This window comes from Heterodontus francisci, chromosome 10 (assembly GCF_036365525.1).
Source record: "Heterodontus francisci isolate sHetFra1 chromosome 10, sHetFra1.hap1, whole genome shotgun sequence".
NCBI classification, from domain to species: domain Eukaryota; kingdom Metazoa; phylum Chordata; class Chondrichthyes; order Heterodontiformes; family Heterodontidae; genus Heterodontus; species Heterodontus francisci.
In genome coordinates this window covers 120,708,989-120,781,077 of record NC_090380.1, presented here as the reverse complement: position 1 = coordinate 120,781,077, position 72,089 = coordinate 120,708,989, and positions in this window count along the sequence as shown.

Sequence of the window (72,089 nt, the reverse complement as noted above, 5' to 3'; positions counted from 1 at the left end):
TAGCCCACTCACTCAACTTGTCCAAATCACCCAGAAGCCTCTCTGCATCCTCTTCACAACTCACCCTCCCACCCAGTTTTGTGTCATCTGCAAATTTGAAGATATTACATTTAGTTCCCTCATCTAAATCATTAATGTATATTGTGAATAGCTGGTGTCCGAGCACCGATCCCTGCGGTACCCCACTAGTCACTGCCTGCCATTCGGAAAAAGACCTATTTATCCCTACTCTTTGTTTCCTGTCCGCCAACCAATTTTCTATCCATCGCAATACACTACCCCCAATCCCATGCGCTTTAATTTTACATGCTAATCTCTTTTGTGGGACTTTGTCGAAAGTCTTCCAAAAGTCCAAATAAACCACATCCACTGGCTCCCCCTCATCAACTCTACTAGTTACATCCTCGAAGAATTCTAGTAGATTTGTCAAGCATGATTTCCCTTCCGTAAATCCATGCTGACTCTGCCCGATTCTACCAGTGTTCTCCAAGTGCTCTGCTATAAAATCTTTGGTATGGACTCTAGAATTTTCCCCACTACTGACGTCAGGCTGACTGGTCTATAATTCCCTGCTTTCTCTCTACCTCCCTTTTTAAATAGTGGGGTTACATTAGCTACCCTCCAATCTGTAGGAACTGTTCCAGAGTCTATAGAATCTTGGAAGATGACCACCAATGCATCCACTATTTCACGGGCCACTTCCTTAAATACTCTGGGATGCATACCATCAGGCCCTGGGGCTTTATTGGCCTTCAATCCCATCAATTTCCCCAACACTATTTCTCTACTAATACTGATTTCTTTCAGTTCCTCTCTCTCACTAAGCCCTGTGTTCCCCAACATTTCTGGTATGAACACCATCCCATCTCTACTTGTCTGAAAACATATCTATCTTTGCCTCCTCACTTTGATTACAACTGAATGTTCACAAATAAAATCCAGCATTTCAATTGTCTGTTGCAACTCTTCTGGAACATATCAGTCGAATAATTTTCTTTATTTATACTTTCTAAAACCACAAAGATTTACAACAGAGAAGGAGGCCATTCGGCCGTGGAGCTGGAAGTTTGTTAGGGTCCATTTTCAGGCACGTAACTGACTGGTTGCAGCTCACACACAGTGGGAACGCCAATGATCAGCAGAGATTGGCCCTTGGGCCACATTGAAATACAGTGGCAAGCTGCTGGTGCCTCCAAAGCTCACCATTTGCTGGGATCCAGTTTGAGCTGCCTGCCTCACCAGCAACAGCCCTCAGCTAAATACTGGGAGGGGGAAGGAGGAGAGAAAAGGAGGGGGACAAGCACAGGGCTGGCCACAGCCTGGATTACTGCTGTGGAAGAAATATCTGCTCCTTCTGGCTCCACATCAAGATAAGCAGAGTACACTTTACTGGTGGTGGCCTCCCACAATCCCTTTAAGAGCCACTGGTTAGGCCACATGCAGGTTTGGTGATGCTGAGTAGGGCAGGCCCAGTGCCTACTCCTGCACTGTGCTGCCACATTTCCTGAAAGAGTCCCCAAACTGGTCCCTTATTTACATATTCAAGGGGTTTAATGTTCAATGTACCTGTTCAGGCAGGTACCACAGACATCGGAAACTGTCTGCACCACTGTCCGTACCCCAGGCAATAGGTACTGAGATGTTATCACAAAATTGATCCTCGATTCTCCTCCACCCCCACACACCCTCCCCCCCGTTAACACCTGGAAAGCTCGCACAATGAGGACCAACTTCCCACCCATTGTGACTGTGACGGTTCTTTGCTAGATCAATCCAAAACTAATCCCACTGCCCTGTTCTCTCCCAGTTTCCCTTTAAACAATGCAGCAAACTCTGCCTGATCCACTCCTTGTGGTCAAGCATTCCTTGTGGCACGAACCCTCTGATTAAAGGAATCGCTCTTAATCTTTCTCCTCGCTCTCTTACTTCTACTTTTAATTGATGACATCACGTTCCTGACTTCAAAAATATCCTACCAATAATGTGGAGTCTAAAATTGCAGACAATATTTATTGTTTTATATAGGCTCATCATTACATCATAGCCTTGTCATAAAACTTATGCTAGCTTTTTTACAGCTTTATCAACTTGAGATGCTGCCTTTAATATCCTGTGAACCTATCCCCGTCCAAATCCCTCTGTTGTTCTACACACCGTCTATTTTTATTTGCAGTATAATTACCACTACATTTTAAAATTAAAATATACCATCTCACAGTTACTGACATTGACTTCCATCTGCCCATTCCCCATCTTATCAATATCTCCATCCTTTGGTGTCTAAAGAATTATCTCCACCTCCTACTTCTGTTATTATTTAGATTTTGAGAAGTCATTCTTCCCAGATATCTAAATCATTGACATTTAAAACACTTTTTCATGGGATGTGGATGTCACTCGGATATTGATCCAGCGATGATGAAGGAACAGAGATAAGTCCAAATATGGATGGAGCGTGACTTGGAGGGGAACTTTCTGCTATTGCCCTTCTTAGTTGTAGAGATGGCAAGGGGCTGAGATGTTGCAGTGCTTGCTGTGGTCAGTATAGCACATACCTCAGCCACAATGTGCCAGGAATGATTCGATTGATATTAAGTTCAGTGGCAATCAAGCAAACTGCTCTCTCACAGACCATGTTGAGCTTCTTGAGCCTTGTTACATCCAAGGAGTAGTGAGTATTTCATCACACTTCTGACTTGAGCCTTGTAAATGATGAATGACGGTAGGGGTAAAGCAGTATAGTGGTTATGTTACTGGAATAGTAATCCAGAGGCCTGGACTAATGATCAGGAGACATGAGATCAGATGTCATCCCGGCAGCTGGGGAATTTAAATTAAACTCAATGGAATAAAAAACAACTAGCCCTCAGTAATGGGGGGCCATAAAACTACTGAATTGTCATAAAAACCCATCTGATTCACTAATGTTCTTTAGGGAATGAAATCTATTGTTGTTACCTGGTCTGGCCTATATGTGACTCCAGACCCACAGCAATGTGGTTATCTCTTAACGACCATCTGAAATGGCCCGTTGTCAGCAAGAAGCTGGCTCACCACCACCTTCTCAATGGCAATTAGAGATGGGCAAGAAATGTTGGCCCTGCCAGTGATGCCCACATCCCATGAATGAATACAAAAGGAGCTTGAAGGGGTCAGAAGGTGAATCCTTGAATGTTGATGGTGGGGCACTTGTCAATGGTATTACTGTTAAAAGGTTGGGGAGGTTTAAATTAAAGATCAATAAAGTTCAAGATGCTTTTTACCAGCCCAAGCATTGATGTTGTTCAAGATCCTCATACCAGGAAACATCTCAGCAAATCTAGGCTTCAATATCCTTCCTCCTCCTCCATTCACGGTGCGCTAAGATAACATTTTGTAAGCCTCAAAATCCAACCCCATGACTGTCACGGATCACAGCCGTTTTAAAACATGGCAACAACTGGAACAGACAGTCCTGCCTGACATTAAAACCAGAACAAATATCTTACAAACAGAACTGTAGGGATGCACATTTACTCGATATTTTAGGATGCAAAATCTTACACTTCTGAAGGACAATTTTTATCTTCAAAGAGGGGCCATTACGTTAATTAGGAAGAAGGTTTATAAAATTTTGTTTGATTACACTCTTGTGAAGTGCCTTGTGATATTTTACTACATTAAAAGCAGGATATAAATGCAAGTTGTTGTTGTATAGTTGAGTTCCTTTGATGTAATAAATAGCTTCTGTCTGGCTGTCATTGAATCAATTAAATTGCAACTAGGCTAGTTTTTCTGGGATTATGTTTTCAAATATGAAACAATACACGTGTCACATCTTGTGAGAGAACCCCAGCGGGATTGGTAAACTAATGTACTCTGCCAGACAGTTGCAGAACACAGGTTTGGGTCTTTGATTCGCCACCTGAAAGTCTAATCTCTGGCAGGTTACTTGGGAAACACAGAGTAAAGGCAGTCCCCAGGGAGGAAAGCTCAGACTGAATCTGGCTGAGGCAATGTTGGCCATCGCAAAGGAAAATGAAAGAGTGACAGCAGCTTTGGCCTGGATTCTTCAGGCAGGGTGAGTATGGTGACAGGGAACTTAAATTTATGTGGATGATGGGGAGGGAGGAGGGGAGGGAGTGAGGGAGAGAAGGAGGGAGGGAGGGAGAGAAGGAGGGAGGGAGGGAGGAAGGGATCTTGGATTGGAAGCAAATACATTAGCTTTCACTAACTATAAAACAAGAGTCACTGAACAATAATTAAAGAGAGAATTTACATTTATACAAAGCCTTTCACAACCTCAGAACATCCCAAAACACTTTACAGCCAATGAAGTACTTTTTAATTATAGTCATTGTTGTAATGTAGGAAATTCAGCACCTACTTTGCACACAGCAAGATCTTACAAACAACATTTTTTTCTAGCCTGTTCCTGTCCCACTGAACTGATTTCTTCCTATCTCCACTCTATTTTTTCTCTCCTTGTCCAGTCTCCTCCCACCTACATCCGTGACTCTATTGATGCCCTCCGTCACTTTAACAGTTTTCAGTTTCCTAGCCCTAACCATCTCCTCTTCACCATGGGCATCCATTCTCGCAACACCTCCATCCCCCATCAGGATGGCCTTGGACCTCTCCATTTTTTCCTTGAACAGAGGCCCAACCAGTCCCCATCCACCACCACCCTTCTCCTTCAACTCCACTCACCTCTTCCAAATAACAGGTGTTGCTATGGATACCCACATGGGTCCTAGTTATGCCTGTCTTTTTGTGGGATATGTGGAACATTCCTTGTTCCAGTCCGACTCAGGCCCCCTCCCCCAACTCTTTTTTCCAGTACATCGATGACTGTATCAGTGCCGTTTCCTGCTCCCGCCCGGAACTGGAAAACTTCAATTTTGCTTCCACTTTCTGCCCTTCTCTCACCTTCACATGGTCCATCTCTGACTCTTCCCTTCCCTTCCTTAACTTCTCTATCACCATCACTGGGGATAGGCTATCGACAAATATTCACTATAAGCCCATGGACTCCCACACCCTGCCCCCTGTAAGAATTACATTCCATTCCCCCAACTTTTCCATCATATCTGTTCTGATGATGCAACCTTCCATACCAGTGCTTCCGATATGTCTTCCTTTGTCCTTAACTGAGTATTCACCCGCCTGCACTGTGGTTGACAGGGCCCGTGACCGTGTCTGATCCCATTTCCGCACCTCTGCTCTCACCCCTTCCCCTCCCTCCCAGAACCACAACAGGGTTCCCCTTGTCCTCACCTTCCAGCCCACCAGCCTCCATATTCAAAGGATCATCCTCTGCCATTCCCATCACCTCCAGTGTGATGCCACCACCAAACACATCTTCCCCTCCTCTCCCCTGTCAGCATTCCAAAGGGACCATTCCCTCTGTGACACCCTGGTCTATTCCTCCATCACCCCTGACACCTCATCCCTTTCCTACAGCACCTTTCCATGCAAGCACAGGAGATGCAACACCTGCCCTTTTACCTCACCCCATTCTTACCATCCAAAGCCCCAAATACTCCTTCCAGGTGAAACAGTGATTTACTTGTACTTCTTTCAATTTAATATACTGTACTCACTGCTTACAAAGTGGTCTCCTCAACATTGGGGAAACCAAACACAGACTGGGTGACCGCTTTGCGAAACACCTCCATTCAGTTTGCAAGCGTGACCCCGAGCTTCCAGTGGCCTGTCATTTTAATTCTCCACCTTGCTCTCACACTGACCTTTCTGTCCTTGGTCTCCGGCAGTGAAGTTCAATGTCAGCTTGAGGAACAGCACCTCATCTTTCGATTAGAGACTTTACAACTTTCCAGACACAACATTGAGTTCTTCAATTTTAGACTGTATTCTCTGCCCCTATTTTGTTTATTTTTCTTTGTATGTTTTGGTCTTAGTCTTGTTTTTCTCTTGGACTGTATTTAATGGAGGCGCAGGGGTCTCACTGGCTAGCTAAAGATCTGGCGAGAGCCCCGTGTTGCCTATTTTCGGGAAAGCCTGCTGCATGACATGCAAATCAGGCACCGAACTGATCAGCACTCATCCTGCTCCAGGAGTAAGGACTCCTGGGACAGAAAGTCCCACCCACCATGAGCTTCCAGCCAATTAGAGGCCGGCAGCTCTTTAACTCACCAGCTGGTAATGCATTCACCTGAGGCCTAGAATCATCAATGGATCCAGGCCACAGGTGAGTGATGGTGGGAGGGGTTATGCAGGCTAGAGGTTGTGGGGAGGGGGGTCACTCTCAGAAAGCCTCCCTTCCCAATGCTGGGTCCCTTGATCAGGCCTGTGAATGAGGGAACCCTTCCCAACCCCTTTGGGAGCCAGCAAGCAACCCGCAGAGGTTTACTCGTTGTGCTCCCCGTGTGGTAACAGGCCCGCCTGCCACTGGGCTAATACTGGCAGTGGCAAGAGACCCAATTTATTGCTCGCCCTGCCTTCAAACTCGCCACGGGGGACAGCAGTAAATCCAGCCCCTTGTTTTTGCTTTTGGATGGCTACTGTTCATCATTCTGCCATTCACAAGTTCTCTAGACACAACTTTTGTTGCTTTACTTGTCCCATTACCACTCCCTTTGGCCATGCACTGTATTGTCGTTCAGTGTTTCCAGTCTTCTGCCCTATCACAGACATTCTCTTTTGTTATTTTTCCACCCACCCCCATTTCACATGCTTAAAAACCTATTACATTTCTAACTTTTCCTAGTTCTGGTGAAAGGTTATGAACCTGAAACGTTAACTCTGTTCCACTCTCCACAGATGCTGCCTGACCTGCTGAGTATTTCCAGCATTTTCTGTTTTTATTTCAGATTTTCAATATCTGCAGTACTTCATTCTTGTAAGGAGATGTTAGAATCGATGACCAAACACTTGGCCAAACAAGTAATTTTAAGGAGCACCTTAAAGGAGGAGAGAGAGGTAGAGAGCTGGAGACCTTCAAGGAAGGTATTCCAAGGCTTAGGGCCCAGACGAAGGAAATTAGGGATGGAAAAGCCCAGAATGGGGGAAGGGCAGAGACCTCAGAGGTTAGTAGGGTTGGAGGAAGTTACAGAGATAGCCAGTTGACATTGTATTTCCAGCATTTTTTGTGTTCACTTCCAGTTTCCAGTCTTCTCAGTTTTTGTTTGTATTGCCAAATAATTTCATATTGTGCAATTTTTTAACCTCACTGTGAAGTCTATTTTTATGCAAGTTATTGTTTAACACCCTAGTATACAGCAATGTCAAGTTTTCACAGCAAAGGAAAACACTCACACACTCTGTACTGATGGCAAAACGGTTTAAGGACAAGAATGCACTGTGTGCAGACCCAACCGACACAAGTTTGACATATTCAAGGAATTTTCTCACTCAGGTTGTTATACCTTGTACAGAAAGGCTGCAGGGAATCACAACGTGATAATCATGGGGAAGATTTGAATATTCCAGAGGTAAAACTGAAAGGATAGGGCTAATAACAGCAAGAAATGAAAATGCAAGTAACTTGATGCCACCAATCACAGACTACTTTGTAATACTTTGCATGAAGAAAGGGACCAAAGCTGTCATTAGGTTTAGTGCATAGCAGTCTAGTACAATCAATTTGTTCTTTCATCTTATTTGTCTCCCCTCCTTTCCTTAAGGCTCTTGCTTGGTACAGTTCCACACCCATCAATACATCACACAAGCACTCATTCTTTAAACAGCAGGCCATTCAACATGGGAAGGCATCACCTCCCACCCCCTCGCTTTCCCATACTTTAATTGCAAAGTCATTCGGATTGTGATCAGCTGATTATTCTGCTCTTGAGCTCAGGTATACCGATGACAATTGTGACATTTCCACTGCTGCCTCAGATGAGATCAATGAACTCAGCACTGGGCAACAGTTAAACCTGGAATTCTGCCTAATGCAGCATGCTTGGGATTTCATTTCAGGTTTTGCTGTGCTGCAGTTTCACCTCATGAGATTAGGTAGAAATTTCACAAAGCTTTTCTTTTGGCAGTTTCTCCCTGCTAAAAACCATGGAAGGAGGCCATTCATAGATTAGAATCTTACAGCACAGAAGGAGGCCATTTGGCCTGCCAGGTTAGTGCTGGCTCTTTGCTTGAGCAATGCAAAACTAATCCCACTGCTCTGCTCTCTCCCATGTCCTTATATCTTCCTCTGCTTCATTAGTTTATCTCCCCTTCCCTTACAAAATACAAAGGTCTCAGCCTCTGTCCTGTGGCAAACATTCCATGCTCCCAAGAACTCTCTGCATAAAGTTAAAAGAAAAACACTGCAGATGCTGGAAATCTGTAACAAAGACTAAAAGTGCTGGAAATACTCAGCAGGTCTGGCAACATCTGTGGAGAGAGAAGCAAAGTTAATGTTTTAGGTTCTGATGAAAGGTCACTGACCTTTGCTTCTCTCTCCACAGATGCTGCCAGACCTGCTGAGTATTCCCAACACTTTTTGCCTCTGCATAAAGATGTTTTTCTGAATCTCTTCTTACTCCCTGAATGAAAATTTTAACTGGTGACCCCATATTTTACTCCCCAGTCATCTTATTCACTCTATCAAAGTCCTTTATAATTTTAAAACCTCATTTCAATATCCTCCTAACTTTCTCTGTTCAATTTAAAATTGTCTATGTATCCAAAGTTTTTCTTGAGATCTCAACTTGGTGAATCTACAATCATCTCTCTCATCCAACAAGGGAAGTCCATCACAGGGCACAGTCTACATCATCTATTGGAAGAAATGCACTTTTCTAATTCCATACTTCAGTTTTTTTATGTTCGATAATCCTTATGTCCTTCACAGTTGCTTTACTGTTGAAATCAAAACCCTTCTGAAAATATATGATAGAATTTTATTTTGATCACAGAATTGTTACAGTGCAGAAGGAGGCCATTCTGAAGCTAATGCAGAAGAAACTAAGAGCAACAAGTGTAATCATGCTGGGTCAATCTCACTATCAACCTGATTCACTATGGACAGCAGCAAAGTCCTCAGTGATATAGGATCTAATCTCAGTTGGACTGCTGCTATCAGGAGCCATGGATGCCAATGTCCAAGAAACTCTCTTGCCCCCATTTCAACATGCAGGGCATCAGATGAAGAAAGCATTATGAAATGCTACATTACTACCCAGAGATTGACTCCCACACAAAATACTGAACATGTTGAGGGAGTGTTCAGCAACAGGGCCACGGTTAGAGAAGAGGACAGATAAGGCTGGTGCACCACCTGTTTTCCTCAAATGACAAACTGACATGCCAGCGAGTGGGACCAGGAAACCACAGGCACTTGACACATGGCCTAACACAAGGAGACAGAAGCCATCTTGTTTATTCCAGCCACTAGGGAAGTATCTAGAAGGATACTTGACAAGGATGCCTTTGACAAGGTCCCTCATGGCAGACTGGTACAAAAGGTGAAGTCAAAAGATCAGAGGTGAGCTGGCAAGATGGATACAGAACTGGCTCGGTCATAGAAGACTGAGGGTAGCAGTGGAAGGGTGCTTTTCTGAATGGAGGGATGTGACTAGTGGTGTTCCGCAGGGATCTGTGCTGGGACCTTTGCTGTTTGTAGTATATATAAATGATTTGGAGGAAAATGTAGCTGGTCTGATTAGTAAGTTTGCGGACGACACAAAGGTTGGTGGTGTTGCGGATAGTGATGAGGATTGTCAGAGGATTCAGCAGGATATAGATCGGTTGGAGACTTGGGCAGAGAAATGGCAGATGGAGTTTAATCCGGACAAATGTGAGGTAATGCATTTTGGAAGATCTAATACAGGTGGGAAGTATACAGTAAATGGCAGAACCCTTAGGAGTATTGACAGGCAGAGAGATCTGGGCATACAGGTCCACAGATCACTGAAAGTGGCAACGCATGTGGATAAGGTAGTCAAGAAGTCATACGGCATGCTTGCCTTCATCGGTCAGGGCATAGAGTATAAAATTGGCAAGTCATGTTGCAGCTGTACAGAACCTTAATTAGACCACACTTAGAATATTGCGTGCAATTCTGGTCGCCACACTACCAGAAGGACGTGGAGGCTTTGGAGAGGGTACAGAAGAGGTTTACCAGGATGTTGCCTGGTCTGGAGGGTATTAGCTATGAGGAGAGGCTGGATAAACTCGGATTGTTTTAATTGGAACGACGGAGGTGGAGGGGCGACATGATAGAGGTTTACAAAGTTATGAGTGGCATGGACAGAGTGGATAGTCAGAAGATTTTTCCCAGGGTGGAAGAATCAGTTACTAAGGGACATAGGTTTAAGGTGCGAGGAGCAAAGTTGAGAGGGGATGTGCGAGGCAAGTTCTTTACACAGAGGGTGGTGAGTGCCTGGAACTTGCTGCCGGGGGAGGTGGTGGAAGCAGATACGTTAGCGACGTTTAAGAGGCATCTTGAAAAATACATGAATAGGATGGGAATAGAGGGATACGGTCCCCGGAAGTGCAGAAGGCTTTAGTTTAGACAGGCATCAAGATCGGCGCAGGCTTGGAGGGCCGAATGGCCTGTTCCTGTGCTGTACTGTTCTTTGTTCTTTGATCCCTTGTTCAGTTTCACAGCAACTAGTATATAAACACTATCACCAAGGAACAGCATAGGGGCAATAAACACTGGCACATACACAAAGCACTTACAGCGATTACATTCGCTTGTTCTTCATTTCAGCTGTGCTAACAGAATCTTCTACAGATGCTGTAGAAGAAGGCTTTAGCAGATAAAACAAAAGGGATCTTTTTGAGATCCCACTTTGATAATTTTTTGAGAATATAACTAGCAAAGTAGATAAGGAGAACCAGTGAGTGTAATATATTTGGATTTTCAAAAAGCATTCAATAACAAGAGGTTATTACACAAAATTGGGGCTCATGGGATTGGGGATAATATGTTAACAGGGATTGAGGATTGGTTAATGGACAGGAAACAGAGAATAGGAATAAACGGTCATTTTTGGGTTGGCAGGCTGTAACTGGCAGAGTACCACAAGGTTCAGTAGTATTTACAATCTATCCCAATGCCTGGAATTTTCCCAGCCACGTGGAGGCAGGTATGGAGGTGGAGAACCCAGGAAATATGTGGAAAACCCTGTCGGAATGGCTCCCTGATACTGTCGCACCTTGCGTGAGTTTTCCATGGATAGGCTGCCACAGGAATTGGCAACCCAGTCCATGGAGATGGGCAGCCAATTAGGACAATTAAGGCCCCACTTAAGGACTATTTTCAGACACGAACAGCATTTTCCCAACAGCAGACCAGCCCCTGTTGTGTCCGGAGGCCGGTGGCAACTTGGAAGCAGCCTCCTGGTGGCAGGCCAGAAGGCCATCAAGCCCTCCTCTCACTGGCCCAATCAGTGAGCTCAAAAGGCCACAGCCACGGCCAAAACCATGCCTGTGGTAGGGTTTCTCCTCCACACCAATGTCCATAATAACTGTGAACCTTCTTTAATTTTAAATTTTCAGCAGGCTTCCGACAGCTCCTCCATGTTGAGGGAACGTCGTGCTCGCTTTTCTGCCTCAGCAGCGCCCAGCTCTCCCACTGGGGCTGCCGGACTTCCAGTACTGCGGGCCCGCTCATTGGACCTCCCACCTCGGGGAACCTTCCCACCATCCTTAATTGGATGTCAACCATGGGCTCGGGACCTGCAAATGGTCCCAACGTCGGGTTCCCAACACCTGCAGGAAAATTCAACCCAATGATTTAGCTGAGAGGACTGTGTGTAATGTATCCAAGTTTGCTGGCAATACAAAGTTAGGCAGGAAAGAAAACTGTGAGGAGGACACAAAGAGGCTGCAGAGATCGAAACAGGTTAAATAAATGGGCAAGAATATGGCGGATTGAATATCGTATGGGGAGTGTGATGATATACACTTTGGAAGGAAAATAGAGAAGAATATTTTTTAAATGATGAAAGACTGGGAAATGTTGGTATTCAGAAGGGCCTGGGTGTCCTTGAACACAAATCACAGGAAGTTAATGTGCAGATACAGCAAGCAATTCGGAAAGCAAATGGTATTGGCCTTTATTACAAAGGGATTGGAGTATCAGAGTAAAGAAGTCTGACCACAATCATATAGGGATTTGATGAGACCACGGGAGCACTGTGCACACTTTTGGTCTCCTTACCTCAGGAAGGATATAACTTGTCTGAGAGGGAGTGCAACAATGGGTCAGTAGAGTGATTTCTTGTGATGTCGGTTGATAGTGCTCTTGCCTCTAAGCCAGAACGGTGTAGGCTCAAGTCCCATGACAGGACATAAACACAAAAATCAAAACTAACAGTCCAGTTCAGTTATGAGGGAATGCTGCACTGTTGGAGGTACAATCTTTTGGATGAGATGCTGAACCAAAACCCTGTTTGGCCTCTCAGTTGGGCAGAAAGATCTGATAGCACTATTTTGAAGGTGGGCAAGGAAATTATCCCCAGTATCTTGGCCAATATTTATCCTTCACTCAACATCACAAAAACAGATTATTTGGCCATTATCACATTGATGTTTGTGGGAGCTTGCTGTGTGCAAATTGGCTGCCGCATTTCCTACATTACAACTACACTTCAAAAGTATTTCATTGGCTGTCAAGCGCTTTGGGACTCCCTGTCGTCATGAAAGGCATGATATAAATGCAAGCCTTTCTTTTTTTCTGTATTTGTCCTATGTGGAGAGATTGAGTAGACCTGGCCTATATTCCCTAGAATTTAGAAGAATGAGGTGATCTCATTGAAATATATTAAATTCTTAGGTCTTTGACAGGGTAGGTGTTGGGAGGATACTTCTCTGGAGAATCTAGAACACGGGGTCATTGTCTCAGAATAAGGTTCCACAATTTAGCATCCACAGCTGTCTGAAGTAGAGAATTCCAAAGATTCACAATCGTCTGAGTGCAGAAATTTGAGGAGAAATTTCTGCAGTCAGACGGTTGTGAATCTTTGGAATTCTCTACTTCAGACAGCTGTGGATGCTCAGCCATTGAGTTTATTCAAGAAACAACTTGATAGATTTTTGAATACTAAGTGGATCGAGGGATGTGGAGATAGTGCAGGGAGGTGGAGTTAAGGTAGAAGATTAACCATTGCTACTGCTGCTCCTATTTCATATTGATCCATGATGGTTGATTTGATGAGGAGGCCATTACTAGTGAGAGTGCATTTGGCCATATGTACATATGTAGAGAAGACATTGGGAAGAGGGAGCACTTGGATGAAGTTCTCGTTAATGACAGCCTTGCTACCTTTAGCAGAGGTTCAGCAGGAACCTCTTCCAAGTCTTTGTCTCGCACTGTTCTTGGCTGTGGGTGGGGATTCTTCTTCCAGACCTGCCCCATGCTTAACCCTCTTTTGGGGAGCATGCAGCAGAGTTGGGGTCCTTCACAGGCTCTGTATTTAAGATGTATCTTGATCTCTCCAGGCATTGAGTTGTTGCAAAGATGCAAACAGTGCGTTTGATAATCCTGATGAGTGCATTCCAGGGAATTCACCAGCAGGATTTTTTCAATGTCAACAATTGCAGAAACCTAGAACAAGACTGGAGCATAAAGGCCCAGGTTGGTGGCAACATGGACTGCCATTGGCAGTGTCGTGAGTGTGAATCAGAGTGGTTGAGGTCAGATTCTAGGAGATGGCATAACTCTAATTGTCTCTCTGGTAATGCAGAGCCTGCAATGATAGCTTTCCCCCTGAATTCTGAGATAGCTGTGCTTCTGTCTGTCACTATGGCTTTGCGAGAAAGGTAACTGCAGCCCATTTCATACAGTCTGATCTTTCTTGCATCACTCCTCTCACATGCCAACTAACTCAAAAAGTCAAAACCCCATCGAAATTGCAGAAACTAATAATCTGGCACCCCAAATCCTTTGACAGAAATTCAGTCACAGTAACATCTTGCACAGGGCTAAACAAAAACAGACACTTGCTGTTATTCTATTCAAAACACAACTAGTCCCCCTTAAAACCCCAACTTCCTGTCAAACATTTGTACATGCACAGCACATTCCTGGAAGGAATCGCATAGGAACATAGGACTTAGCAGCAGGAGTAGGCCATTTGGCCCTTCAAGCCTGCTCTGCCATTCGATAAGATCATGGCTGATCTGGTTGTGGTCTCAACTCCACTTCCTGTCTGTCCCCAATACCCTCAACTCCCTTGTCAATCAAAAGTCTAACTCAGCCTTGAACAAATTCAATGACCCAGCCTTCACTGCTTTCTGGGGGAGAGAATTCCACAGACGAATGACCCGCTGAGAGGAATACTTTCTCCTCATCTCTGTCTTATAGGGGAGACTGCTTATTCTTAAACTGTGTCCCCTAGTTCTTGGCTCCCCCACAAGAGGAAACATCCTCCTGGTATCGACTCTATCAAGTCCTCTCAGGGTCTTATGTTTCAATAAGATCACCGCTCATTCTTCTAAACTCCATTGGGTAAAGGCACAACCTGTTCAACCTTTCTTCATAAGATAAGAGCTTCATCTCAGGACTTAGTCGAGTGAACCTTTTCTGAACTGCTTCTAATGCAATTATATCGCATTATTACTTCTATCACAAATGTAGGCCTAGCCAGCGAAGCCCACATCCCAGACATAAATTTAAAAAATCCTTTTTCAAATAAGGAAACCAAAACTGTATGCAGTACTCCAGATGTGGTCTCACCAAGATCCTTACAGCTGCAATAAAACATCCCTACTTCTATACTCCAACCCCCTTGCAATAAACGGCAGCATTTCATTTGCCTTCCGAATCACTTGCTATACCTGCATACTAACCTTTTGTGATTCATGTACCAGGACACCCAGATCTCTCTGTACCACCGAGTTCTGCAGTCTCTCTCTTTTTAAATAATATACTGTTTTTCTATTCTTCCTGCCAAAGTGAACAAGTTCACATTTTCCCACATTATACTCCATCTGCCAAATTTTTGCCCACTCTCTGAACCTATCTATATCCCTCTGTAGACTCTTTACCTCCTCTTGACAACTTACTTTCTTTCCTATCTTGGTGTCATCTGCAAATTTAGCTTCCATACATTTGGTCCCTTCATCCAAGTCATTGATACAGATTGTAAATAGTTGAGGCCCCAGCACTGATCCCTGTGGAACTCCACTAGTTACAGCTTGCCAACCCGAAAATGCCCCATTTATACCTACTCTCTGCTTCCTCTTAGCTAACCAGTCCTTTATCCATGCTAATATGTTACCCACTAAACCATGTTATTGGAATTAATTTGCACATTATTAGACTTAAAACATAGAAAAGCATAGAAAATAGGAGCAGGAGAAGGCCATTTGGCCCTTCGAGCCTCCTCCGCCATTCATTATGATCATGGCTGATCATCCAACTCAATAACCTGTTCCTGCTTTCGCCCCATACCCTTTGATCCCTTTAGACCCAAGAGCTATATCTAACTCCTTTTTGAAAACATACAATGTTTTGGCCTCAACTGCTTTCTGTGGTAGTGAATTCCACAGGCTCACCACTCTCTGGGTGAAGAAATTTCTCGTCATCTCAGTCCTGAAAGGTTTACCCCGTATCCTTAGACTATGACCCCTGGTTCTGAACTCCCCCACCATCGGGAACATCCTTCCTGCATCTACCCTGTCAAGTCCTGTTAGAATTTTATAGGTTTCTATGAGATTCCCCCCTCACTCTTCCGAACTCCAGTGAATGTAATCCTAACCGACTCAATCTCTCCTCATACGTAAGTCCCACCATCCCAGGAATCAGTCTGGTAAACCTTCGCTGCACTCCCTCTATAGCAAGAATATCCTTCCTCAGATAAGGAGACCAAAACTGCACACAATGTTCCAGGTGTGGCCTCACCAAGGCCCTGTATAATTGCAGCAAGACATCCCTGCTCCTGTACTCGAATCCTCTCGCTATGAAGGCCAACATACCATTTGCCTTTTTTACCGCCTGTTGCACCTGCATGCTGACCTTCAGTGACTGGTGTACAAGAACATCCAGGTCTCGTTGCATATTCCCCTCCCTCAGTTTATAACCATTCAGATAATAATCTGCCTTCCTGTTTTTGCTACCAAAGTGGATAACCTCACATTTATCCACATTATACTGCATCTGCCATGCATTAGCCCACTCACGCAACTTGTCCAAATCACCCTGAAGCCTCCCTGCATCCTCCTCACAACTCACTCTCCCACCCAGTTTTGTGTCATCTGCAAATTTGGAGATATTCCATTTAGTTCCCTCATCTAAATCATTAATGTATATTGTGAATGGCTGGTGTCCTAGCACTGATCCCTGCGGTACCACTCTCTCTCGCACTAAGCCCTGTGTTCCCCAACATTTCTTGTATGATATTTGTGTCCTCCTTTGTGAAGACAGAACCAAAGTATGCATTTAGTTGGTCAGCCATTTCTTTATTCCCCATAATAGATTCCCCTGTTTCTGACTGTAAGGGACGTACATTTGTCTTCACCAATCTTTTTCTCTTCACATACCGATAGAAACTTTTACAGTCAGTTTTTATGTTCCCCGCAAGCTTACTCTCGTTCCCCTTCTTAATCAATTCCTCGGTCCTCCTTTGCTGAATTCTAAACTGCTCCCAATCCTCAGGTCTGTTGTTTTTCCTGGCAAATTTATACGCCTCTTCCTTGGATCTAATGCTGCCTCTAATTTCCCTTGTCAGCCATGGTCTGGCTACCTTTCCCATTTTACTTTTGCACCAGACAGGGATAAACAATTGTTGCAGTTTATCCATGTGCTCTTTAAATGTTTGCCATTGCCTATCCACCGTCATCCCTTTAAGTAATGTTTCCCAATCCATCAAAGCCAACTCGCACCTCATACCTTCATAGTTTCCTGTAGTAAGATTCAGGACCCTTGTCTCAGAATTAACTACGTCACTTTCCATCTTGATGAAGAATTCTATCGTATTATGGTCGCTCGTCCCCAAGGGGTCTCGCACCACTAGATTGTCAATTATTCCTCTCTCATTTACACAATATCCAGTCTAGTATGGTCTGTTCTCTAGTTGGTTCCTCAACTTATTGGTCCAGAAAACCATCCCATATACACTCCAAGAATTCCTCCTCTGCGGTCTTGTGACTAATTTGATTTGCCCAATCTATATGCAGATGAATGTCACCCATAATTACAGATGTTCCTTTATCGCACGCATCTCTAATTTCTTGTTTAATGCCATTCCCAACATCACCAATACAGTTTGGGGGTCCATATACAACCCCCACTTCAACAACATATTAAAATGACACTCAAGGCCAGCATTTATTGCCCCATCCCTAATTACCCTTGAGAAGGTGGTGATGAGCCTGCACCTTGAATACAACTGAGTGGCTTGCTAGGGCATGTCAGAGGGCAGTTAAGAATCATTGCTGGACAGGGCAGGTAAGGACAACAGATTTCTTTCTCTAAAGGACCGTGGGTTTTTAGAACAATCCAGTAGTTTTTTGTTCACCATTACTGATACTGGTTTTTTTCCTCCAGGTTTATTTAATTTAATTTAAATTCCTCAGCTGTTGTGGTGGGACTTGAATTCATGTCACTGAATCTTTAACCCAGGCCTCTAGATTACAAGCTACCACATCGTTATCTCTGGTGTCCCTCAAGGATCTATCCTTGGCCCCCCTCCTATTTTTCATCTACATGCTGCCCCTCAGCGACATCATCTGAAAGCATTAATTTTCACACGTACACTGATGACACCCAGTTCTACCTCACCACAACCTTTCTCAACTCCACCACAGTGGCTAAATTATCAGACTGCTTGTCCGATATCCAGTACAGTCATAAAGTCATGGGGTCTTTCTGGCACAAAAGGAGGGCATTCGACCCATCAAGTCTATGCCGGCTCTCTGTAGAACAATCCAATCAGTCGCATCCCCCGCTCTATCCCAGTAGCCCTGTAAGTTTATTTCCCTCAAGTGCCCATCCAATTTCTTTTTGAAATCATTGATTGTCTCTACTTCCCCCACCCTCATAGGTAGGGTGTTCCAGGTCATTACCACACGCTGCGTAAAAAAGTGCTTCCTCACATTCCCCCTGCATCTCTTGCCCAAAACGTTAAATCTCTGTACCCTAGTCCTCATACCATCAGATTCTGGGAACAGCTTTTTGTCTACCTTATCTAAACTTATCATAATCTTGTACACCTCTATCAGATCTCCCCTCAACTCCTTTGCTCTAAGGAGAACAACATCAGCTTCTCCAACCTAACCTTGTGACTAAAATCCCTCATCCCTGGAACCATTCTGGTAAATCTCCTCTGCGCCCTTTCACAGACCCTCACATCCTTCCTAAAGTGTGGTGACCAGAACTGGATGCAATACTCCAGTTAGGGCCTAACCAGAGCTTTATAAAGGTTCAGCATAACTTCCCTGCTTTTGTAATCAATGCCTTTATTTATGAAGCCCATGATCCCTTATGCTTTGCTAATTATTCTCTCAATATGTACTGCCACATTCAAAGATCGATGCATGCATCCCTAGATCCCTTTGTTCATGCACACTATTTTAGAACTGTGATGTTAAATATATATTGTCTCTCCCTATTTCTTCTGCATTCCTTCACACTTCTCTGTATTAGTATCCACCTGCCACTTGCCTGCCCATTCTGCTAGCCTATCTATGTCCTGTTGCAGTTAATTGGTATGATCTTCATTGTTTGCCACCCCTCCAAGTTTGGTATCATCGCCAAATTTTGAAATCTTACTCTGTATCCCAATATTCCAGTCATTTATGTATATCAAAAAAAGCAGTGGTTGTAACAATGATCCTTGGGAACACCACTGTCTACCATCCTTCAGTTCGAAAAGCAACCATTTATCAAGACTCGCTGTTTTCTGTCCTTAAGCCAATTTTTTATTGGATGCTGAACGTCCTATTCCATAATTCTCAATTTTGTTATCCAGTCTTTTATGTGTACTTTGTCAAATGCTTTCTTAAAATTTATATAGGCAACATCCACCACAGTCCCTTCATCAACCTTCTCTGTTAATTCACCAAAAATTCAATTAGTCAAATATGATTTGTCTTTTACAAATCTGTGCTAACTCTCCTTAATCAACTTTCCAAGTACCAGTTGATTTTTTTCCCCTGATTATTGTTTCTAAAACCTTACCCATCACTGATGTTAAACTAACGTCCTGTAGTTGCTCAGACTGTCCTTACACCCTTTCTTGAATAAGGGTGTTACATTTGCCACTCTCCAATCCTCTGGCACCTCCCCCCGTATCTAGGGAAGATTGGGAAATTATGGCAAACCCTTTTGCTATCTCCACCCTGTTATGAGCGCTTCCATTTTTTTCGGTAAATGTTGAAGATTTGTGGTTTAAAACTGAAAAGGAGTCCACGGATTTTTTTTTTTACAAGGGTCACTGAGAGGTCTGGATTATAAAAAGCTACTGGAAGTCTTCAAATAATTACCCAGCACGGTTGTTTTTGACTTGGAGAAGATATTTACAGAGAAGTGACAGGTCAAGATTTATAGGGATTAGTAGGCTTGACTCCCGAAATGTTTTTAGTTTTGTTTCAGACAGTGAGTTGGGATATGAACAATGGTTTAAAAAGACAGTTGGAGAAAACTTGCCAAGGAAGCAATATCCAGCTCAGTCTGTTCCAGCTCTTTGAAAAAGCCTGCCAGTTTTCCATCTCTTGAGAAGCAAGTGTAAGAAACTGCCTGAAACCCCGATTACTGCATTTTTTGTGGATAGCCTGCCCAAACTGATCTTCAACCTCACCTGACAAGAACTGTGCTAAAACGATCCCAGTGACAGCCTTCTATACGTATTTGGTACGCCAAACCAAAAAGGACTTCTGACATGTTTTCATATCTTCTCTTTTTTTTCTTCAAGAAGTAGCAAGTATTTTGATCAAAGTTTTTTTGGTACTGGACCTCTTAAAAAGAGTAAATTTCTTTATTTTTTCAGTTAACCGGTGTGTGTATGTGTGTGTATGTGTGTGTGAGGGGCTAAGGTAAAAGGGAACTTTTACATTTCGATCTGTGTGTTTATGCTTTGCTTCATTATTGGTTAAGATTTGTTTTATAATAAATGGAAAATGTTGTTGTTTATTAAAGAAACCTGTTTGGTGTGTTTTATTATGGGATAAAAATAGAGTCTATGATTAACAGTGTCAGTAAGTGGGAAAAAATGTAAACATATGTTGTGACCTGTGGAGATGTGGAACTAGAATAAACAGTGCACTCCTCCTGCCTCAGCCGTAACAACCCCCACTTCCCTTAGCAACCTGGGATGTAAGCCCATACGTTGAAAAGACCGTAGCTATTGTCTTCGGTCCCTGCCACAAACTCCATTTCCTAGATACCAGTTTTATCCCTTTGTCTAGCAACTGTCTGAGGCTGAACCAGTCTGTTTGCAATCTTGGTGCCAACTCTGATCTTGAGATGAGCTTTCGATTGCATATTCATACCATCACTAAGCCTGCCTATTTCCATCTCCATAACATTGCCAGTCTCCACCCCTGCCTTTGTTACCTCTAGACTTGACTATTCCAACTCACTCCTGCCTCGTCTTCCATATTCTACCCTCGGTGAACTTGACGTCATCCAAAACTCTGCTGCCCGTGTCCTATCTCGTACCAAGTCCCATTTCCCTATCACCCTGGTGCTCGCTTATTTCCCAGTTAAGTAATGCAGACTTCTATTTCTAAAAGATCCCGCAGAAAATAAAGTATAAGACTTAGATGATTCGTGGATGTAGTGCAGAAATTTGAGTGCAACCTATTATAATGAAAATTCAGAAATATTGACCTTCTGAGACACACCACCAGGAGATTGCTTTAAAATTCCGAAGTTTTAGAAAAAGGAAAATGTTACCAATTACTATGTACAGGAATTTCAAAATTCACAGTTCACAGAGACTGATGCTGTGGTGAACTTTAAAGTATTACATTTAGTCCTCCTCAATCTTACACTTTGACAGAATATATAACAAGAAATCTGTGAATTCCATTAAAGTAAACCCTGCTGAAAATTTCATCTAACTCCTGCTTTGATCCTCTCAAATGGCTCTGTGAAATGATTCTCAAACTTGACCTTTCTAAGTAGCATGAAATTATAAAATTAATTGTATCTGTTGCTTTCAACTTCCTAATCCCCCTCCCAACACCATCTTCCCAATTTTGTGTGATGTACTTCTCGAGGGATGCTGACTAATGAATGAAGCTTTGTAACATGTCATGTCCAGCTTTATACAGGGAGACATGGTGTGAGTGAATGGATGTGTGTCTGTTATGATACAAACTGTTTCAAAATTCAATAGCATCTTTATTAAAACTGAGACTTTCCTGTTTAAATGTGCGAACATGTTGGTTTGAGGGTCAGACACTCTCACAGGTTTGTCAAGGACATTTACTGTCAAAGCTGACAGCATCTACCCAACGTGCATCATTCAGAGCTACAGGGCAGGCTCCCATCAAGCTGAGAACTTTCCTTTGATTGCATGACTACAGCCGCCAGAATTCTTTACTGTCTGGGGCCTGCCAGAGTAATTGACCTTGCAAAATTCCTGCGGCATCATGAGCTGATAATTTCACCACCCGCCATAGTAATTTAATGTTTGCTTTAACTGTGGCCACTGACCACCTCCAGGCGCGTATCCATTGTCTCTCGAGATAAGGAGGCCCAAAAGAACTGTGGCCGTGCTTCCCCTCCTCAAGTCTATTGTTAGTCTCGAGTCCTTTTTAAAAAAATTAAATAACAGTCGACTAAATTTATAGAATCATAGAATCTTACAGCACAGAAGGCGGCCATTTGGCCCATCATGTCTATGCCAGCTGTTCGAAAGAGCTATCCAATTAGTCCCATTCCCCTTGCTCTTGTCCCATAACCCTGCAATTTATTTCCCTGTCAAGTATTTCTCCAATTCCCTGTTGAAAGTTACTATTGAATCTGCTTCCACTGCCCTTTCAGGCAGCACATTCCAGATCACAACAACTTGCTGGTTTAAAATAAATGCTGGGGTGTGGAGCTAATTGGATAGCTTTTTCAGAGAGCTAGCACAGGCATGATAGGCCAAATTGATGCTGTATGGTTCTGGAACATGTTCTGCAGTAATAACATGGTCTTACTTTGGGTAGGTGATGCTGTGGGTGAAATTCAACTTAATGGGGGATACAGAACAGGTTATATCGGATTGGCTGCTTGTTAGACCCCGCCCAATATTCTTTCCCATTGACAGCCGGGTACACAGGCCAGCCAATCAGTAGTGCCCTTTTTGCACTTCTGTCAAAGTTGAATTTCCCCCCACTATCTTTCAAAGATTGTGTCAGTATTGGTGGGGGTGGGCATAGGGGTCACCAGGACTTGTTTTTGCAAGCTGGGCTTGGAGTGTTACTATTTACCCAAAATCTCACAAGTGTGTCAATACTTGCAGGGGGGCCCTGCGTATATATGTCACCGCTTACAGAGGGCTCTGGGATTGCATCAAAGTTTGTGGAAGATCCCAGGAAAGTGTCAATATTTGCAGGGGACCCCACACTGTAGTAAAACTGAGTCAGGGCCTGTTTTAGAGGCTAGACTTGACAATACATAAAGAGCACCTGCCAAACCGAGGATTTCCCCACCAGAGGAAGTGGCTTCTCCGTATCAACCTTATCGAAACCCCATATTATTCGAAACACCTTGATCAGATAACCTCTCAATCGTCTCGAGTCAAGGGAATGCAAGTCATGTTTATGAAGCTGATCCTCATAATTTAAGCTTGATCATTCTGGTAATTCAATGCTATATCCCTTCAAAGGTCAATATATCTTTCCTGAGGCTCAGTGCATAAAACTGAACACAGTGCTCCAGATAGGGGGCTGCATCTTGTTCTCCTGCCTCCAGGAGCAGCAGCAGGTGCAGAAAAAGGCAGCCACCACGTACGGGCCCCGCTGCGGCGCCGGCACGATCTTGCATCCAGCGGCCACTGAGCATTTGACGGTAACAGCAGCACCCTCCCCAATCTCATGGCAGAGGTGGCATTGGCAACACCGTTCATGGCGTCACCTGATGAAGGAACAGGTACTGGCGCCATTTTTAAAAGGTTGCCAGCTCTAACATTGTCGTGCTGCTGAAACCGGCCTGTCCCAGGTCAGACTGTTTGAGCCGTCAGGAAATTTCCCAAACGCCCTTTATGATTAATTATATATAAAACAGGATCAAAAAAAGGAAACCTTTTCAAACATTGCCTTCCCAATTGAAGAATAACGAGCCAAACCCATTTTCCACTACACAACATCAAAGCTTCCAGTTATTTAATGAAAGCCCTCCAATGCACGCCGAGTCACTAATTTACTTCACAAGAATCATACTTGTAACATTCAGTATGCAGTCAACCACTCATCATTTGATTGAATAAAGTTACAGCCATTTATTTCTGCAATAGGCGTGCAATAAAACACTGGCAGAAACCAGCAGCAATGCAGAGGTGGACAATTCAACAGAAATTTACCATTTTAAAGTTGACCATCTCTCCCCTCTATACAGTATATAATGCAGAGTTGACCCCATCCCTCCCACTATACAGTATATAATGTCGAGTTGACCATATCCCTCCCTCCCCTATACAGTATATAATGCTGAGCTGACCCCATCCCTCTCCCGATACAGTATATAATGCAGAGTTGACCCCATCCCTCCCTCTATACAGTATATAATGTCGAGTTGACCCAATCCCTCCCTCCCCCTATACAGTATATAATGCAGAGTTGACCCCATCCCTCCCACTATACAGTATATAATGTCGAGTTGACCCCATCCCCCCCCCTATACAGTATATAATGTAGAGTTGACCCCATCCCTCCCCCGATACAGTATATAATGTAGAGTTGACCTCATCCCTCCCCCGATACGGTATATAATGTAGAGTTGACCCGATCCCTCCCCTTATACAGTATATAATATAGAGTTTACCCCATCCCCCCCCCTATACAGTATATAATATAGAGTTGACCCCATCCCTCCCCCTATACAGTATATAATGTAGAGTTGACCCCATCCCTCCCCCGATACAGTATATAATGTACAGTTGATCCCATCCCTCCCTCCCTGTACAGTATATAATGCAGAGTTGACCCCATCCCTTTCCCCTATACAGTATATAATGCAGAGTTGACCCCACCCCTCCCCCTATACAGTATATAATGTAGAGTTGACCCCATCCCTCCCCCTATACAGTATATAATGTAGAGTTGACCCCATCCCTCCCCCGATACAGTATATAATGTACAGTTGATCCCATCCCTCCCTCCCTGTACAGTATATAATGCAGAGTTGACCCCATCCCTTTCCCCTATACAGTATATAATGCAGAGTTGACCCCACCCCTCCCCCTATACAGTATATAATGTAGAGTTGACCCCATCCCTCCCCCTATACAGTATATAATGTAGAGTTGACCCCATCCCTCCCCCTATACAGTATATAATGCAGAGTTGACCCCATCCCTCCCTCCCCTATACAGGATATAATGCAGAGTTGACCCCATCCCACCCCCTGTACAGTAAATGGACAGTTGATCCCATACCTCCCTCCCCTATACAGTATATATTGTAGAGTTGACCCCATCCCTCCCCCCGTACAGTATATAATGTAGAGTTGACCACATCCCTCCCCCTATACAATACATAATGTAGAGTTGACCACATCCCTCCACCCTATACAGTATATAATGTAGAGTTGACCTCTTCCCCACCTCTGTAGTGGCAGCTTCCCTTGGATGGGAAAGTGAAGGCGAGCGAGGGCCACACATCGCACTGAAGATTGGGAACTGAAGGTAAGATCGCTGTGTGTTACATTAAAATTAATGTAAAGATCTAATTAGCATATGGAAAACAGGGTCCTGTCACTGAGCGGTGTTACGGCCATCACAGAGCTTCGGGCCCAGCAATGCCGGTGTCAGACTCCACGGTGGCCGCTGCTGCACCCATTCTCCGGCCCCACCCCTCCACTGTCACGGATCATGACATTGGGCGGGGAACAGAATCCAGCCCAGCTTATCCATAGTACCCCATCTATTTCCACTGCTATTTTATTTAGCAACATGCAGAACCTCACACTTACTGACATTGAATTCCTTCTGCTACTTTTTCCCCCATTCTCCATCTTATCAATATCCCTTTGCAGTTTCCTTTAAAGAATTAAATATTTAGCTGTACCTTCTATTTAGTATCATCTGCAATTTTCAATGTTCTTAGTTTCTCGTCTTCGCCCTGTATCGTTGATAAATGCAGTGAATTGAAATGGCCCCAAAACGGAGCCATATGATACATCACTACCCATTTCCAACCACTCCGAGAAACTGTCCCTCACTCCAACTCTCTCTGTTACTCCCTTCGAACCAAGTATTAATCCAGTTTGCTGTCCATCGCTTAACTTTATATCTTCTCCAGTAATCTTCTGTGTGATACCTTTCTGAAGACTTTCCTAATGTCTGTGTGAGTTCCATCCACTGCAGTTCTGTCATCTGTTACCTCCTTAAAGAATTTTATGAAGTTTGTCAATCAGGAATGTCCTTTTCAAAAGACCCACTGGTAGTACCTGGAGGGGCCCAATTATCAATGGGTGATGGAATCCCTTCTATCTGCTTCAGATAACCCTGCCAAACAATATCCTAGTAGATAGAGAGACCTGACTAGACAACCTACCAGTCTCCTGTGCAGGCATGCTCTACTGCTTTAACCAATTAAACTCCAGTAGGAATGCTGCACACACTGGTGGTCCTGCCAACCGATGTCCAAGTGCTTTGGACTTAGTTGTGTAAGGTGTTTAAATGGGTCGTGTCCCTACAGGGGAGAGTGTGTGAATTCAGTCTCCAGCGAACAGTAGCTCTCCTCATGTGGATTCTCAGTGGATTAGTTTGGCAGCTCTGCAACACATGGATGGGTATCTGCACATGTTCTCTGCCTGTGGTCCAGAAACCAAAGTGAAATTGCAAGGTCCATTATGCAGTACACCACCAATGCAGTCAAGCAGACACTGTGATTTAGAGGGCATTTACAATACAGGAGTATTGTAAGGAGTAGCAGGAGTGGGAAGTGATTTTGATTTATGAACATACAAGAAACGTACAACAAACAACTTAATGCTCCAGACATGGTGTAGCCTGATCAATGCTGCAGTTATAAAACCACAATTCAGTGTTCCTCATGGGGAAGTCATGTATGAAGCATGAACAGGTCAGAAATGAAGATCGGATATTGCAGCCCCAGTTCTCTAACTGATATTCCACATGAATAAAGCTCCCCACTTGGAGCATGGGATCTGCCTTGCAGGATCAGTAAAGCCTAAATCTAGATTAAAACGATGTACGTTGCACAAATTCAGGAAACTGTTTTCCACGGACATATTTACAGTATAAACATACCCTGATTGATGCCTGCCTGCAATTATAGGAAGGTGAGGGCTTCCATGGATTCTGAGATATTGGAAAAGAATAAGTTAGAGTAGGAGGTGCTGCAGAGTCTTAATTTAACAAGAGGAACATTCCGAGTGGTAAATGGCACAGTGAAAGGAAATAAAAATGATAGGAAAGCAATAGTCCAAGTTTCTGTTAAAAATGGAGCAATTGTTTTTTCTGAAAAACAGAGACATGCTGTTGAAGCTTTTCATCTTGCACTCATCAGGACAAATGCAAGAATGCCAAATTTCAAAGGGAGCAACAATTTACACTGCATGGTAAATCAACTCTGATTGGTTGAAGTGTTGCCATAGAGAATGCACCAGGGAACTATTGTCACATTGTGTTCTGAGTTTTGTAGCTTCGGGCTGATTGAGTACAGTCAGTACTCTGCCTTTGCGAACAGCCGAAGGGACGTGCCATTTGATACAATCTGCCAGTCGTTGGGACATAGAGCCTAAGTGCCGGGCATCACAGCAGCACTGGAATTTATCTACCACATTACTCTTTTGTGTGGTAGGCAGATCGTCTTTTTGGTTTGTTGGCAGCATCCAGTTAGTGGAAAATACCACTCGTGTTGCTACAGCATAGTAGCAGTGTGATATAGCTAGCTTTACCTATTGCTCAAATTCTTTTTCATCTGTCCTGATGAGTATAAGACGAAAAGCTTTGACATCATGTCTCTTTTTTCAGCAATACTCAAATTCTGTACTACCAAGCGACTAATTTTTTTTTTGCTGTCTGAATTTCAGATTTGTATTTATCGCATACACTTAAGCAAAGTGATTTTAGACCTCATTTATCATGATGCAGCAAAATGGGTGATACAGTAATTACAAGTTTATGATTATAGCGTATTCCTCCCAACCATCACAATGTACAATTATCAAGTTCATGATTACAGATTATGTCCTGAAACTCTTCCTATGTACAATAATTACAAGTTTATGGTTATAAATTATATTTGAATTTATAATGTGACATCTCTCCATCATCTTCTGAGGAGATGCTGGATGTTTTATTTGAGTGAAAGCATTAAATCCTCCTTAAGTCACTTCTCTTTTCTGCTTTATTATAAAACAAGTGTCAGTGCCATGGCCGCTGTTTAATATTGTCAGCTTGTGAATCAATCATGTGGTACAACTGTCAGAAAGGAGACAAGCAAACAAACGAGCACCACTTGCTGTGCTTGTTGAAAAACTACAAAGCCATTTTCTCCCTGTCAGGAGAAGACTAATCCACATCAGTCAGCCATTAACCGGGCAAAAGAAAATGCACATCAGATGCTAGTCTGCTTCGCTTCCTCTGTGCCTTTCACCAGAGAATGTTTAATTGCACATTGACAATGAGATGGCTACATTATATATGGAGTGATGCCCCCCGAGGTTGAATATCCCTATTCTGGCTTACAAAGGCAGATAGCAGTGGGTGCCAGCATTTGGGAGCTGTAATGCACTGAGAATCAAAACATTCAGGAGAGGAGAATAAGCTAAATAAACCTAACAATTGTCACATCCTGCAACACAGATTGTGCTTTCAGGAACCAATATTACAATCCCACGATAACAACAAAATGGAGCAAGGCAGCCATGGTGTGTCATAATTAAAGATAAAGACATGAACAGCAAACCAGAACAAGGCATTTTAAACAGAAAGAGAAGAAAAATCTCTGGGAGTTTGTTGAGAACATGAAAGAAAGAAAGCCTTGGATCTAATAGGGCCTTTCACAGCCAAAGGACATTCCAATGGAATCTCATTGAAATGGAGATGTAATTTTTGAAAAATTCGTTCGGGGGATGTGGGCATCACTGGCTAGGCCAGCATTTATTGTCTATCCCTAATAGCCCTTGACAAGGTGGTGGTGAGCTGCCTTCTTGAACCGCTGCAGTCCATGTGGGGTAGGTACATCCACATTGCTGTTAGGAAGGGAGTTCCAGGATTTTGACCCAACGACTGAAGGAACGGTGATATAGTTCCAAGTCAGGACGGTGCGTGGCTTGGAGGGGAAAATGCAGGTGGTGGTGTTCCCATGTATTTGCTGCCCTTGTCCTTCCAGGTGGTAGAGGTCGCAGGTTTGGAAGGTGCTGTCAAAGGAGCCTTGGTGCGTTACTGCAGTGCATCTTGTAGGTGGTGCACAGTGCTGCCACTGTGCATCGGTAGTGAAGGAAGCAAACATTGAAGGTGGTGGATGGGGTGCCAATCAAGTGGGCTGCTTTGTTCTGGATGGTGTTGAGCTTCTTGAGTGTTGTTGGAGCTGCACCCATCCAGGCAAGTGGAGAGTATTCCATCACACTCCTGACTTGTGACTTGTAGATAGTGGAAAGGCTGTGGGGAATCAGGAGGTGAGTTACTTGCTGCAGAATTCCCAGTCTCTGACCTGCTCTTGTAGCCACAGCATTTATGTGGCTGGTCAGTTATGTTTCTGCTCAATGTTGACCCCGAGGATGTTGAGAGTGGGGGATTCAGTGATGGGAATGCCATTGAATGTGAACAGAAGATGGTTAGATTCTTTCTTGTTTGAGATGGTCATTGCCTGACACTTGTATGGCGCGAATGTTACTTGCCACATATCAGCCCAAGCCTGGATATTGTCCAAGTCTTGCTACATATGGACACAGACTGCTTCAGTATCTGAGGAGTCGCAAATGGTGCTGAACATTGTGCAATCAGCAGCGAACATCCCCACTTCTGACCTTATGATGAAGAAAATGTCATTGATGAAGCAGCTGAAGATGGTTGGGCCTAGGACACTACCCTGAGGAACTCCTGCAGTGATGTCCTGGTGCTGAGATGATTGACCTTCAACAACTACGACCATTTTCCTTTGTGCTCGGTATGACTCCAACTAACAAAGAGTTTGCCCCTTGATTCCCATTGACTCCAGTTTTGCTAGGGCTCCTTAATGCCATACTCGGTCAAATGCTGCCTTGATGTCAAGGGCAGTCACTCTCACCTCACCTCTTCAGTTCAGCTCTTTTGTCCATGTTTAGACAAAGGCTGTATTGTGGTCAGGAGCTGTGTGGCCCTGGCGGAACCCAAATTGAGCATCAGGGAGCAGGCTATTGCTGAGCAAATGTCGCTTGATAGCACTGTCGCCGACCCCTTCCATCACTTTACTGATGTTCGAGAATAGACTGATGGGGTGGTAATTGGCTGGGTTGGATTTGTCCTGCTTTTTTGGGCAATTTTCCACACTGCCGGGTAGATGCCAGTGTTGTTTCTGGACTGGAACAGCTTGGCTAGGGGCGTGGCTAGTTCTGGAGCACAGGTCTTTAGTAGCATTGCTGGAATGTTGTCAGGGCCCACTGCAGTATCCAGTGCCTTCAATCATTTCTTGATATCACTTGGAGTGAATCGGATTGGCTGAAGACTGGCATCTGTGAGGCTAGGGACCTCAGGAGGAGGCCGAGATGGAACGTCCACTTGGCACTTCTGGTTGGATATGGATGCAAATGCTTCAGTCATGTCTTTTGCACTAATTTATTTATTTATTTTTTATTTATTGATACAGCACTGAAACAGGCCCTTCGGCCCACCGAGTCTGTGCCGACCATCAACCACCCATTTATACTAATCCTACATTAATTCCATATTCCTACCACATCCCCACCTGTCCCTATATTTCCCTACCACCTACCTATACTAGGGTCAATTTACAATGGCCAATTTACCTATCAACCTGCAAGTCTTTGGCATGTGGGAGGAAACCGGAGCACCCGGAGGAAACCCACGCAAACACAGGGAGAACTTGCAAACTCCACACAGGCAGTACCCAGAATTGAACCCTGGTCGCTGGAGCTGTGAGGCTGCGGTGCTAACCACTGCGCCACTGTGCCGCCCTAATGTGCTGGGCTCCCCCATCATTGAGGTTGGGGATGTTTGTGGAGCCTCCTCTTCCTGTCAGTTGTTTCATTGTCCACCACCATTTATGACTGGATGTGGCAGACTGCAAAGCTTTGATCTGATCCATTGGTTGTGGTATCACTCAGCCCTGTCTGTCGCATGTTGCTTATGCAGTTTGGCACGCATGTAACCCTGGGTTGTAGCTTCACCAGGCTGACACCTCATTTTGAGGTATGCCTGGTGCTGCTCCTGGCATGCCCTCCTGCACTCTTCATTGAACCAGGGTTGGTCTCCTGGCTTAATGGTAATGGTAGAGTAGGGGATATGCTGGGCCATGAGGTTACAGATTGTGGTTGAATACAACTCTGCTCCTGCTGATGGCCCACAGTGCCTCATGGATGCCCAGTTTTGAGTTTCTAGATCTGTTTGAAATCTTTCTCAATTAGCATGGTGTTAATGCCACACAATGCGTACCCTTAGTGTGAAGACGGGACTTTGTCTCTACAAGGACTGTGCGGTGGTCACTCCTACCAATACTGCCATGGACATATGCATCTGTGGCAGGCAGATGGGCGAGGACGAGGTCAAGTAGGTATTTTCCCTCTTGATGCTTCACTCATGATCTGCCGCAGACCCAGTCTAACAGCTATATCCTTTAGGACTTGGCCAGCTTGTTCAATAGTGGTGCTACTGAGCCACTCTTGGTGATGGATGTTGAAGTCCCCACCCAGAGTACATTTTGTGCCCTTGCCACCCTCAGTGCTTCTTCCAATTGGTGTCCAACATGGAGAAGTATTGATTCATTGGCTGAGGGATGTCAGTAGGTGGTAATCAGCAGAAGGTTTCCTTGCCCATGTTTGACCTGTTGCCATGAGACTTCATGGGGTCCGGAGTCAGTGTTGAGGACTCCCAGAGCAACACCTTCCAGACTATATACCACTGTGCTGCCACCTCTGTTGGGTCAGGACATACCCAGGGGTGGTGATAGTGGTGTCTGGGACATTGTCTGCAAGGTATGATTCCATGAGTATGACTATCTCAGGCTGTTGCTTAACTGTGGGACAGCTCTTCCAATTTTGGCACAAGCCACCAGATGTTAGTAAGGAGGACTTTGCAGGGTCGGCAGGGCTGGGTTTGCCGTTGTCGTTTCCGGTGCCTAGGTCGAGGTCAGGTGGTCCGTCCGGTATCATTCCTTTTCTTAGATTTTGTAATGGATTGACATAGGAAATGTGGCAGCCAATTTGCACATGGCAAGCTCCCACAAATAGCAATGTGATAATGAGAAGATAATCTGTTTTTGTAATGTTGATTGAGGGATAAATATTGGCCAAGACACCAGGGATAACTTATCTGCTCCTCTTCAAAATAATGCTAGGGCAGATTGGGTTTCGGTTTAACGTCTCATCCAAAAGCCAACACAGTAGCACACCCTCAGTACTGGAGTATCAGCCTTGGTCTCTGGAATGTGACTTGAACACAAAACATTCTGAGTCAGAGGTGAGAGTGCTGCCAACTGAGCCACGGCTGACACTCATTAAGGCTGTGGAGGTTAGAGTCAGAAAGGGCATTAGACCCAACAAGCGAATCCATTATTCATAGATCAATCCCATGTACCCATCTTCTCACCACATCCCTCAACTCTGCCTCTACCAAGTAAAGGCATTAAATTACTGTTAGAAACCATTTATACTTCAATATCCTTCTCTTGCAATTCATGCCAGAATTTTATTTGTCAAAAATTCCCACCTAACTTCTTTAACTGAATCTGCTTCCACTACCCTTTCAAGCAGTGAAACAACTCTCTCCATGAAAGGAATTCTCATCCCCACCCGGGACTTGTTTGCCAATTCAATCAGGGTCCTCTGGTTACCAGCCCTTCTGCCAATGGAAATACTTTCTTCCTATCAGAACCCCTCATAATTTTGAAGGCCTCTAATGATTCTCTCCCTAACTTTTTCTATTCCAAGGAGAATATCCCCAGCTTTTCTAACCTGAATTACCTATGCTTGGAGGTTTATCTCTGAATTGTCCAGTACTAATCTGTTGTGCTGTCACAATCAGAATTAGTGAGAAAACTGCAGCAGTGTTTAATTATATTGCATGCTGTCGGCATTATGTTGTTGTTGGGTTTGGAACATCCAACACAGGTTGAAACAATTCCTTCCCCTGACACTGTTGAAATGATCAAACTCATAACACTGACATTAAAGAGTATTTAGAGTAGTTTTTTCATTTCCAGCTTTATATGACGTTGCTTCTGTTTCTGTAATAAATCTCGAGCACTGTTAGTGATAGGCTTGATTTCCTATTATATTACTTGGAAAATACAAAGTTTTAAAATTTAGAACACTTACATTTGTACAGTGCCTTTCCCAAAATGAAATGTCACAGGATGTTTGATAAGAGGATCAGACAAGTAGCAAGTCTGAGGGAGAGTTAGGGAAGGTGATTGATGGTGAGGTTGAAGAGGGAGATATTGAGGAGGTTTTGAGGGTGGGGAGAGAGGTACCATGTGGAGGGGTTTAGGGAGAGAATTCCACAGCGTACGGCCTCAGTGACTGCAGCCTCTTCACAAAGCAAACATCACTGACTTCGGCTGTATATTGTCGCTAGCATTTCAGGTGCTAGGTTGAGCCTGGTTTACAGAGATCTCGGGAGTCATTGTAAATCTAAACAGTAACTCACTTATTTTATTTACATGGACTATATACATTTCATAAGCCTGTCTAGCTTCTGCTACTCAGGATGCTTCTTGTTTCTCCCAAACCTATTACCCAAGTGATGGCACTGCTGAAGGTGCCGTCTTCCAGATGAGATGTTAAACCAAGGCCCCATCTACCTGCTGAAGTGGGCATTAAAAAAAGTCGCAGCACTATTTAAGCAAGAGCGGAAAAGTTCTCCCCAGTGCCCTGGCCAATACTCATCCTTCAACCATCAACAAAAACAAATGAAATGGTCATTCATCTCATTTTCTCTTTGTTGGACCTTACTGTGTGTTAATTGGCTGCTGCATATGACAAGACAGTAACAATACGTAACAAGTGACTGCATTTCAGAAATAATTCATTGGCTGTGAAATATTTTAGGATGGGATGCCCTGAGGATGTGATAAGGCGATATATGCGAAACCTTTATAAAACACTAGTTTGGTCCCAGCTAGATCATTATGTCTAATTCTGGGCACCGCACTTTAAAAAGAATGTGAAGTCTTTGGAGAGGTTACACAAGAGATTTACTAGAATCCCAGGAATGAGGGATTCCAGTTACATGGATAGAGTGAAAAAACTGTGGTTGTTCTCCTTAGGGCACAGAAGGTTGATGAGATTTGACAGAGATGTTTAAAGCCCTGAAGGGTTTAGATAGAGTAAATAAAGAGAAACTGTTTCCAATGGCTGAAGGATCACTAACCAAAGGACACAGATTTAAGGAGATTGTCAAAAGAACCACATGCAACATGTAGAAAAACATTTTTATGCAGTGAGTGATTAGGATTTGGAATGCACTGCCTAATACGGAAGTGGAAGCAGATTCATTAGTAGCCTTCCAAAGAAAATTGGATAAATACTTGAGGGAAAGAAATTGCAAGGATATGGGGAAAGAGCAGGGGAGTGGGCCAAAAGAGCAGGTGCAGACTCGATGGGCTGAATAGCCTCCTTCTATGCTCTGCTGTTCTACGATTATATGTCAATCCAAAGTGTTTCAAGATTATTCAGTTCCTGTGGCCTTGGGCTCTCTCTTTTTTTTACAGAGAAATATTTTATTTTGCTGTAGGTAAAAATGCAGCTAATGATCGCTCCTGCTGGCTTCCAATGTGCATTCGTGATTCAGATAATCCATCTTTTTTTCTTACAGAAATGTGTCTTTTCAGCCCATTGACATTGAGGGGTGAAGAAGCAGCAGAACACGAGTGGCCTGACGACCACCGGCTCAACATGCTCCCATCACAGAGGGGCTGGTTTTCTCTCAGTTTGCTCTTTATTGGACGAGATGTAAAGCAGATGTGGCGCTATTAACCTTTGCTGAACCCAGACGGTGCGATGGCTCTACTGAACTCGTGGTTACAACAGAAGCGGCAGCTTGCATTTGTAACACGGTAAATGTCCTAAAATGCTTCACAGAAGAAGAAAAGCTTCAAACGACACTGCATAGGAGGTGCTGAGGGAAATCAGATCGCTTCCTTCGACTGCTTTCATATATCTCCTGATCATTGACCACATGCTAAATTAGCAGCAGCCTTGGAGTAAGTTGGTCAGCCTCCTGGGCCAAGGAATGTATATGTAGCAACCTGATCGCCACCTTCAACACTGATTTATGGCTGATTTGTAAAGTAGCTTTTCAATTAACACTCCCCACTACTTAGTCACACAGACACATAACAGCCATTATTAATATTTTTCTCAAGTACAGCCAAAGCCTCATAATGTAAAATTTATTGCAATATTAATGAACAAATTCTGACACAAACTGCTGGAGAAAGTGCCTGTAAATAGAATGGCCACATATTCTACCAAACCAACAGCACTTTATCCAAATAATACAATCATTTACATTTCTGTCACTAGGATTTAATGAAAGATTTAGTGATTGCAGAGATGTGAATTTTTTATACTGTCTTCTTATGAGCTGTGAAAAACACCCAGCAGCACAATTATAAATTCTATCCTTCCAGATGTGTGCCGTTTATGGAGAGCATGTTTTGAACTACAACTAGATGTTGTTTTCTCTGATCTTCCCCTTCACTTCCCACTGAAGATATACATGATAATACCTGGTGGTCCGAATGTTACTGTTATTAACAGAACAAAAAGATCAAATTCCAATTGTTCTGCACTCACTAAACTCTGCCATTCAGACAGCACAATAATCCCTGCAAATCCCAGACATGAAAGTTTACTGTATGCGTGTCTATGCAAGTATGTACATGTGAGGGTGTGTGAGTATGTGAAGGAGTGTGCTTGCGTATATGCATATGATTGAGAGTGAGTGATTGAATGTGCGTGTAGTATGTGAGTGTGTGAGTGTGAGAGAGTGTGTGCATATGTAGTATGTGTGTGTGTGAGAGTGTGTGCATATGTAGTATGTGAGTGTGTGTGAGAGTGTGTGTGCATATGTAGTATGTGAGTGTGTATGTGTGCGAGTGTGTGCATATGTAGTATGTGAGAGAGTGTGTGTGCATATGTAGTATGTGAGCGTGTGTGTGTGCATATGTAGTATGTGTGTGTGTGTGAGAGTGTGTGTGCATATGTAGTATGTGAGTGTGTATGTGTGCATAAGTAGTATATGTGTGTGTGTGAGAGTGTGTGCATATGTAGTGTGTGTGCAAATGTAGTATGAGTGTGTGTGTGCATATGCAGTATTTCCAGTATTTCTTGTTTTTATTTCAGATTTCCAGCATCTGCAGTATTTTGCTTTTATTTTAGTATGTGAAAGTGTGTGTGTGCATATGTAGTATGTGTGTGAAAGAGTTTGGGCATATGTAGTATGTGAGTGGATGTGTGCATATGTAGTATTTCTTGTTTTAATTTCAGATTTCCAGCATCTGCAGTATATTGCATGAATTTTAGTATGTAAGTGTGCGTGTGTGCATATGTAGTATGTGAGTGTGTGTGTATGAGTGCGCATATGTAGTATGTGTGTGAGAGAGTGTGTGCATATGTAGTATGTGAGTGTGCGTGTGCAGGTGGTGAAAGCACAGGGCTATGAGATATGCTTGTCAAATTGTGTGGTGGGCATACTGTTCCTGAATATAAGGTAATGGAATTGGTATATGTGATTACGACTGAATTTAGTTTATGTCCCATTAATCAGAGTATCTGCTTTTGACAGGCAGACACAGGAACCAGCCACTGTTCCATTCAACAATGTGTTCATTGATACTTCAAATATTTAGGGTTAAAATTGGTTTGCTCCGTTTTTTTGGGTATAGGGATCACAATTCACGACCTGTCCACACCAATACCAGTGGAGGTGGGAAGCACGTAAATTTGATGCTGCCACCTTATTAACTGATAGTAGTGTCGGGCCAAGAGGCTCCAGGGCTGCTGGCTACCTCTGTGCACAGTAGCAAACCAAACATCAACGTGCTGATTGCTCATGGTGCAGCCAGCTTTCTTTTCTTAAAGACAGTCTGTCCCTCTTAAATGGAAGCTGCACTGAATGACAGGAGTCTGTTGCTGAATACTATTGCTGTAATTCTAAGCAAGAAAAATTTAACACCAGAGCAGCGAGTGGGCTCCAGGATCATGGTTGTGGCACTGGAGGCCTTTGTCGTGGTGATGGGCAGAACGCTATGGTTCCGTGAAGGGCCAGGAGGCCCTCAAGGGCACCCTCAGAAGGGAAGTGGTTCAGTTGGCCAGTGAGGTCAATTCCTGGCGCCTGGACATGAGGACCTGGCAGCAGCGCCACAAGAAGTCTAATGACCTCACACGGGTGGTCAAGGCCAGTGATTGCATCTTCATAAGACATCTCCTACCGATCATCATCAATCTCTCACACTGCTCAATCCACCACACCCCTATCACTCACCCAGCAGCACTCCCTGGCACTCAGGACTCACACTGAACATCCACATACACCACCTCACCCTCACAAACCTACCAATGCTTCCAGCCTTACACCCATCTCTCACTCCATGCACATACTCCCAGTTATTCAGCTATGGCAGGCACATTACCCAAACACAGTGCAACATAATCACCAGCATTCTCCCTCTCTCTTTCAGGACAAGGTGACACACAATTGATAGAAGCAGAGCAGAACTGGTGACAGATAAGGGCATCTGCATCTCCTGAGCCTTACCGAGGAAATGGCTCTCTGCATCATGGGGTCATCTGCAACACAGTCAACACATGGCATCTGTCATCACTGAGAACATTGAGTATGACAGTACATTCCTGCCAATGCCTCAACTCCTAGCACACCCATATCCTGCTATCTGGCATGATCAGTAAGCTGCTGACCACAGACCTCTTGCTTTCCTCCCACCAACCTTCCTGTCTGATTTTCTGCTGTTAGACTCCCAAGAACTGCTGCCTGCCCAACCAAAGGAGTCCCAGGAGGAAGAGAGAGAGCAACAGCAGAGCACTAATGAAGAGGCCCCGTCACTTAATCTGATACTCAACGACCGCTCAGATAGTCACACTGCATGTATCTTTACAGCAGTATAGAGCAGTAAGTCACTGGGTACAACTGAACTGCACCCAGCCCGGAGGAAGGGACAGTTCACGCGCCAGCTCACTGCGGGGTGAAGTTGGAGATGAATTCCGCGACGGAGGACTCAGATGAGGCGCTCAATGGGGTGGCATATGGGAGAGCACTGATGAAGATGCACACAGAGATGCTGGATACATTGCTGGTCTGCCAGACAGCCACCTGTCACTGTCAAAAGGAGCATGGAGGAGTTTGGCTCCAAGTTGGCAGAGTGCATCATACAGAGCTTGTCCTGTCTGTAGCCTCTGCTCCCTGTTGTGCTGCAGAACCAGAGGCACTGCCACTGCAGCCCCCATACCTGCTGCAGCCTTTGTGTTGACAAGTCACTAAATTCCCTGCCCTCCCTGTGCATCCCAAAGCCAGGAACTCACCACAACACCTCCATAAACACTCTGCAGTACTTCCAGACACTTTGTAATAGCAGAAGTTCTTCACGGTCACCTTACCTAAGTTCAGTGCCTGGTCCTTTGAATAACACTAGAGCCATGCCCCTCGTGCAGCAGAGTGCTTAAACTTTGGTGAGTGATATACCAATTTGTTGAATGGATCTGCATGTTCCAAATTTGGACAATGGCTTGGGCTGATAAGTGACAAGTAACATTCGCACCACAAAGTGCCAGGCACTGACCATCTCCAACAAGAGAGAATCTAACCATCTCCCCTTGATATTCAATGGCATTACGATCACTGAATCCCCCACTATCAACATTCTAGGAGTTACCATTGACCAGAAACTGAACTGGAGTAGCCACATAAATACTGTGGCTACAAGACCAGGTCAGAGGCTAGAAATCCTGTGGCGAGCAACTCACCTCCTGACTCCTCAAAGCCTGTCCACCATCTACAAGGCACAAGTCAGGAGTGTGATGGAATACTCTCCACTTGCCTGGATGGGTGCAGTTCCAACAACATTCAAGAAGCTTGACACCATCCAGGACCAAGCAGCCCGCTTGATTGGCACCCCATCTATAAACATTCACTCCCTCCACCACCGACGCACAGTGGCAACAGTGTGGACCATCTACAAGACGCACTGCAGGAACGCATCAAAGCTCCTTCGACAGCACCTTCCAAACCCGCGACCTCTACCAACTAGAAGGACAAGAGCAGCAAATACATGGGAACACCACCACCTGCAAGTTCCCCTCCAGGTCACACACCATCCTGACTTGGAACTATATCACCGTTCCTTCACTGTCGCTGGGTCAAAATCCTGGAACTCCCTTCCTAACAGCACTGTGGGTGTACCTACCCCACATGGACTGCAGTGGTTCAAGAAGGCAGCTCACCACCACCTTCTCAAGGGCTATTAGGGATGGGCAATAAATGCTGGCCTAGCCAGTGACACCCACATCCCATGAATGAATTTTTAAAAACCATCAGGACAGCAGCAGTTCAGCTGCTTCCAGCACCGCAGGGGATGCCATCGCAAGCACCCTTCTCAAGAGGACACCCTGTGCGGGCCATGCCGGAAGCAGTTGGCAGCACAGTGTGCACCCCTGGAGGGCACCCTCCAGCGGCACTAAAGATTTAAATTTTGTGCCCAGATGATTCTAACTGTGACTCATTATAAACAGCTGTTCTGATCCTGAGTCTCCAGGGAGAACTGTTCCAGATGTTTAAAGTACCAGTGAGTAGAGCATGTGTTCTTGAAAGTAACTCCAGCTAATTACTAATCTGCCAACATGTGCTCCACTCAAAAGGGACAGTAAAGAAAACAGGAGGCACAATGTCGCATTACCTTTTGGACCACTACTTCTTTTTCTCTTTTTGGGCCTCCTTATCTCGAGAGACAATGGATACGCGCCTGGAGGTGGTCAGTGGTTTGTGAAGCAGCGCCTGGAGTGGCTATAAAGGCCAATTCTGGAGTGACAGGCTCTTCCACAGGTGCTGCAGAGAAATTTGTTTGTTGGGGCTGTTGTACAGTTGGCTCTCCCCTTGCGCCTCTGTCTTTTTTCCTGCCAACTACTAAGTCTCTTCGACTCGCCACAATTTAGCCCTGTCTTTATGGCTGCCCGCCAGCTCTGGCGAATGCTGGCAACTGACTCCCACGACTTGTGATCAATGTCACACGATTTCATGTCGCGTTTGCAGACGTCTTTATAACGGAGACATGGACGGCCGGTGGGTCTGATACCAGTGGCGAGCTCGCTGTACAATGTGTCTTTGGGGATCCTGCCATCTTCCATGCGGCTCACATGGCCAAGCCATCTCAAGCGCCGCTGACTCAGTAGTGTGTATAAGCTGGGGATGTTGGCCGCTTCAAGGACTTCTGTGTTGGAGATATAGTCCTGCCACCTGATGCCAAGTATTCTCCGAAGGCAGCGAAGATGGAATGAATTGAGACGTCGCTCTTGGCTGGCATACGTTGTCCAGGCCTCGCTGCCGTAGAGCAAGGTACTGAGGACACAGGCCTGATACACTCGGACTTTTGTGTTCCGTGTCAGTGCGCCATTTTCCCACACTCTCTTGGCCAGTCTGAACATAGCAGTGGAAGCCTTACCCATGCACCACTACACAATTTGACAAACAGACATAGGCTGAGAAATGTCTGTGTGTAATATTAGCAGATGAAATTCTTCTGTCTGCTTCTTCAACACAGATGGCAAAATGTTTAAATGTTTAAATGGGTTAATGCTGCTGCTAAAATAGCAAACCGAGGAACATTACTCAAATGGATTAGAAGATAGACTGCTAATATGGGCAACGGTAATTGCCAGGCTACAGTGATTCATTCTTTCAACTTGGCTTCAAGGTTACTGTCTACCAGAAATACTCTGCTGTTCATTTATTTCACTAATCTGGGGATATGCAACCTGTAAAAAAAAAAGTCAGGCTCTGTCAGTGTATTATGGAAAATCAGTCAAACTGAACCTCAGGGATAGATGGAAGAAAGGAAGACTTGCATTTATATAGAACCTTTCATGACCTCAGAATGCCCCAAAGTGCTTTTCAGCCAATGGGACTAGTGGCTGTCAATCAGTCATTAATTGTGTTCATCGTTTGATGGATTAAGAGCATGATACTGGAAGCAAGTGCATGAAAGCTTATTTGCTCATGTGTAATTTTTGGATGTAATATGTTAGTGGAATGAAAGGTCTCCCAAGTATATTTTCCTGCAGTATACTAGTGTCAGTTCTGAGCCCAGTGATAAGATTGACATGCTGAGGATATCACTTTTGCTCGACACTGCAAACAGAGCTTGTTCGGGTTGAGAACCTGTGTAGTCCCAGCACAGCAGAGGGGAAATATGAGTCGACAGTCACTGTTAGTTTTGGCTACAAACAACATTTAAGTCGTATGCATGGGCGAATGCTGAACACCAGGGAATCCAATCACATAACAGCCCCATCTTTGATATTCTGTCAGTAAAGAAATTGGGAGGAGGACAATGGATTTTTTTCCTTACAACCAGACTTACTGAAGAAGAAAACAAGTATATGATTTTAAATTGCCTGTTGTAAATTTTCTCCTAATTATTACTTGTTACATTTGCTCAGAAGTTTAGGCGTGGAATCATATTTGACGATTAGACAATATTATCAAAACATGGAAAAAGATGCACTCTTTTTCCCCAAGTCCTTTTGTAATGACACAATTAAATACACTACAGTTAGAGGCAATTCAATGAGAATATATTCAATATTCCATGATTACACACAGTTTGATTCCGTATGATCTAATGGACAGAACTATACGCAACGCTTCAATGAACAGAACCAATTCTTACCATGAAAATAGGGTTTTTAAAATCATATATTGGATTTTTCCAGCAAGTCTAACTGTAATGAAAAAAATCCAATCCACACAAAATCCTTGTGTAAGAAAAATGACCAATAATTCTACAATTGCTGTTGCAGAAAGACTGTTCCTGGGGAGAATGAATTTTCTGAGACTTCAAACTGAAAATGCTCTCTACCCAAAACCAGTTTTTTTTGAAAGAAATTGGTCAATTATTTTGTTGCTGCATACAATAATAGTGGCACTTTTTAAGTGTTACAACAATGCACATTTTTAAAAAGCATGGCTTTCATTGGAGAAGCAATGTGCATTTGGGGTACAGTAAAACAACAGGCCCACTGTGACTCATTTCTCGTGACAAGATGTGGCCTGTCATAATCTTATACACCTCTATTAAATCTCCCCTCAATCTCCTTTGCTCCATGGAGAACAACCCCAGTTTTTCCAACCTAGCCTTGTAACTAAAATCCCTCATCCCTCGAACCATTCTGGTAAATCTCCTCTGCACCCTCTCAAGGACCCTCACATCTTTGCAAAAGGGGCAGTGTTCGACAGTGCAGGAAGGAATCAAGGAAGAGGCAGATCATCCAACTGAATTGTATGACAACTCCATAGATGTTAGCTTGTACATCACTAGGGTGAGGATTTTTGGGCCCTGCCGAGGTCAGGAATGGAGGCAGGCGAAGCCCAAAAATATTGCCACTGGCTGGCGTGTTGGATTCCTGACACTATTCCCGGTGCTGGCCATTTTACAGGAAGTGGGTTCTGGGCCTGGTTCTGCTCATGAGGCAGGCTACCAATTGGTCCAATTAACTATCGTTAACTAAGCTTTTAAACGATTTTCTAGTTGGCCTCCAGTTTCCCATGGTAGGGGGCAGTTCTACTGCCTGGAGGCGAGTACCCAGCGGCAGGCTGGGGTGTTAACACTGCAGGCAGGCTTACAGGCCCTTCCTGCATGCCTGGGTGTGGGTGCAGCCAAAGGCCACCCTGTAGAGGGGCTCTCCCACCCCCCCCACCCCAAAACAGTGGTGGCCTGGCTGCTTCTTCTATTTAAGAATTTTTTTTTAAAGTTGGTGAGAGGGAGTCTCCATATTGAAGCACCATCTCAGCTAAGGTAGATAAGTCCCCAGGGCCTGATGGGATCTACCCCAGAATACTGAGGGAGGCAAGGGAAGAAATTGCTGGGGCCTTGACAGAAATCTTTGCATCCTCATTGGCTACAGGTGAGGTCCCAGATGACTGGAGAATAGCCAATGTTGTTCCTTTGTTTAAGAAGGGTGGCGGCAAAGATAATCCAGGAAATTATAGGCCGGTGAGCCTTACGTCAGTGGTAGGGAAATTATTAGAGAGGATTATTCGGGACAGGATTTACTCCCATTTGGAAACAAACGAACTTATTAGCGAGAGACGGCATGGTTTTATGAAGGGGAGGTTGTGTCTTACGAACTTGATTGAGTTTTTTGAGGAAGTGACGAAGATGATTGATGAGGGAAGGGCGGTGGATGTTGTCTATATGGACTTTAGTAAAGCCTTTGACAAGGTCCCGCATGGCAGACTGGTGCAAAAGGCGAAGTCACACGGGATCAGAGGTGAGCTGGCAAGATGGATACAGAACTGGCTCGGTCACAGAAGACAGAGGGTAACAGTGGATGGGTGTTTTTCTGAATGGAGGGATGTGACTAGTGGTGTTCCGCAGGGATCAGTGCTGGGACCTTTGCTGTTTGTAGTATATATAAATGATATGGTGGAAAATGTAGCTGGTCTGATTAGTAAGTTTGCGGACGACACAAAGGTTGGTGGAGTTGCGGATAATGATGAGGATTGTCAGAGGATACAGCAGGATATAGATCGGTTGGAGACTTGGGCGGAGAAATGGCAGATGGAGTTTAATCCGGACAAATGTGAGGTAATGCATTTTGGAAGGTATAATGCAGGTGGGAGGTATACAGTAAATGGCAGAACTCTTAGGAGTATTGACAGGCAGAGAGATCTGGGCGTACAGGTCCACAGGTCACTGAAAGTGGCAACGCAGGTGGATAAGGTAGTCAAGAAGGCATTCAGCATGCTTGCCTTCATTGGTCGGACATAGAGTATAAAAATTGGCAAGTCATGTTGCAGCTGTACAGAACCTTAGTTAGGCCACACTAGAATATTGCATGCAATTCTGGTCGCCACACTACCAGAAGGACGTGGCGGCTTTGGAGAGGGTACAGAGGAGGTTTACCAGGATGTTGCCTGGTCTGGAGGGCATTAGCTATGAGGAGAGGTTGGAAAAACTAGGATTGTTTTCACTGGAACGACGGAGGTGGAGGGGCAACATGATAGAGGTTTACAAAGTTATGAGCGGCATGGACAGAGAGGACCGCACCTGGAGTATTGCGTGCTGTTCTGGTCGCCGCATTATAGGAAGGATGTGGAAGCTATGGAAAGGGTGCAGAGGAGATTTACTAGGATGTTGCCTGGTATGGAGGGAAGGTCTTACGAGGAAAGGCTGAGGGACCTGAGGTTGTTTTCGTTGGAGAGAAGGAGGAGGAGAGGTGACTTAATAGAGACATATAAGATAATCAGAGGGTTAGATAGGGTGGATAGTGAGCGTCTTTTTCCTCGGATGGTGATGGCAAACATGAGGGGACATAGCTTCAAGTTGAGGGGTGATAGATATAGGACAGATGTGAGAGGTAGTTTCTTTACTCAGAGAGTAGTAAGGGCGTGGAACGCCCTGCCTGCAGCAGTAGTAGATTCGCCAACTTTAAGGGCATTTAAGTGGACATTGGATAGACATATGGATGAAAATGGAACGGTGTAGGTCAGATGGTTTCACAGGTCGGCGCAACATCGAGGGCCAAAGGGCCTGTACTGCGCTGTAATGTTCTAAATGTTCTAATTCTAATTCTAATAGTCAGAAGCTTTTTCCCAGGGTGGAAGAGTCAGTTACTAGGGGACATAGGTTTAAGGTGCGAGGGGCAAAGTTTAGAGGGGATGTGCGAGGCAAGTTTTTTAAACAGAGGGTGGTGAGTGCCTGGAACTTGCTGCCGGGGAGGTGGTGGAAGCAGATACGATAGCGACGTTTAAGAGACATCTTGACAAATATATGAATAAGAAGGGAATAGGGGGATATGGGCCCCAGAAGTGCAGAAGGTGTTAGTTTCGGCAGGCATCAAGATCGGTGCAGGCTTGGAGGGCCGAATGGCCTGTTCCTGTGCTGTACTGTTCTTTGTACTTACCCTTTACTGCAGCCGGCTGCATCTCTCAAGCTGGAAGGTTTCTGATTAGCCCCCTTGCTTCAAGAACTTGCCTGCTGCCTTTAATTGGACAGGGTACTAGTCTCCATGCCAATTAAGGGGGTACCCCAGTCAAAATCCCAATGAGTGACTATTTCCCCCCAGGGGCAGGTTCAGGACGTAGAAACAACTCCTGTTTCCCACCCGCAAAGTGAAAATTCATCTCTGGATCTTTAACCGATAATTTGCTCCTTTTTGGGAGGAATGGTTGATGAGTAAAAATAAGTGTGATTACTGAGTAATCACACACAATCACATTTTCCTCCATTGTTTTCAGCAACTTTTGTCTTTCACTGAATGTCATAAACTCCGGTTTTGCACTGAGGGATTTTCACAATGGGGTATATCAGGCAAGTATTAAAACAGAAGGTTTTCACAAAAGGCATCTTCTCCATCAGTAGGAAGGGCATACTCAGTTGGCATGGTCATTTATTTACTGCCTTCTGCAGACAGATTCACTGAAGATGACCTTCACTGACAACCAAACAATATGGGCACATTACTGCAAGTATACAGACCACTGGATAACAGGACCAGCAATGAAAAATACCATTAGTCTGTGGAAGAGTATCATACCAGATCATCAACAATTTAAAAGAAAGCTTTTAAATCTCTCTGTTGCCCAAATTTAAATTCACAAACCCAACTTAATCATTGTTTATAATATCGTTGGATGCCTGACAAATCCTTTACAATGGAGTATTTAGAATCCGAAGACGGGGTGACAGAATGGATATGTTTTTAGCTGCCAGAGATGAGCAGTAATTTCTCTTTCCCATTCACCTGAAGTTGAAACACTGCGAAATAGAGCTAGGGTTTTGTAATTGATGTGCTTATAGTGGAGGAAGAGGCAGCGCTACAATCTGAAGGAGCTTACTGGACCCAAGAGATTTTTTTTAGTTCACAAATGTAAAGAAAGAACTTGTGTTTACATAGCACCTTTCAAAACATCAAGATGCCCTAAAGTGCTTCACATCCAATTAAGTACTTTTGAAGTGTTGTAATGTAGAAAACGTGACAGCCAATTTGTGCACAGCAAGGTCCCACAAACAACTGTGAGATAATGACTGGATAATCTGATTTAGTGATGTAGTTAATGTAAAATTAGAAAGTAATTAGACCCCAATTGCACAGGTCAATGTATCCCCAGATTTACAAAGTGAGTTCCAACAGTAACATTTCCATCAATACAGGGTAAAACTCAATGGCTGTTGATTCTGATGAGCTGACAGCAGAGCTCCAGGGGTTGATTTTAAGGCCTACCGCACAGCAGGAATGGGGGGGAAGGATTGGGTTAAGATGGGGGGAGGAGGTTGCTCCATGTTTGTAATGGGTTCCCATACCTGTCATCTTAACTTACCTCAAAACAGGCACGGGAAGGTCACTTGCAGACTCGATTACATCTACACCGCTATTTTAACTAAAATATTTGGGAGACTTGCATCAGCCAAACTTGAGAGCAGAATCCGACAGGAACCAGAGTGGCCAGGAGACGCCAAGGTACGTATGGAAAATGAACACTTCAGAGGATTCCTTGTGCGCCAGGAGGAGCAGGAGACTTTGGGCTTCCTCAACCCTCCCTCTCCCCAGCACTAATTTAATGGCAGGGACTGCACCCTTGGGGTCCAAGTGACTTCGGGTTCCCTTCCCAATTTCTGTTCCTGCACGCTGGCATTGATATCACTCCTGTTGATTTTGGGCATGAGACAGCACTGTAGTATGAGACCCAGGCTGCAGCGCATGCGTGATGACGTCACAGTGACGTCACTCGCTCACTGCACAGACTCAGTTTCGTCCCGGTCTCCCAGCTCAGGTAAGTTTTTTAATTTCAATACTTACCAGCATAGCACTTACTGTGTGTGTCCGGCCCAACCCGACCTGTGCCTGAGAGCCGTACCCTGAAGATGGGCCCGACCTGACCCAAACCTGACACATGTCATCGGGTCCCATCGAGTTTGGGTCAGGTCGCAGGCCTCTTCCCGCCCCCCACCACCATCCAGCTCATTGGGGTGGTGTAAAATTCCAGCCAATCAGTTGAATTCTCGTTTGTTGTCACATGTAATTTGTTAAAAAAGTGCTGAAGTTACAATCAAGAAAACAGCTTTAATTTAGAGGCACACCAGTGCATTGTATTAACTTCTGAGAAGATGCAGCACAACTAATTTGGTTGAATGTCTACGGCCTGGGCAGTAAGTCAGCCTAAGAACGATAGTGAATATGGGCATCATTCCCTCCAACAGAACATGAACAATTGTCACCGTCTTCCTAAATTATCTCACCATTCAGCCCATTGTGCCTGTGTCAGTGAACTTGACTGGCCAAACATAAAATGTTCAAAGACGGAAATTTCTCTGACTCCTTAAGGTAATATGTTAAGATGCAGGGTTAGCACCCAATAGCATGATGCACAGGGGGCAATCCACGAAGCTCAGAGAACTCAATTCTACTTGCACTTATAGCTTTTATTCATTGGCTTCTCCTGCCTCTAGTCCTTGGGCCTGGAGATTTAAAAGCAGCCATTTTTAGTTTGTTGCCTCAATAGTAGCTAAAAAGAAAAGATAGAAAAAAAGACTTTCTCGACCTCAGGACATGCCAAGGCACTTTACAGCCAATGAAGTAAGTTTAAAGTGAAGTCACTGTTGTGATGTAAAAAACACAGCAGCCAATTTGCACATAGAAAGCGTCCACAAACAGCAATGAGAGGCAATTAGGAATGGGCAATAAATGTTGGCCGAGTCAGTGATGCCTACATCCCATGAACGGATAAAAAAATGGCCATATGATCAAGTTTAGTGATGCTGCTAGATCGATAAATGTTGGCCAGGACACAGGGGGAAAACACCCCAGTCACCTTCAAAATTATGCAGCAGGATCTTTGACATCCAACTTAAAGAGCAGAGGGGGCTTCAGATTAATGTCTAACCTGAAAGACGACGCCTTCAACTGTGCAGCACTCCCTAAGTGTTGGCACTGGAAGTGTTAGCCTGGGCCATGTACTCAAGTCTCTGGAGTAGGGCTTAAGCCCACAAACTTCTGACTTAGAGACGTGAGTGCTACCCACTAACCAACGGCAGCCATCATCAATCCTGAATCAGAATAGTAAGATGCATTAGTATCAGCTGCATCTGGTAAATGCAAACTCATGGGAATGTGGATTTAAACTTTTTCTATGAATAGTGTGGTTCCATGGTACAGACCTCAGCAACTCACGATGATAAGCTTGTACCCTCCAGCCATACAGTATTCAACTCTAACCAACTATATTCCATTGATAACATTCCCTTGGTCCCAGCACAATTACAGCATAATACTCACCTCCAAGAAGGTGTCAAGCTGATTTTATTTTACTTAACACTTTTAAGTTCAATAAGTAGGCCAGGCCTCATCACGAATTGCAGCGAGGACCTTAGGGATGTCCCTCACCAAGGGTAAACAGTGCTGTCAACACCGGGAATTACTCAAAAAGGTGAATGGAATGTTCACCTTTATAACTAAAGGGCTAAAATGTAAAGGGGAGGGAGTTTTGCTACATCCATACAAAGCCCTGACGAGGGCACAGCTGGAATACTGTGTACAGTTCTGGGCATTGCACCTTCGAAAGGATATATTTGCCTTGAAAGGAGTGCAGCGCAGATTCAGCAGAATGTTGGTAGGACACCAAGGATTAGTTTATGAAGTGAGATTAAATAAACTAGGCTTGTGTTCCCTGAATATAGAAGGTTAAGGGGTGATTTGATCGAGATTGTCAGGATTTTGAAATTAATTGAAGGGTGGATAGAGGGAAAACTTTTTCCGTGGATGGGGGAGTCGAGGACAGAGGGACATGATCTTAAAATCAGAGGCAGACCATTCAAAAGAGAAGTTATGAACCATTGCTTCACAAAAAGGGTGTTAGAAGTATGGAAGTCTCTCCGACAAAAAGCAGTAGCTGCTGGCTCAATGAATAATTTAAGTCTGAGATCCATAGATTTTTGATCGACAGGAGTATAAAAGGATATGGAGCCAAGGAAGGTGAATAGAGTTAGGATTCAGATTAGCCATGATCTCATTGAATGGTGGAACAGACTAGACAGGACGAAAGGCCTTCTTTTGTTCCAATATTCCTACAAAAATTGGACTGTGCCATTATTCGGGCATGGGGGTCATGGCGACTTCCCCATGGCGGTCCTGGTAGAGGTAGGCAGCATGTACATTTTGTGCTGCCTCTTTATTTACATGACTGTGGCGTGCAGCTGAGTGCGACCCGCAACACACAACAGGGGGCCTAACAGCATGCAAGGCTAGCATGTGTTCTAGTTAGCCACCAGCTCTTAAAGGGAAGCTGCACTGATAAACTGAAAGCTGTAAATAACTGAAATTTAAACAGTCAAAGTGAAGGAAATGGAACAGAGGCCAGGGAGAAGGCTTCAAGATTCTCAGATGCCATGCTGGAGGTTCACTCAAGGAGACAGACAATGATTCCACAGGGGGCCAGGAAGCCCTCACATCAGATTTTCCAAAGGGAGTGGGAGCAGGTGGAAAGGAAGGTCAACACCTTACGTCTGCCACTGAGGACCTGGCAAAAGTACTGAAAGATGTTTAATGATCTCACAAGCATGGTCAAGGTCAATGAATGCATTGTCACATCACCTCTCATACCCACCAAACCACGCAGCTCAATATACCACACCATCACTCATCCAGTAGCATCAATAGCACCCAGGACTCACACCTAACATTCACATACTCCACCTCACCCACACGCACCTTCCACCATTGCCAGCCTCATACCCATCTCTCACTGCCTCCATATAACTCATTCAGGCATGCATACACATCACCCACACTACTATCACTGACATTCTACCCTCTCTCTTGCAGGACAAGATGGCCCACAACTGCAGGGAGACCCAGAGAAGTTGTAGTGGGAGGGCCCAGGCTAATGCCCTGGGGACACAGGTTCAAATCCCACTATGATGGCTGATGGAATTTAAATTCAATTAATTCATAAAAATTCAATTAATTATTTTTTTTAAAATCTGGAATTGAAAGCTAGTCTCAGTTGCATGGCATCATCATCAACTATCACTGATTGTTGTAAAAACCCATCTGGTTCACTAATTTCCTCTAGGGAAGGAAATCTGCTGTCCTTACCCGGTCTGGCTTATATGTGACTCCAGATGCACAGCAATGTGATTGACTCTTAACGTCCCTCTGAAATGGCCCAGCAAGCCATTCAGTTGTCAAGGGGATGGGCAACAAATGCTGACCTTGTCAGCGATACCCACATCCTATGTAAGAATTTTAAAAAACACCCACTCAGCCCAATGGAGGAGATGATACTCTGAATCATGGGGCCAGCTGCAGCCGAGCCTATGGCATCCTTCTCACCCTCAACCTCCCTCCTCACCCTCATCCTGAGATGTGGCATGAAGCAAAAGCAGCAGATGGCGTGACAATGGAACTCCTGCTTTCCTCCCTACTCCCTTCCTCGATCCACCCTCCCCTTTTGCTTTTCTGCTTTTAGATACCAGAGTCTCCTGCCGGGCCACTCACAGCACACCCAGGCCGGGGGTGGGGAGGTGGGGGGAGTTGGGAAACACAGAGCAAGAGAGAGAGAGAGAGAGAGAAACACCACCATAGTGATGAGGAAGCACTGTCACTTGAATCTGAGATGCATTGCCACCAGCTCAGATACTGGCACTGCACATAACCTTGAAGCTAGTATGGAGTTGGAATCTTCAAATGGTGAGTCACCAAACACGAGTGTGCTGCAGCCAGGCCAAGAGGAAAAAGGTCAGTTTGTGTGCCAGCTGACCAGAGGGCAAGGTCGCAAACGAGTCCTACTTCAGGGCACTCAAATGGGACTTTGATGGAGTTGCATACAGGAGAAGGCTGATGAACATGCACACTGAGATGCTGAGTGCATTGGAAGGCCTACCACAGGGCCACCAGTCATTGTCAAGGCGCATAGAGGAGTCTGGTTTCAACCTGGCACAGGAATTGCACCAAGTTTGGAGCTCATCCTTTCCAGCATGGAAGTGGTGGATAACTCCATGAGTGCACTAGCAGACCGAATCTGTCACCAGATGTCTCAACTTCCTTTGCAGCACAGCCAGAAGCAACCCAACATCTGAATGCTACAGTGGAAGTTCAGATGGAGGTCATGAGATCCAGCTTGGTTCCATGCAGGCTCAGCCTGCTGCTTCAGCACTGTGGACTGCAGTGCTCAAAAGGACATGCAGGTTCTCATATCAGTCCAGCAAATTACTAGGATTGCTCAGGTGCTGCCTCATGGGAGTGGGAGTGGCACAAACCTACTGCCCTCTTTCAAATACAGCTTCTGTTCTCCCACCACTCACTCTGCCAATGACCTTGCTGTTGCCTGTCAGCCAGCCAGTCTGTTGCCACCTATGCCAAGACAGTCCAAAGCCAGGCCCTCAAGGCACAGAGCTGCTCGGGGAGCATCCTGCAAGGTCATCTGCAGTCTCCCCTATTGCAGGTCAGTAGCCTTCCGCCAGCCATGGTGCAGCCACTGGGGTAGCACTAGGACAGGCAAAGGCACCTGCAAGACAGTCACTAAGGGAGGGTACAAGGGTGAACAGTTAATTTCCATTCAAATAAATGGATGTGTTGTTGGATAAAGATGTTATGGAAAGGTTTTTGTTGGTGGCTTTTATTGTTGGATGGTGGCCAAGGGTGTGATGGAGCATCTCAGATGAACATAGTGGTGGGCAATGATGGGTCCATGTTGGTGTGTTTAATCACTGAATTCAGAACCTGGTAATCTGCCCTCTCACAGCCCGTCTGGGTAAAAGGGGTCCAGGATGTCTCCACCCTGCGTCCTCCTGTTCCTCCTTCTCCTCCTCCCCCCGCCCCCCCCTTGTGTTGGCCTCCAGATTGCTGGAGGTAATTGCTGTGAAGGACACAACAGACCACACAAACTCAAGACACACTCTGGTGTGTACTACAATGTCCTCCTGACAGCTCAAGCAACGGAGCCAATGTTTGGGCAGGTTGATTGTCTGCTCAACAATGTACCAAGTGGCTCAGTGACTCGCTGTAGGCTCACTCTGTTCACGCGGTGGAAATGCAGGGGATGGGGGTGGGGGGGATAAGCCCTTATTCCCGAGCAGCCAGCCTCTGATTCCTCCAGGAGAGCCGGAGATGGTGGGAAGGACCCATTGGTCCAGTATGAATGCATGGTGGCGGCTGCCAGGATAGGGGGCATTCACTAAATGATGTCCTTGGCAGCATCGTACACACTAACTGCATATTTATGCAATTGAAGCCTTTGTGGTTCCTATACCTCATCCTGTTGGCATGGGGGCCTCCAGAGCCACATGTGTGCAGTTGATGGCTCCCTGCATCATTGGGAATTCCACTATCCTGGCAAAGCCACCTGCTCTCTCATCCTGCTTGTCCCTCCTCAGAGGAAAGTCAATGAACAGTCTAGAGCAGATGGCCTTGGTGACCTCCTGGATACTCGATGGATGGCAGACTGAGAAACATGGGCAATGACTCCCACTCCTGCCTGGAAGGACTCAGAGGCATAAACATTGAGGGTGACAGTGAGCTTTACAACCACTGGCAGAGCTGTCCTCACCCTGCAGTCAGGCTCCAGCTTGGTTTGAAGGAGGTGGCATAGTTCAGTAACCATCCTTGTTGAACCTGAGTCGTCTCAGGCTCTGCAACTGGGTGAGGTGCTGGTACAGAAAGTGCTATTCAACAACCCTTGGTGGGTAGGACTGTGTCGAGCCTTTCTCTCCTCCCTCTTCACAGAGCTTCCCTTCTCTGCAGCCTCAGCTCCATGCCCTGGTCATGCTGCAGACTGAGGCACTGCAGCCAAAGACCCCATCCCTTGGTCTCTCTGTCCTCCCTGACTGTAGGCACCAGCTCTCAAAAGCCAACTCCAAACATAGAACTGAGCCTCGGCAGAAATAAGTCAAAAACTTCTCACCTGCAACTTGTTGACTGGTTCTTTAAATAACGCTGGTGCAGGACCCGTCTTACAGCTCAATGCTTGATCTTTGTTGAGTGATGTGTGAGTTTTTTGAATCGGAAAATGGTCATCACGTCAGCTGGTAGGGCGATCACTCTTGTCAAGCTGATACGCCTCACAGACCAAGCAGAAGAAGCAGGCAGCACTGCACGTACCCCAAGGAGGGCATTGAGATTCAGTAGTGCTGCCTCTAACAGTGCTACTGATCCGAATTCCGCACCCCTTGTTTGGGAAAATTTCATTCACCTAAGACATCAACTCTCTGTCACAGGGAGCAGCCAATACCCATTAATGTAGTCTTCTTCTCTGCCTTTCTTATTTTTTCCCTGATTATCATCTTCCTTTCTCTTTCTCCATTTTTCACTATTTATTTTTCTTACATCCAGCCTAGCTGTGTAAAGTACTTGCACTTAAAATGGCACCTTATTTCAGTTGTTCACACTCTTGTCTTTGGGTCAGAAGGTCATGGGTCGTGGAAACACAGTTGAATCATCATGTTTTGACAGAAACTAGGAATGGGCAATAAATGCTGGCCTCACCAGTGAGGCCAACAGCCTGAGAATTAACTTCAGAAAAAATCCTAACTATTATTTCTCCTTCCTAGCAGCTGGTTCAGAACATCACTGACAGGGACCCAGTAACAGGTTAGCTGCAGTCACGGTGTGGTTTGGCAAGATTAAAAGGGAATAGGACCAAAACAGAGGGATGACATAGCCTCAAAATAAGTCTGTATGATTATGTTTTACGTTTATGTGGCTGCAATATTGTCATGCTCCAGTCTTATAATATGGAAATACTCTGTAGATCCTGTAATATCAAAATACTGCAGTGAACCTGTAATATTGTAGTACAGTTGTGAACCTATAATATTATAATATACTGATCCTATATTATAGTAATCCTGTAATATTGTAATACTGCAATGATCTTGTAATATAATACTGTAATAAACCTATAATATTGAAATGAGCTTGTAATATTGCAATACTGTGATGTTCCTGTAATATTGTAATATTGCAATAATCCTTTATTAAAATACTGCAAAGAACCTACAAGATTGTAATATTGCAAAACTTACAATATTGCAAAACAGCAATAAAGCTGTAATATTGTAAGACTGTTGTGTATCTGTAAAATTGTAATACTGTGGTTTACTTGCACGATAATTCTGTAATAAACCTGTAATATTGTAATCCTGTAGTGAACGTGTAATTACAATTAAGTTAATCAACTGAGAGTAGGCAGTAGTTTTATAAAATTGGACGGGATATAATACAGGCAGCATACAACACGGACTGGGTATAAATTGGGAGGAATATAAATAAGGAAGGATATAAATCTCGTGGGTATAAATTGGGGAGGGGATAGATCAAGATATTAATCGGGTGGGTATTAGAGCGGGATATTGCTGGGATGGGGTACAAATCAGGCAGAGCATTAATAGAATAGGTTGGTCCAGATCCGCCTGTTTCCTGCTGTATTGGTTTGATTATAATGACCTCCTGTGAGTCGATCAAATTCCAATAATGGGCGACAGGAACCTGCACCAACTACACGGACCAATCAGCTTGTTGTTTCTAAAAATGCAAGTGGAAAAGTATCAGGGTCAGCACACAGGAACTCTGCTAATTTACTGGTCCCGACATTTCCTGGACTTGTGTCATTCTCAAAACACATACTGTCCATCCATAGCAGCACCCTGTTGTGTCCTGACTCAGTGGCACCACTCCCCAGGAACAAAGGAACAGGAGGAGGCTATTCAGCCCCTTGAGCCTGTTTCACCATTCAAATAAATCATGGCTGATATGCACCAAAAATTCCATTTACCTGCCTTAGTTCATTAACTCTTGTCTCTCAAAAATCTATCAATCTCAGTTTCGAAATTTTCAACTGACCCCCAGCCTCAACAGCTTTTTTGGGGAGAGGGTTCCAGATTTACACTAACCTTTGTGTGAAGAAGTGCTTCCTGACATACCCTGCACGGCCTAGCTCTAATTTTAAGGTTCTATACCCTTTTTCTGGACTCTTCCACCAGAGGAGATAGGTTTTGATAGTTTCTCTCGCTCTACCCTTAAACACCTTCTAACTTAAAGAAGCCAATATGTCATAGGAATCCTGCTTCGTTCTCCACCTGCCTTCCAACAACAACTTGCATTTATTAGAGCACCTTGAAGACTCAGGCCTCACTTCCTCCCTCCCAGTGCATATATATTTTAGTATAATGATTAAGTTATGACTCATTGTTATGGAATGAGTATAAGATCATTGTAAGGAAAACATTTTACACAGTTTGAATAATAGGAACAAGAAAATTAAATTTACTATCCGTTTCCCTCAGCTTCTGAACACATCAAAAACAAATAAAAAATATATTGCTGATTTGGGTAATGGAATAATGGTAGGCTCATAAAATGTGGCTAGTAATTATATAATAAATTCTCATATCCTTGTGCACCACACACCACGTCCCAGTCTCCTCCTCCCAGTCCCAGATCTGCACCTCAGAAAGATACTGTTGAAATAATGTGAAATGTAGAAACATGATAAATCAATAAAGGAACATGTGGAAGGGGGATGTATTTGGAAAGGCAGAAGTATGGGATATCGATATCAGGGGACTGATTAATTGCTGGAATTCTCATGATGTGTAGGCCCGGTTTATAAAGTGAGCACACACACACCTTTAAATATTGATGTGAAGAATCAAAAAAAACACTGCAGAAGCTGTTAGCTCTACTTACATACTTAGTCAGACCTGAGCAAGATTAAGATAAAATGTCACTCTGGTAATAACATGCTGCACATTAAAACAAATCTTCACGATTACTAATTAGCTATGGCAAAAAAGGAAAATCAATTGCTGATTGATTGGAAATCAGTCACAGCAAGCAAGTGGGGCTCAACGCATCAACAACACAGGAAGGTTTCTCAATTACATTCCAACATCAAAGTTACCACATGTCTTCTTTAGCCTCCTTATCTCGAGAGACAATGCATACGCGCCTGGAGGTGGTCAGTGGTTTGTGAAGCAGCGCCTGGAGTGGCTATAAAGGCCAATTCTAGAGTGACAGGCTCTTCCACAGGTGCTGCAGAGAAATTTGTTTGTCGGGGCTGTTACACAGTTGGCTCTCCCCTTGCGCCTCTGTCTTTTTTCCTGCCAACTACTAAGTCTCTTCGACTCGCCACATTTCAGCCCCGTCTTCATGACTGCCCGCCAGCTCTGGCGAACGCTGGCAACTGACTCCCACGACCTGTGATCAATGTCACAGGATTTCATGTAGCGTTTGCAGACGTCTTTAAAGCGGAGACATGGACGGCTGGTGCGTCTGATACCAGTGGCGAGCTCGCTGTACAATGTGTCTTTGGGGATCCTGCCATCTTCCATGCGGCTCACATTGCTAAGCCATCTCAAGTGCCGCTGACTCAGTAGTGTGTACAAGCTGGGGATGTTGGCCACCTCGAGGACTTCTGTGTTGGAGATACGGTCCTGCCACCTGATGCCAAGTATTCTCCGGAGGCAGCGAAGATGGAATGAATTGAGACGTCGCTCTTGGCTGACATACGTTGTCCAGGCCTCACTGCAATAGAGCAAGGTACCGAGGACACTCGGACTTTTGTGTTCCGTGTCAGTGCGCCATTTTCCCACACTCTCTTGGCCAGTCTGGACATAGCAGTGGAAGCCTTTCCCATGCGCTTGTTGATTTCTGCATCTAGAGACAGGTTACTGGTGATAGTTGAGCCTAGGTAGGTGAACTCTTGAACCACTTCCAGAGCATGGTCGCCAATACTGATGGATGGAGCATTTCTGACGTCCTGCCCCATGATGATACCATCAATGTATGCATGTAGGCAAGGTCAAACTGTACCGAATAAAAGCCATTGTTTTTCTCCCCATCTCAGTGAGCTGTTGCCCTTTGTGGTTTTCATTTTGCAGTCTCTGTTCCTATGTTCAATTTCTAAAGGATCAAACAAACATCTCTAATCTAACATGATGGTGCACTGTACGCTCTGGGGCCTGTGTGCTGTTTTTTGGAGACTTTAAATGACTCCTGAGATTTCCCAGTGCTCAAACTGCAAGAGGACTGTAGCCTGAGAAATGACAGATATCCTCAGGTGCCATCACATGCTGCGAACACGCTTGTTTTAATCAATCACTGGGACTCCAGGGGTAGAAGCATCAAGCCTGCAGTTATTGAACTTCACACATATATTGACATAATGAAAGGATAATGACTGCACAAACAAAACCGAAGAGTCTTCTGTTTATTCTGAGCAGGTCAGAGGCGAGTAACTCACCTCCTGACTCCCCAAAGCCTGTCCACCAACTACAAGGCACAAGTCAGAAGTGTGATGGAATACTCTCCACTTGCTTGGATGGGTGCCGCTCCAACAACACTCAAGAAGCTCGACACCATCCAGGACAAAGCAGCCCACTTGATTGGCACCCCATACACAAACATTCACTCCCTTCATCATCGACACACAGTGGCAGCAGTGTGTACCATCTACAGTGACGCCCACATCCCATGAACGGATTTAAAAAAATAACAAAGAACAGTACAGCACAGGAACAGGCCATTCGGCCCTCCAAGCCTGCACCGATCTTGATGCCTGCCTAAACTAACACCTTCTGCACTTCTGGGGCCCATATCCCCCTATTCCCTTCCTATTCATATATTTGTCAAGATGTCTCTGAAACGTCGCTATCGTATCTGCTTCCACCACCTCCCCTGGCAGCAAGTTCCAGGCACTCACCACCCTCTGTGTAAAAAAACTTGCCTCACACATCCCCTCTAAACTTTGCCCCTCGCACCTTAAACCTATGTCCCCGAGTAACTGACTCTTCCACCCTGGGAAAAAGCTTCTGTCTATCCACTCTGTCCATGCCGCTCATAATTTTGTAAACCGCTATCATGTCGCCCCTCCACCTCCGTCGTTCCAGTGAAAACAATCCAAGTTTTTCCAACCTCTCCTCATAGCTAATGCCCTCCAGACCAGGCAACATCCTGGTAAACCTCCTCTGTACCCTCTCCAAAGCCTCCACGTCCTTCTGGTAGTGTGGCGACCAGAATTGCACGCAATATTCTAAGTGTGGCCTAACTAAGGTTCTGTACAGCAGCAACATGACTTGCCAATTTTTATACTCTATGCCCCGATCGATGAAGGCAAGCATGCCGTATGCCTTCTTGACTACCTTATCCACCTGCGTTGCCACTTTCAGTGACCTGTGGACCTGTACGATCGGATCTCTCTGCCTGTCAATACTCCTAAGGGTTCTGCCATTTACTGTATACCTCCCACCTGTATTAGACCTTCCAAAATGCATTACCTCACATTTGTCTGGATTAAACTCCATCTGCCATTTCTCCACCCAAGTCTCCAACCGATCTATATCCTGCTGTATCCTCTGACAATCCTCATCATTATCCGCAACTCCACCAACCTTTGTGTTGTCCTGATTATTATTGGATACATGGCACTCTTTATTATCAGGTATATGGCACTGGTTATTATGGGGTGTATTGCACTGGTTATTATGGGGTATATGGCCCTGGTTGTAGTTGATTTGAGTAGGGGTGGTTGGTGGAAAATGTTTGCAGTGCATATACTGGAGAATGCTGTTACAGCAGTTGATAAATTTTTGATCAAAATGTATTTGAGTTTTATGTGGACACCTGAACTGCTGGAGGCCATTTAATTTTGAGATTCCGTTTTTTATGCATGTTTTCATGGATTCTGTGCCTAAACTCCATTGTGTTGTGGCATGTTGAACAAAATCGGCTGCCCTAAGCATCATGTCGAACCATTTGCTCCTTTCCAGTGCACCACAGTATAAAGATGAACTGTGGAAAATAGAAGAAGCAGAGGAGCTTAAACTGCATCCATTCCAAAATTTGCCGCAAACTAATTTTTGAACAGGAACCAGAAAGGTAATCAAACATAGCCCACAGTTTGCTTCTTACTGACATTCAAGTATGACATTTGTTTTTTTAGTCACAGTGCGATCTGACTGTACTGAAAGCAAAATAGAACAGTGAAACATCCCTTCACTCGAAAAGGTCAGATTCTGTTCAATGTCGGGAAAGATATAATTCTATTGGCAATTAACATTTTTTCTTTATCTTTTAATTACTATAGACTTTTCTTTTAAAGTAAAAGCACACAACACCAGCACAAGATCATAAGAAATGGAGCAGGTGTAAGCCATTCGGCCCCTCTAGCCTACTCCACAATTCCATAAGATCATGATCTGATTGTGGCCTTAATTCCACTTTCTTGCCGGCTCCCATAGCCCTTGACTCCCTCGTAGATCAAAAATCTGCCTAACTCTGCCCTGAATATATTCAATGACCCAACTTCCACTGCCTTCTGGGGAAGAGAATTCCACAGATTAACAACCCTCAGAGAAGCGATTCCTCATCTCCATCTTAAAAGGGAGACCCCTTATTTTAAAATGGTGTCCCCTAGTTCTAGATTCCCCCACGAATGGAAACATCCTCTCAGCAACCATCCTGTCAAGCGCCCTCAGAATCTTCTGTTTAAATACGATCACCTTTCATTCTTCTAAACAAGTAGAGGCCCAGCTTGCTCAACCTTTCCTCATAACACAATTCCTTCATCCCAGGAATCAGCCTAGTGAACCTTCTCTGAACTGTTTCCAATGCAAGTATATCCCTCCTTAAGTAAGGAGACCAAAACTGTACATAGCACTCTAGGTACAGTCTCACCAATGCCCTATACAGATGTAGCAAGACTGCCCTACTTTTATACTCCATCCCCCTGCAATAAAGGCCAACATTTCATTTGCCTTCCTAATTACTTGCTGTGCCTGCATGCTAACCTTTTGAGATTCATATACAAAGACACCCACATCCTTCTGTACTGCAGCATTCTGCAGTCTCCATGTAAATAATATTCTGCTTTCCTATTCCTCCTGCCAAAGCGAATGACCTCACATTTTCCAAAATTATATTCTATCTGCCAATTTTTTGCCACTCACTAAACCTATCTATATTTCTTTGCAGACACTTTGTGCCCTCTTCACAACTTGCTTTCCTATCTATCTTTATATCGTCAGCAAACTAATTTACAATATACTCGGTCGCTTCATTCAAGTCATTAATATAGATCGTAAATAATTGAGGCCCCAGCAGATGTTAGGTTAACTGCCTATAGTTTCCTGCTTTTTGTCTCCCTCCTTTCTTGAATAGAGTTGTTACATTTGCAATTCACCAGTCCACTGGGACCTTTCCAGAATCTAGGGAATTTTGGAAGATTAGAACTAATGCAGTCTCTGCAACCACTTCTTTTAAGACCCGAGGTTGCAGGCCATCAGGTCCAGGGGACTTGTCAATCTTTCGAGCCATTAGTTTTCTGAGTACTTTTTCTCTAGTGATAGTGATTATTTTAAATCCCTCCCTCCCTTTTGCCTCTTGATTTTCTACTATTGTTGGGATGCTTTTAGCGTCTTCTACTGTGAAGATGGATACAAAATATTTGTTCAAAATATCTGCCATTTCCTTGTTTCCCATTATTAATTCCCCAGTCTCATCCTCTAAGGAACCAATGTTCACTTTAGCTACTCATTTACTTTTTATATATTTATAGAAGCTTTTACTGTCTGTTTCTATATTTCTTCCTAGTTTACTGTCATAAGTAAGAATAAGGTTTCTCAGCCTGTGTCTTCAGAACTATGTAAAACAACAACAACTTGCATTTATATAATATCTATAACAGATTAAAAGATTGCAAAGGCTCTTCACAGGAGCATTATCAAACAAAATTTGACAGCAAGCCACATAAGGAGATAGTGGGACAGATCAAACTTGGTCAAAGAGGTATGTTTTAAGTAGTGTCTTAGAGGAGGAGCGAGAGGTGGAGAGGTTTAGGGAGGGAATACCAGGGCTTTGGGTCTGGGCAGCAGAACTCACGGCCAGCAATGGTGGAGCAACTGAAATCGGGGATGCTCAAGAGGTCTTGAAAGGTTGTAGGGCTGGAGGAGGTGACAGAGATAGGGAGAGGCGAGGCGATAGTAGGATTTAAACACAAGGAGATGAATTTTAAATTTGAGGTGTTGGAGGACAAGGTGCCAATATAGGTCAGTGGGCACAGGGGTAATGGTGAATGCTTGTGCCAGGGCAGTATCGCACTTCACACATTAGGAATGAATTTTATTACTTACTCATTCATCGAATGTTGGCATCGCTGACAAGGCCAGCATATATTGCCCATCCCTAATTGCCCTGGAGAAGGTTGTGGTGAGCCATCTTCTTGAACTGCTGCAATCCATGTGGTGTAGGTACATTCCAAGTGCTATAGGGATAGGGAATTTCAGGGTTTTGACCCAGCAAATATGAGTTAAAAGAAGAATTATATTTTGGCAGCTATGGAGTGCCAGTGGTAGTGGGAGTACATGTTTAAGATGGTGGATGAGGTGCCAATCAAGTAGGCTGCTTTGTCCTGAAGAGTGTCAAGCTTCTTGAGTGCTGTTGGAGATGTACTCATTCAGGCAAGTGGACAGTATTCCATCACTCTCCCGGCTTGGCCTTGTAGATGATGGACAGGCTTTCAGCAGTCAGCAGGTGAGTTACTTGCCGCAGAATTCTCAGCTTCTGACCTGCTTTTGTAGCCACAGTATTTATGTGACTTGTTCTGGTCAATGGTGATCTACAGGATGCTGATAGCAATCCTGTTGAATGTCATTGGGAGGTGGTTAGATTCTCTCTGGTTGGAGACAGTCATTACTTGGTTCTTGCCTGGCAAGAATGTTAGAGCTTATCGGCCCAAGCCTGACTGTTGACCAGGTCTTGCTGCATGTGGGCACGGACTGCTGCAGTATTTGAGGAGTTGCAAATAGAACTGAACATTGTGCAATCATCAGCGAACATCCCCACCTCTGACCTTATGATGTACGGAAGGTTATTTGATGAAACAGCTGAAGATAGTTGGACCGAGGGCATTGCCCTGATGAACTCTAGCAGCAATACCCTGAGGCTGAGATGGTTGTTTGGGTGTGCTTATTGGAGGCCAATCATCTTTCTTTGCCCTACATATGATTCCAGTGAGTGGAGAGTTTTCCCCCCGATTCCCATTGACTTCAATTATGCTAGGGTTCCTTGATGCCACACTTGGCCAAATGCCACCTTGATATCAAGGTAGTAACTCTCACCTCATATCTGGAATTCACTTCTTTCGTCCATGTTTGGATCAAGGCTGTAATGAGGTCTAGAGCCAAGTGGTCCTGGTGCAACTCAAACTGAGCGTCAGTTAGCAGGTTACTGGGAGTTTGTGCCACACTTTCCATTAGTTTGCAGATGATTTAAAGTAGGCTGATGGATCAGTAATTGGCTAGATTGAATTTTGTGTATAGGACATACCTGGGCAATTTTCCACTTTTTCGGAAAGATGCCAGTGTTTCTGCTATACAGAAACAGTTTGGCTAGAGGTATGGCGAGTTCTGAAGCAAAGTCGTCTGCAGATACTGGTAACAACCACAATCTAAGCACTGCAATAATTTCTCCCTAAGCACCAACTATTCTTAGCATATTGATATTGTTGCACAAGAGATCAATTCAGGAAGATCCAGGTAATGCTGGCCTCTGCCATCAGGCCTGATCCTAGTTGGGACTCAGTCATTGTCCAACTCTTCCACATTCAAATGGAAGAATGGAATCAAAGTTCCACAAGGCCAGATCCATGACGCAGTCTGTTCTATCTCCCTAATCGTCATGATGTGCTGCAATAACATGGAGGAGAGGACTTGGCCACAAGGTGACATTTGCTGAGGACCCAAGCTATGCAGACAAGTGACAGGTGGTGGAGGGATTAGAAACATCCGAACGATCATTTCCAAAAAGCTCCTGGATCAATGTCACCTCTGTATGTCCACCATTTCCTACAGAATCAGGTGCCTGCCCATTTCTTTTCTGAATAGTTTAACTGCATCTATATTAAATGGCATTGCAGGATTCAAATATATCTTTTGGAAGCTCATTAAGTAAAGGACACATGGACCCTGACAACATTCCGGCAAAACTACTGAAGACCTGTGCTCCAGAACTAGCCGCGCCCCTAGCCAAGCTGATCCAGTACAGCTGCAACACTGGCATCTAGTCGGCAATTTTGAAAATTGCCCAGGTATGTCCTGTGGACAAAAAGCAGGACAAATCCAACCCGGCCAATTACCACCCTATCAGTCTACTCCCAATCATCAGTAAAGTGATGGAAGGTGTCATTGACAATGCTAACAAGCGGCACTTGCTTAGCAATAACCTGCTCAGTGACGCTCAGTTTGGGTTCCGCCAGGTCCACTCAGCTCCTGACCTCATTACAGCCTTGGTCCAAACATGGACACAAGAGCTGAACTCCAGAGGTAAGGTGAGAGTGACTGCCCTAGCCATCAAGGCAGCATTTGACCGAGTATGGCATCAAGGAGCCCTAGCAAAACTGGAGTCAATGGGAATCAGGGGTAAAACTCTCTGCTGGTTGGAGTCAAACCAAGCACAAAGATGGCTGTGGTCGTTGAAGGTCAATCATCTCAGTCCCAGGACATCACTGCAGGAGTTCCTCAGGGCAGAGTCCTAGGCTCAACTATCTTCAGCTGCTTCATTGATCACCTTCCTTCCATCATAAGCTCAGAAGTGGGGATGCTTTCTGATTATTGCACAATGTTCAGCACCATTCACGACTCCTCAGATACTGAAGCAGCCCATATCCACATGCAGCAAGACCTGGACAACATTCAGGCTTGGGCTGATAAGTGGCAAGTAACATTTGCACCACACAAGTGCCAGGCAATGACCATCTCCAACAAGAGAGAATCTAAACATCTCCCCTTGATGTTCAACGGCATTACCATTGCTGAATACCCCACTATCAACATCTGGGGATCACCACTGATCAGAAACTGAACTGGACCAGCCACATAAATGCTGTGGCTACAAGAACAGGTCAGGGGTTGGGAATTCTGCAGCGAGTAACTCACCTCCTGACTTTCCAAAGCCTGTCCACCATCCTCAAGGCACAAGTCAGGAGTGTGATGGAATACTCTCCACTTGCCTGGATGGGTGCAGCTCCAACAATACTCAAAAAGGTCAACACCATCCAGGACAAAGCAGCCTGTTTGATTGGCACATCATCCATCAACTTCAACATTCACTCCCTCTATCACTGACGCACAATGGCAGTAGTGTGTACCATATAAAAGATGCACTGCAGCAACTCACCACACCTCCTTTGACAGCATCTTCCAAAACCGCGACCTCTAGCACCTAGAAGGACAAGGGCAGCAAATGCATGGGAACACCACCACCTGCAAGTTCCCCTCCAAGTCACACACCATCCTGACTTGGAACTATATCACCGTTCCTTCACTGTCGCTGGGTCAAAATCCTGGAACTCCCTTCCTAACAGCACTGTAGGTGTACCTACACCCCAAGGACTGCTGCAATTCAAGAAGGCAGCTCACCACCAACTTCTCAAGGGTAATTAGGGAGGGGCAATAAATGCTGGCCTAGGCAGCGATGCCCATATCCACTGAACGAATAAAAAAAAGACACGAGCCAGACTCAAGCTGGGTCTGGTAGTGTCTATGGTGACTCCTCTCAGATCTACCCACATGGCGCAAATCACAGCTGGTGAAGAAAATCATACAGCTGTAAAATATTCTTCTGGTTATTTAAATCTCTTTTCACAAGTTTAAAATAGATTTTGGAAATTATTGATTCAAATTAATTTGCGCAAATATTGACATTTTAAATACAATGGCCAGAATTTTTTGTTGAGCAGGAGGCCCCATCCACTGGCTGAAAAGTCGGTGGCCAGCCCGCCTGGGGAGCTAGACCATCATTTCCAGGCCCCTAATTGGTCTTGAGTGGGACTTCCACCTCCTTGAGGCAGGAAGTTCTATCTCATGGAGCTGCTGGCCAGTGAGCAGGCAGCTTTTAGTCCCAGCAGCGCCACTGGGAGCGGTGGTCACTGGTGGGACTACACCCAGCCATTGCAAGAAGATGAAGGATGGCCCCGAAAGTAAGGTAAGTTTTTAGGGCCTGGCTGGAGACAATCAGCGAGGCAAGGGGTGCGCGGGGCCGGGGGGGGGGGTCACTTAGCGAGTTGGAAGGAGTGTTGTGAATTGGGGGTGGTTGGGGCTTTGGGGGCGGCCTCTGTGGACCACAGGGTGCCTGATCAGGAGGGTCCCCCATCCAGCAAGAAGGCCGCCTGGTTTCACCAGGCAGGCTTTTTGAGGTTTCTGCCCTTCGGTCGCCAAGGCTAAAATACCCACTGTGGCGGGAGAAGGCCCATGAGTGCCAGTTAATTGGCCATTTAAGGGCCACGATTGGCCTGGGGCGGGTGGCCTGTTTCTCGCCACCGCTGCCCCGCCTAAAATTGCAGCAGAGGCCGGAGGGGGTCAGGAACAGCCCCCCTGCCTCCCACTCATTTTTACGCTACCCCCCACCCCTCCACCTGCCACCAGCCCATCCGTTTGGGGTGCATAAAATTCCGAACAATATCCTTGAGTATAGCATCTGACATTATCTGTTGGTTAATTAAGAGCCAGTAATCCCTGGTTAAACCATTGCTATAATCAACAGTTGTGCAACTAGGTGAAAATTTAGTGATTTCGTCAAAATTCACTCATGTACACAATCATTATCAGGATGTGAGTACTTTGACAAGGCCAGCATTTATATCCGTCCTGCGCATACTGTTCAGAATAAATAAATGATGGGGCGTCATTTAGGCTGTATGGAAACTAATAATTTCACTTGTGGAGCAGTGAACTCTTTGCTCCTTAGTTGTTCAGTTGAATTCCAGCTGTGGTCTGTCCAAACTCACTCACCTGGCCTGTGTCAGGCCTCTGAGTAAAGCGGAGCACAGCAGGAGAAGGTGATTTCACAGGGTGGGATACAAGACTGGCCTCACTGCACATGCATGCCTGCATATGTATGTATGGCTGTATGGGGTATCGCAGTGACTGCAATAATTACCAAGGTATCTCCTTGCTAAGTATTGTGGGGAAGGTCTTTGCTTGTGTTGCTCTGACCAGATTGCAGACCCTGTTGTCACGCGTCTATCCTGAGTCTCAGTGCTGCTTCAGAGCTGGCAGATCGACAGTCGACATGATATTCTCACATCGGCAGAAGTACCGCGTGCAGAGCAGACCACTCTACAGAGATGAGGAGAAATTTATTCTCTCAGAGGGTTGTGAGTCTTTGAAATTCTCTTCCTCAAAAGGCAGTGGAAGCAGAGTCTTTGAATATTTTTAAGGTAGATAGATTCTTGATAAGCAAGGGGGTGGAAGGTTATCGGGGGTAGGTGGAATTGTGGCGTAATCAGTTCAGCCATGAACTTATTGAATGACGGAGCAGGCTCGAGGGGTCGAGTGGCCTACTCCTGCTCCTAATTCATATGTTCGTATGTTCATATGTGCATTGACTTCAAAAACCTCACCAAGGCCTTCGATCTTGTCTGCAGAGACAGACTCTTCAAACTGCCACAGAAAATACGCTTCCCTCCTGGTGTCATTTCTTCTTTCCACAAGAATGTGCACAGTTCCAACAGTGACAATGGAGCAACATCAGACGCTTTCAAGATCAGCAGCGGGATAAAGCAGGGCTGCGTTCTGGCACCAACTCTCTTTGGCATATTCTTTTCCATGCTGCTATTGAACGTTTTCGACAACTCAAATGGAGATGTCCACCTGCATGGCAGAGCTGATGGCAAGCTGTTCAACTTGGCAAGACTGCATGCCGAGACTAAAGTGGGTAAAGTCCTAGTCCATGAGTTGCTGTTTGCCGATGATGCTGTACTGGCATCCTATAATGCAGTTCAGCTGCAGCAGCTTGTCGATCAGTTCTCCCGGGCCTGCAAGGAGTTTGAACTGACAATCAGTGTCAGGAATACCAAAGTTATGGGCCAGAATGTAGAGACTACACCTTCCATCAACATGGACAACCTCACTTTGGAAGTCATCGACAGCTTCACATACCTTGGATCAACAAACACCAGCAATCTGCCCGAAATCAGCACCAGGCATACCAGGATATGGGGAAAGTGTGGGAAAATGGCATTGATACAAGATTAGCCATGATCTAGTTGAATGATAGAGCAGACTCGAGCAGCCGAATGGCCTACTCCTGCTCCTATTTCCTTTGTCCCTATCTCCTATGATTGACATGCTAGCTGAAGCCTTGGCAAAGTTGAGAAGACAAGTGTGAACTGTCACAGCTCAGGCTGAAAGAAACACACTTGAAGATTTAACTTGAACAAAGATTTAACAAGCTTTTAATAGAGGATCCTTCTTACTGGTGCTACATGTGCTATCTGACCTTACAACAACCCCAAGGTAAGGTGACTCACCATAGTACAGAGAGTTCCTTTCAGTTTCTCTCCAAGTACTATATAGTCTCTAATACTCAAGCCCACACATACAAATCAGCTATCATGACATGGACCAACAGCAAACTAACCGAAACTACAAAGCTCCATGTGTACCAGGATTGTTCTCAGCACTGTTCTTTATAGTACATGGACAACTAATGCAAGCCAAGAAAATCAGCTGAACAGCTTCCACCTCCGCTGCCTCTGACGGATATTGGGCGTCTCCTGGCAGGACAGAGTACACCAGCTGAAGTACACCAGCTTGCAGGGATTCCCAGCATGTTTGCCCTCGAGTCAACGGCGACTCCATTGGCTACATCTTGTGTGCCGAATGGATAATGCTCTATGGCGAGCTTGCTAATGGCACGAGACCAACAGGTCACCCACACCTGCGATAGCAAGACCTCAAGTTGACTGGGATCAGTGTCAATGCATGGGAGGTCCTTGCTGCTGACCGGAGTTCCTGGACATTGGCAGTTAGGGAGGGCGTGCAAAGAGCAGCGGATAAAAGAAGCAACCAAATGGCAGAAAGAGAGCCCGGGGGAAGGAAAAAACATCTGTTGACCTCTGGCCAATGATATTCATCTATGCCAGCTGTGGAAGGGATTGCCACTCATGAGTCATCCTCTACAGCCACTGCAGGCGATGTTCAACTCAGAAGTGACTTACACCCCGGGCGCAGTCCATCATCAGATGGACGCTTACTACGTGTGCACATGTTTGTACATGCAGTGTACATACCTGTACATGTGTGTGTTGCTTTGGCAGCCTTTGTCTATGTCCCAAACCTCCTTCATTGTTTCAATCAAGCTTAATTAATGGCAGCTTACCTTCTCATCATTTTAACATTAACACAACAACTTCAGACTTTAACCACTGCTCCCGTTTACTTTCAGACAGCAGGGTTGGGTACGCCAGAGCTTCTGGGATTGGATGAGGTGTTGGAGGAGGTTGTGGGGTGGTCCTGGGAGGGGGTGATTAGTGGGGAGGGGGGGCTCATGCTGGGGGTCTGGGGGTGGTAGCTGGTGTTAGTGTGAGTTGGTGTTGGATGTAGGGGGTGGGGAAGTCCTATTGCTACACAGTCAGTGGGCTGGTCTGTACTCCTGGGGTCTCCCTGTCTTTCATCGACCACAATCGCCAGATCACTGGAGCCATTGCCTAATTTATGATGCTTCCTTTGTTATTCTGCTGCAATATTCACACTGTTCAACATCTGCATCTCCATACATTTTTAATTTCTCTAATTTCCCTTTTGTCTTATGCCATTACCTCTTGTCATTTAGTCATCTCCTGTGCTCCACCTAACTCTCTGCCCCCTTATCCCTGGCTCTATTCCTCTTTCCAAACTGTTCATCTATAACACCTTCTGGATGATAACAGCATCACTTGAAATGAAAGATCCAGCCTCATACAGTACCTGAGATGGGGGCGGAGAGGCAGGCAGGGACACACATGTCTCCTTCAGCTATTTCTTTAGTGGGGTTGGTGGTGAATTTTGTAACATTATTAAAATTACCTCATGATCCATCTGTCATTAGAATTTCTACCAGCTTTGAAGATGGCACAACAGGTTCAGAAGTAGAGTACAAAAGCAAGGAGGTTAAGCTAAATATTTATAAAATCGCTGGTTAGGCCTCAGCTGGAGTATTGTGACCAATTCTGGGCACCACACTTTCGGAAGGATAGCCAGGCTTTGGAGAGAGTGTAGAGGAGATTTACTAGAATGGTACAAGGGCTGAGGGGCTTCAGTTAGGTGGAGAGACTGGAGAAGCTGGATTTGTTCTCCCTAGAATAGGAAAGACCAAGGGGAGATTTGATAGAAATATTAAAATTATGGGGGATTTTGACACAGTAGGGGGAAACATTCAGTGCTGTATCTCTAAACAAATAAATAAATATAAGATAATTGACAAAAAAAAAAATCCCAGGGAAAAATTGAGGAGAATTGTTTTTACACAGCGAGTTATTGGGATCTGGAATGTGCTGTCCAAAAGGGCGGTGGAAGCAGATGATTCAATAATAATGGTTAAGAGGGAATTGGATAAATATTTGAAAAGGAGAAATTTACAGAGCTGTGGAGAAAGAGCAGGGGAATGGGACTAAAGTTGGAACAGACACAATGGGCCAAATAACCTTCGCTGCTGTATGATTCGATGCAAAAAGGACAGGTGCAGTTCCCTTTTCAAATGTCTCCAATAAAACCAGCTCAGTTGTTTCAAAAACCACCATTTGTTCATATTTCTCCCTCAGCCTGCAGTTTACTTTAGCTGAAACAAAAACAAGAAATGCTGGATTCACTCTGCTGAGTGAATCCAGCATTTCTTGTTTTTGTTTCAGATTTCCAGCATCCGCAGTATTTTGCTTTTAGTTTACTTTAGCTTTCTGGTTGCTGTGTAATTGAGATTTCACCCAATCACTCTAATTTGAGCCTAATGGTAGCTCCCGCAAATATACAACACATAAAACAATTCAATTCCATTGCAGATTTAAAGGTTGTGAGTGCTGCATCTTTCTTATGCCAAAACTGTGTGCCCTGTAGGGGAATCAGTGGAAATAAATAAACACAAACTCGATGAGTCGCTCTTATTGTTTATTCAAAATCCTTAAAGCTTGTATTGATTTTGCACTTGGTACAATTATAGTCTGAGGTTTGGATAAGATCAGAATGTAAATTGATCTAATAGAATGGTCATCTATTCTTTATCATGCACTATTATTGTCTCAGTGTACTCTCATGGCCACATTAAATTGAATAAATTCACAAAAAGAAAGGACAATTTAATGTGCTTATTTCCATTAAAGAAAATAAGGGCCACTTTCTACTGTCTTCATCACATGTCATTGTAGTATTCTCTTCAACGTTAAGCAATTTATTTTATATTTAAACAATGTTTGGTTTCTCCCAATAAACGGTTTCTGAGGATTGTGTATCACGTATTGGGATAAAAACAGAAAATTCTGGAAATGTTCATCGCATCAGGCAGCATCTGTGGTGAGAGAAACAATGGAGGGGGATTTTATATGGTTGACGGGGTCTCGGCCACCAGCTGAAGCACCAGCGAGAGCCCCGCATTGCCTCCTCTGGGGAAGGCCTGCTGCATTATGTGCCACTTAGCCACTTAAGTGGACAGCGGCAGGTCCTCCTTGGGATTAAGGAAGTCCCGTGCGCTGAGAGCTGCTGGAAAATCGAAGGCCAGCCGATCTTTCACTGAGCAGCGCCACCGTGGAGGCAGTGGCTGCTGTCAGTACTGGACCCACCAGAGGCGAGGGACCCAGGTGAGTCAGGGCGGGGTGGGGGTCGTGGGGCAAGGGGGTGTAGGCAGCAAGGGCAGCGGAATGGCTCTCAAAGGGCTCTCACTAATTCCTATTAACGAGAAACTCCCACCACCACCCCCCCCCCAATCCCGCAGCTGACAAGCAACCCGCATGGGTTTGCTTGGCATGGTCTCTGTGTGGCAACAGGCCCGCTCGCCGCTGGGCTAATTTTTTTTATTCGTTCATGGGATGTGGGGCATCGCTGGCTACGCCAACATTTATTGCCCATCCCTAATTGCCCTTGAGAAGGTGGTGGTGAGCTGCCTTCTTGAACCGCTGCAGTCCATGTGAGGTAGGTACACCCACAGTGCTGTTAGGAAGGGTGTTCCAGGATTTTGACCCAGCGACAGTGAAGGAACGGCAATACAGTTCCAAGTCAGGATGGTATGTGATTTGGAGGGGAACTTGCAGGTGGTGATGTTCCCATGCACCTGCTGTCCTTCTTGGTGGTAGAGGTCACGGGTTTGGAAGGTGTTGTCTAAGGAACCTTGGTGTGTTGCTGCAGTGCATCTTGTAGATGGTACACAGTGCTGCCACTGTGTGTCAGTGGTGGAGGAAGTGAATGTTTGTGGATGGGGTGCCAATTATTTTTTTTTTATTATTTAGAGATACAGCACTGAAACAGGCCCTTCGGCCCACCGAGTCTGTGCCGACCATCAACCACCCATTTTTACTAATCCTACACTAATCCCATATTCCTACCACATCCCCACCTGTCCCTATATTTCCCTACCACCTACCTATACTAGGGGCAATTTTATAATGGCCAATTAACCTATCAACCAGCAAGTCTTTGGCATGTGGGAGGAAACCGGAGCACCCGGAGGAAACCCATGCGTCAAGTGGGCTGCTTTGTCCTGGATGATGTCGAGCTTCTTGAGTGTTGTTGGAGCTGCACCCATCCAGGCAAGTGGAGAGTATTCCATCACACCCTTGACTTGTGCCTTGAAGATGGTGGACAGGCTTTGAGGAGACAGGAGGTGAGTTACTCGCCACAGGATTCCTAGCCTCTGACCTGCTCTTGTAGCCACGGTATTTATATGACTACTCCAGTTCAGTTTCTGATCAATAATAACCCCCAGGATGTTGATAGTGGGGGATTCTGCGATGGTAATGCCATTGAATGTCAAGGGCTGATGGTTAGATTCTCTCTTGTTGGAGATGGTCATTGCCTGGCACTTGTGTGGCGTGAATGTTACTTGCCACTTATCAGTCCAAGCCTGGATATTGTCCAGGTCTTGCTGCATTTCTACAATGACATGCGATGAAGACAGTAGAAAGTGTCCCTTATTTTCTTTAATGGAAATTAGCACATTAAAGTGTCCTTTCTTTATGTGAATTTATTCAATTTAAATATGGTCAAGAGAGCATACTGTGACAATAATAGTGCACGATAAAGAGTGGATGACTATTCAATTGGAGCAATTTACATGTCTGATATGTATCCAAACCTCAGACTATAATTGTACCAACTGCAAAATCAATACAAGCTTTAAGGATTTTGAATAAACAATAATACAAAACCAGCAGAGGCAGCATGAGACCCTTAATCTGGCATTAAGTGCCCACAAAAGAGCCTCAATTGGCAGCGGGGTGGGTGGGCTGTCCACAGATTTAATTGGGGTGGAGGCGGGTGGAGGCATTACAAGTTACAAGATGGGGTCCCCCACCCAACCTGCCATCCCGCCCAATTAAATACTCTCTCCACCTCCAAACACGCTGCACGGGAGAGCATAAAATTTCCCCCAAAGTTACCCGAGTTCTGATGGAAGGTCATCGACCTGAAACGTTAGCATCTGTGGAGAGAGAAACAGAGTTGAGTATTTTCAGCATTTTGTTTTTATTTCAGATTTCCAGCATCTGCAATATTTTGCTTCTGTTAGGATGTATTGGCATCCTGCCTTATCCCTGTTTTCCATGTTTGTGGAACACTTCCATGATGTTGATGCATTGCCAGGAATCTTGCTGAGATGCTAAACTGTCTGGTACAGA